This window comes from Lonchura striata, chromosome 2 (genome assembly GCF_046129695.1).
Source record: "Lonchura striata isolate bLonStr1 chromosome 2, bLonStr1.mat, whole genome shotgun sequence".
Taxonomy (NCBI): Eukaryota; Metazoa; Chordata; class Aves; order Passeriformes; family Estrildidae; genus Lonchura; species Lonchura striata.
Genome location: NC_134604.1, coordinates 93310141 through 93382229, shown reverse-complemented (window position 1 = coordinate 93382229; position 72089 = coordinate 93310141). Strand labels below are relative to the sequence as shown.

Genomic DNA, 72089 nt, shown 5'->3' with positions numbered 1-72089 from the left:
CTAAAGAGAGGACATCAAGGCACAATTCCTTAAGAAATATTTCTGCAATAAATACTGACAATATTGTCAATCTTTTCTAAAATAGAAAAGTATAATATTATCGATTCTGATCTCTCCCTCAATTTAAATGAATACAAATTCCATGGCCTCAATAAAGTTTCTCCACATTTACACCAACACCAGTAAAATCAGGAGCAGACTATTTATTCATCATTCTGAAGAAAATATCTAGCTTTTCACAGGGGCAGAATTTTTATAACCAAGATTTTTTTATAAGACCAAACTTCTTTCACAAAATATTAAGGGTCATACTGGGAGGTATGTGAAACCCTAAGACCCACTAAGTGAGGACAACAGTCGTCCCTAAGATTTCAGACCTAGAATCATATATAAGGGTCATATATAAAAATCTCCCAATTTCCAGTTATGAATGTGAATAATTAATAGGACTTCTTTTCTCTTTAAAGTTTTGACTATTCAGACTCAAAACTGACTAAATGCATGAAGTGTGAAAAAATTACACACCAAATTTTGACACGTTTATCAAAAATTCTTGTCATGACATGTTTTAATACTCTTTAAGCTTTTCTTCACCTTGGCAATGGGTTCTCCCTTTATTCTTTTCAATAGCATAAAGACTTTCCAATGGGCATTCACTTGTGAGTCCTGCAACTTATCAAAGGGTGCCCACCACATAAAAAGAGAACAGACTTGCAAACAATGCTCTGGGAGTAGTAAAGAGGAGTGCATACATGGTAAAGGGAGGGTAAGGGATGAGGTAGAGCCATGGCAACAGAGCAGCTTGCTGTTACATTCCAAGGGAGAAGTGACTCTGGGAATCCTGGCTGTGGTCAGTAGCAGCACCATATTCAGCAGCAGTTGGTGGCATGGAGCTAACCTCCACATTGTTGCCACCAGATGTAGTAGGCACACCAGAAGCACCCCTTTATTTTCAGTTTCATAAAAGGCAGGTCACAAGATGACAAAACCAACAAGTTATACAAAAGAAGAAGAGTTGCCCCTTGCCAGTTCTATTGAAGGAAACGTGGAGCATAAAATTGCAGATTTAGCAAAAAAAAAAAAAGTAGGAACATTACATGTTGATGGTCAATCTAGTGACACATCATGCACTGAAGACAAGAGTTAGAACATCCATATTTGCTGGTAACGGCTTATTCAGACGCTTGAAATGTTGTTGTTCCATACATCTAGAGGGGCCACCAATGTGGTGATGATTGACACCTTCTCAAAGACTGGAGATCATTTGACTAAGCACCAAAGTCTTCTGGGACACAATCTGACCCCTGTCCACATGTTTCTCTTTGAACCTTGAGAGGAAAAAAAATATTTTTGTGTTTCTTTTTATTAGTCAGGTATCGGTTTCTGGGCCTCACGCTGGGTCCCTCCCTGGGGGTTCCCCTATGAGGGGGGAAACCCTCCTGGAGTGGTTCTGTGCCAGGAAAAGGAGATGCACAGGACTTTTTCAGTCTTCAGCTTCTTCTTTATTGTTATCTAAAATTTTGCATGCCGTCTCTATCAGACTCTGCATGCTGGAAAAGCACCGCAAAAATGGCTAACAATCTCTTGTTACAAGGTCTTTTAAGATTAAACGATCCAATTAAGAAATGACATCTAGATTATTTTCCCTTTTAGCACAATAACTGATCCCTCAGCCCGCAATGCTTTCCTGTCCAATTACAAAACATCACTCCATGAAGAAGAAGGAAGAAGAAGGAAGAAGAAGGAAGAAGAAGGAAGAAGAAGGAAGAAGAAGGAAGAAGGAAGAAGAAGGAAGAAGAAGGAAGAAGAAGAAGCTCAGGACAATGCCCTCTGCTCTCTATCTTGTTCCCATCTACAACATACTAAAAATCCCAAAACCTAAATTTCTCACCCAAGTGACATACTATAGTATAGTATGTCACTACTCTCTATAATCTATTTCATACTTTTGTGTACTCTAGTCTATCTTGAAGTCCTGGAAGTTTTCTCCATGAATGAGGGTCAAAGTCAGTGACTCTCTGGGGGTCAGGACCCCTCAGAGCAGACAGAGAAATAGTCCCTGTGCTCTGGGTTCTCACAGTCAGGGAGTTGGATAACTCAGCCTTGTGGCAGGAGATTTGTTCTTTTCAGATTCTACCTAATCAATACCTTTGTTCATACCTATTAAAAGAAGCTTGTGATGAAATGACAGAAAAACTTGTGATCAGCAAGAGTCTCCATCTCAAATTAAAAGTATCTCATTCTCTGTGTGTGCTGTAAAATCTGGTGTGTATTTTGGAAATACCTAGTATGTGTCACTTCTAGTTGAAGTTTAAAATGTAAATAGGCATAAGTACATTTGGCAGATAACCCAAATTACAGCCTCACCACTGCAATTTCATTATAAAGGAGATATATTAGAAAGCTAATCTACTAAGAGGTGTGGAACAAACTGACATCTGCGTTTAAGCTCTTACAATGCCTGAATTATAGAATTTATTATTATTATTATCTTAATGTACTTAAATTAAAGTCAATCAAGTATGTATCTGAACTATAGAATGAATTATTATCACTGTGTCACTGAATTGAAATCAATTAATTTTGTAGGAAAGATCCATTTGCAGAATTGCTGCATAGAGATGTACCATATGCCTGATCTGAAGGTGTTCACCTGTCATTTAAAATCAGATTCATCTCTTACATTTCAATACATGAGTGCAGAGTCATGAATCTGAATGAAAAGACTGCAAAGCAAACTTGTAACAATTTAAATTCCAGCTTATTTTTCTGAAGGGATCTACAAGTCCTTGGGACATTAGCCACCAGAGAAAGACAGGAAACCTTCTACTTGACACTGGAATGTAAGATATTCAACAAGCTAAACGTATTCAGGGTGAAATTTTGACTTCAGTCAAGTCAGCAGCAGAACTCCCTAAGACATTTAAAGGCCAAGATTTTCCCTTATGTCATTGTAATTGTCTTTGAGCCCATCTTTGTAAGATGATGAACACCTAGAAGTGATGACTATTCACAGTGACTGCTAGAATTATGGCTTAGTTTCAGGTCAGGCATATCTGAAATGTATCTTCTTACCCTATAAGAGGAAATGTTCTGGACATGTGGGAACAGGTCCCTCATAATGCAGCAGTAAAGCCTGTCTTCCATACCAGAGTATTGTTTAGGGATGCAGAGAGTGGAACAAAGCTTCAAAGGAAGAAAACCCCCTGCACTCATTTCTTCCAACCATCCTTCTCCTACCCAGGAGTAATGAAAGAAGTCCTTTTTGTTACCTCCACAAAGAAATTTCCTAAGAAGCTATATTTTGAATTTTCATTACAACCTATAGTTTGAATTTTCCTTTGACTAAGTAGACAAGGAACCAGCAAGACAATTTACAAGTTGGTTACTAGCCTCCCAATTAAAAACTAAGTAAGAATAAAAATCATAGGACAGCAGCTCAGTAAGGAACAAGGAAATAAAGCAGAAAGGAAAACAAGCAATAAAACTTTCCTATTGATTTCATCCAACAGTACGAATTGTTCTTGGAACCTGTTTCAGGGTCAATTGTGAGTTATGGGAAAAGGAAAAAGGACAAAGTGCTAGTAACAGATAGAAAACTGTTTCAAACATGCTCTTTAGACCTTGGGAGTGAAAAAACCTGATCGTATGCAAACTGAGAAATCATGCTTTTTGTTTAAAGAGGAAATATGATTGATCAATTTCATTCATTGTTTACATCCCTGCATTAAGACAGAAGGATTCTATAGATATTAGTTTAAAATCACATAGAGGCCAATTTCAATTTCCATCTTTTTTTTTTTTTTTTGACTAGTTAAAAATAAATTAGTAATATTATAATTTCCTGCTAACTCTCTCCTGAAAATTTTTTTCAAGAAGCTATCTAAATGGACTACAATTTGCTGCATTCCTACTCTCCAATCTATATCTGGTCTTATTTCCTGAAATGTTCAGTTTTGTCTCTATTTGCTAAATCTTCTTATCCCTATCTCATCTGGGGATTTATACTGACAAACTCAAAAGCTTTCACCTTAACAAGTTGTCCTTAACAAGGTGGAATATTTATAAAAACAGGAAGATGTCAGCTAGAACAAATCATAAAGCTGTAGTAGAACCTGTTTTGACCAGTCAACAACAAAACATATCTCCCAGTCACCAACAACATTCTAGCACTGCCTCTTCTGCAAAATTACCTCCAGTTACACACCTTGCTAAAATCCTGAAGTAAATTAGGTGTCACCCAGAGTAACTAGCAGTGTATCCACATGCTTAGTATTGCATTTGTCTTACAGAAAAATGTTAATTCTACTACATTTCTATTGCATTTCTGCACAGGGCTGGCTAATGTGACCTGGAAAATCTGTAGCAAAGACCTCTCTGTCAGTGGCTACAGCCTTAGTGTTTTATGCCTCTCCTTGTCAAAACAGAATCATTAGGAAAATGAGCCTCTTGTGAACACTGCAGTTGCACCTGCATTTTTTTTCCTCCGTACTTTGAAGTTTTGACAGCACATACTTTATACTTTTGTTAGATTTTGGTGATGACTTGCATGTTTTTTGAGGCTTGAAAAATAAGTCTTCAAGCCCCAGAATGACTACAACAGTTCAAAGTGGCAGGCCATACACATATTTGGAAACAAATAAATTCTTCCAAAAACATCAGAGACAGATGAAAGAGCCACACAGACATTGTTTTTGTCTGAATTCTACCTACATAACACTGACCCTAAGACATTAGAGTATGAATCTTTCATATATTTTAGTCTATATAATACCACTTCTGTGTTTCTATCATTCATAAAATATACAAACTTTTTAATTTTTTTTTATTATGACTCCTTGGAAGCTCTTGTTTGTACAAGAAAGAGCTAGACAGACTTGTTCAAAGAGAAAGAAACTGAATTCTAAATTCCACAGAAGCTTTCCAAAAGGATTTTTCTGAGGTTCAGGTAAAAAATTTAATCTTGATGCTTGTAATAGATCTTAGTATATTGAAGACTGTAAGATAAAATCACAGAATCAGAGCCTTATAAAGAGTCTGAGATAACAACATTGGTAGCAGCTTAGCAAAACATCAGCAATTGTAAACAGCATGTGCCTGGCTTAGCTTGAGTCATGGTAACAAGAAATAAGAAGCCTGGAAAGCATCAGTAGTGAGAACATTGATATTTTTAAAGCTGAATGAGAGGAGAGCTTTCAATGGCTGAAGGTCAGAAAGCAGCTCTGATTGTAAACAAAGGAAACTTCTATCCCCTCTGGCACTGAACCTGCATTCCTGATTAGAATCCCATCTGCACAAGCCCTAAAACCTTGAAACTCTGAGGCTGAATTGAGGTTAAGTTAGGTAGAATGCATCCTAAATATCTTACACCTGCAGCAATTTCTACAACGACTATCCTTTTTTGCTTCTTATTCACACAATTACAGATCTGCTATGTTCCATATCATTTAATGTATGCTAAAACCAGTTGGCCTGTGTTGCATTGCTCTTTATTTGCTTGTTTAATGTATCTGAGATGTTTCTTTAAAAAAATATTTATTCTCCTACTATGAGAATGTGCTTCATCTATGATTTTGTTCTTTGAGATATCTTTTGTTCCAGTTACATCTAAAGTTCAGCATGAACACTCTCTTTTATCAGTGAAAGACTTTGAAATGCTGGTTAACCCTACTTATTGAAAGAGATTTTATTTATGGTGGTGTTCTAGATTTCAAATATTTTATAATTGGGAAAGAACACTAACTTTTCAGTTTTTCAAAATATGTTCACAGAAAAGAAACAAATAATCTAGGATTTAAGGATCATCACATCCATAAGAAAAAATTCTTTGGTGTTTTAGTTACCCTCAAATCAACTTCAACCCAGGACAGATTTAAAAAAATAGGCACAGAAGTAGATGGAGAAAGGTATGGATTGAGGCACACTTATTACTTGGCTTAAATTCAAATTTCAAGAAATAAAATAGGTAATAATGATGTGTGTGTAGTTTAGATCCACTCAAAGACATTTTACTTCTTTGTTTCAAATACTGCTAAAAAATCTCCTATGCACACTCTTCTTAGGATGAAATTATTGTCTTTTGCTCTCAGAAGAAAATATTGTTGAAAGTTGGCTACTATTTAAGCTCTCATTCAAGATCAAACCTTTACCCTACCACAGACACCTGTAATCTATAATTTAATCAGACTGATAATTATGACACTGAGGAATTATTTGCTCTTCCCATTTAACTTGGGAGTTAATAAGGTCCCTTTCAGGTGAAGTTCTCTTCCCATAAACAGAAACTTGCTAGGGACTATGTACTTAATAGAAACAAGTCACTGACACCCTGGGGAGACAATGTTTCCTCATAACTGGCATTCAGAGAACTCAGCTCTCAGCCTATATATACTTTAAAACCAAAAATCTGTATCCCATGTAAACACATAAGATGACAATGGTGTTTTATACAATCCTATAAATTACAGCATGAGGTGCTCATTACGTATTGTTAATTGAGGTTTGTCTAACACTAGACAAAGATCTATTAGGAAATAGTAGGTTTCCTTAACCTGAACTTTGCAGAATATTATACTGTTCTCCTGTTCCAAGCAACTACAGCCATGATGATGATGATGAGCATTTCTTTCATTTCAAACCTAGAAAATGTTCTTTATTATACATATTTTAAGTATGGGTCAGTCAGGTGTAACAAATAATACCTACAAGCTCCCACAGCAAAATTGCTTATTTGTTAAAGCTGGATCCCAGGAAAGGCAGAACTATTCCCACCTGGCACCAGTTCTCAATTTGTATGATCAAAGCTGAAAACACAGCTGTCACCTTGATGTCCTTAGCCTTTTGTTTTTACTGTAAAAATTTATACTTGCCATCAGTGCTTAGAAATTCTGCTTTATCTGCTGCTGAACATTACCTGGTCATTTTCCCTGCAGCCTTTACTAGCAACAAAACCTAAAGCCACATAACTTACATATTTGTTTTCTCTATTGGCAAAGTACTGTAAAATAGTTTCTTGCTTCCCTGTTCCTGGACATTTCGTTCCCTTCTTTGCAAATCCACCTGGTTCACAGCTGCAGCTCAGCGCCCTCCCAGCTCTGCTACTGACAGGGCTGCAGGGCTGCCTTGGGCTCTTTGGGCTGTACTCTGATCACAATCACCAGAAGGATCAGAGATGAAGTTGCTTTTTTTAAAAAAAAAACTAATTCTGAAAAGGATTTTGATAATTCCAGTGATCCAGCTTGCAACACATCTCTACAAATAGTTATTTCAGCACAGCTAAGAAATGAGCAGGAGAAACTGTGGAGAGTGGGAACAGACAGATGAACTGGAAAATCAGAACCTCTTAAACTGGTTTTAATAATAGGAAAAATATTACTGGGGCGTGTCACTGGAATGAAGTTTTTGGAGTATGACTTTGTTCTGCAGGATGAGCCAAATATCTGTTATACTACAGGAAAAGAGAAAGCCTACACACCTTTGTCATGGTGCACTGGACACGTATGTCTGTCACTTACCTTGTGCCAGCTATGCTGGTTGTCTGGCAGTGCAGAGGGACAACCAATAAGTTTAGTGAATTCCATTCATCAAAATGATATGAATATTCAGTGGAAACAGAAATGTGGTGTTTGGGGTTCTCTTCCCCAAATGACAGAGCTAACTTAAAGAGGAAGGGAATTATGCTTGTGAGTGGGAAAAAAAATGAGATGTGTTAAAGAATCAGGGTGTGAAAAGGGGAGAAGGACAAGGATGGAATTTGTTCCTTCAAGGGTAGCAGTTATCTATTTGGCTCAGCTATGTCAGGAAAATTTGCTATTATTCTTTAAAAAAAAAATCTAAAAAAAAAAAAAACAGCACTAATAAGATAACCATTACAACCAGTAATAGCTATTCTCTTGCAGGTTTCTTGTATATACAGCAGAAGTGGATCATCATTAATAATCAAAACTCCTCTGTGTGATGATATTGTCACAGATGTGTGTCTGTTTTACTGGCACTTCAACAGGTGGGTTAAGGGGCTGCACCCCAAGCTTGCCAAGCTGTACTTCGGAGCAGGAAGTGCAATGAAGCTGTAAACATGTCCATTGTCTGATATAATTTTTAAAACCATCTGAGAGAGACTTTCAGGGACTCCTCTTCTTCCAGAACCTCCAGCACACAATGTGCGCTTCCTTCAACTCCTCCTAAGAGTATTTAACCCAGCAGTACTTGTTGAAATAGCTCCAAAGCAAGAAAAAATAGCATGATATCATTGCCAAAAGTCACTGCAGTGTTGCTATTGAAGCAGGTTTTGTCTTCTTTGCAATACCTACATGAGTCAAAATAAGGATAGACCAGTTTCTTTTCAAGAATCACACATAAAGGAACAAGTACTGAGAAGCCTGAAATCAGCAACTCCAGTGACAAAATGTTATCATTGACTAGTAACTAAAATCTCTGTCTGCTCCATACTTGAAAATAGTTCTTTCTGATTTTTTGATTTTCTGAGACTTTGGTTTTCAATGGTATGCTCAATTTTTGTACTCCATTTCATTGGAGTTAATGCTTCATAGAGCAAAGAGTAATCAAGTACACAGTAATTTAGCCTGGCATTAGGAAATCCAAAATACATGACAGAATCCAGGCAGCCTAAGAAAAAAATCTGAGTTCTATTTTCATGAAGAAGCAAGGTAAACAGCAGCAGTGCCAGGAAATTGCTTTAACATGACTATGCAAAAAATATTTACCTATTGGCAAAATTGTGCATGAGTCCAGAGTTCCTCACCTACAGCTTATTAATGATAAATCAGGGAGTCATTCCCCAAAGCACTGTCTCATCCTGCCACTGGGCTGGATTCTGAGAGCATTACCTGATTTTCTACTGACCTCTTTGAACTTAGAGTGATCAGTAGTTTTCCAAAAAGGGCCAAAAGCTCGAGGGCTTCAAGGGTTTTGCTGCAAACAAGTTTCCCTTCTGATTTATTATTATTAGGACTAGTATCCTGTATACTTTAAAAATTATCTTTTTCTCCCTGGAAAAAGTAAACAAACCCCAATAATTTCTTCTGTTAGGAAAAATTTCTTCTGTCTCTGTTGTCAGCACACAACTGATTGCTGCTGTGTCTGACACTGATAGCCTCTGCTCTGCTTACTTTAAATAAAATACTGCTGTTTGATTTAGTTTTTTATTTTTAATGTGAAAGCCCTCTCCTGATCCTGCATTCCAGAGAAAAGGAACTAAAGTTCTTTAAATATCTACTCTGAAGCCAGAGTAGTAGACGTAAACCTCCCTAGCAAATTTATGTAACTGAGATTTATAGGGGATAAAGAAAAATAACAACAAAACATCATGTGAGCACCAAGTTGTCCTGGCAGAATTAACATGACCAGTGGACCTCAGCCCAGCCAGTCAATTTTTATTTAACTGTCAGGACACTTGTTTTAGTGCTTCTAGCTGCATTGCACCAGTATAGCTTTTGATTCTAAAGGTCAGCCACCCACACCAAAGTTCAAATAGGCATTTAATGCAAACAAAAAAATCAACTCAAAGGTGGCTTTCATCAGACCTGGCTTGAACCAGCTAAGCATGATAAAGTGCATTAACATGCAGGTTCCAAATTTTAAAGCAAAAAAATTCTTGTGAGGGCCATATGAATTGCAAAATGAGTAAACTATAAAAAGCTGTGTTCTTCCTCATGTTTGTATTTGCTTAAAGTACTAAAGCTTTCAGAGTTACCCAAGGAGGGATTTGTATAAGGAAGATAAAAAAACACTGAAGAATAAAATTTAGCATTTCATTCCTCAGGGGGAAATAAGGACCCTGATGTACTCTCAGGAAACTTGGTATAGTTGATTAGGGTCATCAGAAACTGGTTTGAAGTTACTGATTATGAGTCCCTAATCCCAGGCCCCTGATCTCAATGGCACTCTCCAAATCATTCCATTGGAGGTGACAAATGAAGCTGTGACAACCACTCAGCATTTAATATCAAAAGAGTGATTGTCAATCCAGAGCTCTGCTATTGAGGCACCCCTTCCCTTGTGTCATCAAAAGAGGCAGAAAATGAGCAGCAGTGGCTAAGCTGGATGGCAGTAGAGGATGTCTCTACACAGCTCACACATACAAAGACAGAAGGAAAACAAATCACTTCCCCTTATCTGTCCCTTCTTTTTCTCAACCCTGGAAGGTGGCAGAAAAAGCACAACAGCACTTCCCAAAACCTGGGGTCCCACTAGGCAGTATTCCTTCCCTGGCCAAATTGCCTGGGCCTTATGCTGACAGATGAACAAAACCACCAATAATGTCCAAGCCTGGAAACACAGTAACAAATGTGAAATTAAATTTGGTTTGGGCTTGTACAGGACCAAACCACAGCAACAGCTGCTCAAGATGTAAACATAGTCCTCTTTAATGTGGAAATCACTTACACAGGTTGTTTGAATTTGCTAGTCCTCAGCAAGGGGAAGATGATATTTATATAAATTCTACACTTCATCCCAGATAACAATATAGCGACATCTTAATCCAAATGACATGGGGCCTGATCTTTCAGACTCTTTGTGTGTAGACTTCCTGAGACATTCTCTGTATCAGAAACAGGTTATTAATCTATTTTCAAGTGCATTTGTCTGATGCAAGTAATTACACTTCTTTATTAGGCAGGTCCATTCCTTGGACATTTTATTGGATTTCAAGATACCCTAATTCACATGGTGATGTTGGAAGCATCTCTAAGGATGTACAGCAATCCCTGACATGTATCTGACTGTGCCAAGTAAAAAGGAATAGATATTTCAGGTGAACATTCCAGTACTTTACAACTTACACAGTCATTTACAGCACCAGAGAGCAGAGATTGCAAACTCCCCTTCCAAAGAAGAGAACAGTCTGAACAAACCTGAATGTCAAATTCAATCATGCTGAACATGGGGAAGTGGACTCTGACTCAGGACCATATCTGACCCTCACAACTTTTACATTGGTTTATATACCACATTGCAGGAGAAACAAACATAAAAAATGACACTTTTTTTTCTCTTCATTTTCATGTAATCTTTTAAATTCAGACCTAGGGTCAATGGTCTTAGCTTTTTACCTTCCTGAGTAAAAAAAAAGAAGAGACCAGCTAAAATTAAATGTAATTTTTCATGTTTTGTGAGAATTTTAAAAAACAATTATTCCCCTTAGAGGCTTGGCTTTGAGGAGTTTGTTGTTTTTCTTCTTGTGAAAAATCAAATTATTTTGCTATCAGTGGAAATGACATTTCAAGTGAAAAGCGACTTCTGGCGTAAAAATATAATGAGTTCACTTTTGAATGCAAATCATCCAAATGTTTATACAAGAATTCAGTGCATTTCAAGGTACATTCATACTTCTTCACCTCCTTCAATGAGGCTAGGCAGAGACTTAACTTTAAGGGTTTGTTCAAGTGTTTTGCTGCAGAGGAGCCCCTGAGCCCTAGATGCAGAAGGCATTATTGTGGTGATTTCAGACCTCCAGGCAGGAAGGAAATTTCACATGTGGCATCTTGCAAAGAATAGAAAACAACACTGCCTTTTTTTGGAAAATGTAGAAGTGTCTTTTTTCTTGGATTCTAAGTGGACAAATTAGTGGTCATTAGCAAAGGCAAGGAGAGAAGAAAAATTATAGAGAAAATGAACAGTGGAAGAATAGATGACTTTCTCCTTACAGACTTTACTGAAATGCTTTCAAACAAATGCCTTTGGATCAAGACTTCCTGAATTATTTTGCAAAACAAGGTAGAACTACAATGAAAGTGATACTGACAATAAAGGAGATGTTTCCCAACACAAATACAGTAAAACAAAAGGTTGGGGGAGCAGAGGTGAAGCCGGAAGGAAGAAATGCATTACCCTATAAAAGAAAACAAATAGAAAAAGGTTTATAAAGGGGTGGGAAAGGCTGTAAAGATGGGAAAGCACTTTTATTTCCTGATGTTTCACTGGTACTTATATATTCTCAGCATTTCACAACCACAATATTGACCAGTGTGTTTGATGGCCTGCATTTTTATCCTACTATGCCACTATTTTTGCATATCTATAGAATTGCTTGCCTCCAACATCCAATATCCAATGTTGGTCTTATTTAACAATGATAGAGGACAAAAACAGTCTCCCATTGCTATACAGTCTACCTAGCGTTGTCTACAGAATTCCAAGACCATTAGCCTTCTAACACATCTCCTCCAAACACCTGAGATTCCCGTGCTTCAGCTGAGCTGCACCTCTCACCCATCACTCAGCCTGTTTTTCTTGGGGGCTGTCTGGCATCTACACTTGGCCCTCTTGTGAATGCAGATCCCCTTTGCTACTTTCTGAAGCCCTTACACAGCCCATAAAATGCATACTCCCTCCCTAAATCAAGGGTATATGGATTGATTTTCTTAAAATTGGGATTTCTGAGTGAGAGATTGTGCAATGTTTGGAAGACTTCAATTTTTGTGCTGAACTGCTCATATTTTCACTGAGGACTGCTGGTCATGCTGGACCTTGCTTCATACATGGTTACATCAGTCAGACTCATTGTGCAAACAGCTGTAGTCTAAGTGTGGGGCAAAAGCTGTGCTTGCACACATAAATGCCACTGATAAAGGCAGCTGCCTCAGACACCTCCCCAACAAGTACCTGAAAAAGTGTCTTTTATTGCAGACTTACATTAACCTCATTGCCTCTTGGATTGGAGGACTGCGGGAGGAAGCAGCAACCGGATCACCTTTCCCAAGGGCAGCTGTCATTCCTACTGCTCTCTGGTTGTCTGCTGCTAACCACACACATGCAAGAACACCTCAGTGTAGGCTTCATACCTGGAAGTACTCAAGACCCCAGCAGTGACTGCTGAAGGGCACTGTTGTCACAGAGACAATGAAGGTCCCCCCCGAACTGCAAAAGTGTGTCCGTCCCTAATATCTCAGTTTGGAGTGCAAGCAAAGGGAGAACAACCTAACTCAGACTGGAAAAGGCTTGCTGCAGTCAAGCATTAATATACAAAAATTTACACAAAAAACACAGTAAAAAAATTAATAGATTTATTGCCTGCATTCCAGGAGCCTGATAGAATGGATGCTATTTACCATTGATCAGAGAAAATTCTCAGCAAGAATAAAATTTGATTAATGGTTTATCCACTCAGAGACTTTAATTTCACAAACACTGAAACATTGAGACCAAACTAAGTAATCCCTTTTTTTTTTTTTTTTCCTGACACAGCTTTCTCCTGGGTGGGTTTCCCTGCCTGGCATGCTGTGCAGCTGCATGAAACCTCAGGTGACACCAGGCATTGCATAACTTCAAGGGGGAAACCCATAGCAGGGTGTTGGAACAAAACAATCTTTAATGTTCTTTCCAATCCAGACCACTTAGTGATTCTAAATATGCACAGGGACAAAGAGAATGCAGGCCTGCCTATTCCAGTGGCACTGCTCTCTGCTAGTTTAACTTGGCTGGGCATGACTGCAGCACCAGAGCCATTCCTTCTTGCTGTAGCCTCCAAATTCACTGACCTGTTTTGGAAGTACATCCTCCACAGCACCGTGCTGTAAAAGTGTTAAGAGGCTGTTACTTACACAGGATATTTATAAAAGTGACGGCATAAAGCTTACACAAAAAAAATATACAGAACATGCAGCATACATATATTACTCTGGTATATAAATGGTTTTAACTATGTGAATGCTGAATATCCATTAGATATCCATTAGAACTTGAAAGGATGCATTTTACAAACACTGGATAACAGCACATGATCCAAAAGAGGAAAGGGACCTAGGTTAGGACATTCACAATCTCTGGCTGAAAAAGACCTAGGTAAAAATAAATGCCAAAATAATTAATCTGATTTTAACAAACAGTGTAAATAAATAATATGTGTTTTTCTCAGCTCAGTTCTGGAAAATATTGGGAAAAAACCCCAGTATTTTTCTGGGACCAAAAAGCAGCAGTCTGCTGGCAATACTGCCTGTAGTGTACACAGAAGAAGAGTGAGGAATTAGGCTGTGCTATTTTAAAAGGCTGCTTTCATTGACTGAAACTATTATTGGGCTGCAGCACTTTAACACCGGGAGGATATTTTACTTTTTCTCAAATTTTACAGCTTTCATATTTCCTAGTACCAGTCAGACTGAATATTAAGTATTTCCTATGTGATGCTGATCATTCTTCTGTGCTTCTTTCTTTCCCCAGAATGGATTGATCTATTTGACAAGCAACAACCTGGATTTGACTGCTTGGATTTACACATTGCCATTTGAATCATCTTCTCAACCCACTGGCCATGCTGCTTTGGGTGCATCCCAGGATGCAATTGACTTTCTGTGCTCTGAGAGCACATTTTGGGTTCGTTTCCAGCTTTTCATCTATGTGAATCTCCAAGTTCTTCTTGCACAAGGCTGTTTTCAATGACTTCTCTCAGTCTGTGTTCATGTCTGTGATTGCCCAAACCCAGTTGCAGCACCTTGCAGTAAATATTTAACACCTCTGTTTTCCAGATAATGGGACTTTCCCAGCAGATCACTCTGGAGTAGACACAAGGAAAGCAGCACCATGAGACCTGAACCTCCAGTGCCTTCTCTTCTTCCTGTTTCCTCCTCTTTTATCCCCAGAATTCTCTTTTTTCCTCTCAGCCCATGGCTTACTGAACTCCTCCCTTCCAACCTGGCGAAAGCAGAAATGCTTTTCTCCTTTTTCTGGAAGCAGGGCTTACCTTATCCCCACCAGTCCCTGTATCCCTAAAGTCTTGGTCTTTTTCCAGACTCATTGCTTCACAACAGCCTCCTGGAATATGGCTCAGTGACAAGGCTGGGGACAAGCAAGGGCACTCACTTCCCCATCATGTATCTACACCCTGCAAGCAGAGGACTGTGCAGGCTACATCTTACAGATCAAGAGTGCAAGACCAGAGGGGATAAGGGTGGGGAAAGAGGCATGGAAGGTGGGTCACATGGCTACCACACCACAGAACAGCAGACTGGTGTTGCAAAAGCTACACATGCATCAGTACCTAATAATTTTGGTACTATTTGATACCATGTGTGTTTAGAATTGCAGCAAGCTGCCTGACAGTGATGGAAACTGGGCATGGAGGGAGAATTGTTACTCTTGGAATTTTTCCTGTATTCTAACTGGTTGTTATCTTCCCTTGTAGTGAGCAAGTGGAGTCGTTACTGTACAACATAAGGCTATTAACTGGCAAGTAGGCACACTAAATCTGCTTCTTGTCCCCTCAGGCAGTGGTCCCTAATTCTTGGCTCAGAGACTACATGCTGAACACCAGATTCTTCAGTGTTACTTGCTGACATCAGGGAAAGTGGAGCACAGCATCAGACATCACTTTTGGTGTGTTACTTCTTCAGCAAATTAGCCCAGGCTTGCAGGAATTGGGATTCTCTGCTTGGGATTAGACATTGGCAAAAGACATCAGGAAGAGAAAATAACAAAAGATGGCAAAGGAGTTGGATGATCACAAAAACAACCTCATGTGGTGCCTGAAAGCTCCCTCAAATGAAAAAGCAGGCCCTCAAATAAAAAAACTGGGCAATTCTTTGGTTTCAGTACCTTCTACAAACTTCTTCCTCACATTCATGAGAAGACAAACACTATCTCTGCACTAATTATGGGCTCCTTGTACCATACTGTATTCCATGAAGGTAACACATCTTTGTCTGACACAAAAAGAAGCAAAAAACTCAAACAACAAACTGAAAGAAGTCTGGAAACATAATAAAGTAATTCAAATCAAACAGAGCTGTTCACCTGGCTTGGGATGATTCTTTTCATCAATATAAAGAATTATCTAAAATAATCTGAAGGTCAGACTGGCCTCACACATCTATTTAGGTTTCAAGTTCGATCAGAAAATAAAATTATTCATTAAATACTAGTTAGGGTGGAATGCACTGTTGAACCACAGCCACTGACAGACTGGAGATATTTCTCTGCTATATTCAAGTATAATAATGATGATGGAAAGAGGCTATCTGTGCTTCTGGTATAAAGGGCAGCAGCATTTACAGCTATTCAGCAGAAATGAAGAGCTGTCCAGGCAAAGAAGACAGATACACAAGTTAGTCTCAGAAATGAAGTAATTCCAGTGAGCCAATCTTGAAGTGAAACATGCATTTATGGACATTATTGCAAACATGCATGTGCCTGCCACTCCAGATCTGGATTATAAATTTTAGACACAGATGAGTTAATTCACTACACAACCCAATTGTGGTTAAGAGAGAGATGACCTTAAAGCATGGTTGGATCTACTCCACATTCAGAAACACTCCCCAGGCAGGGCTAACACTCTCCTATAGGTCTCCTACACAGAAGAGGAGGAGAAATATCTTTACTGGTCTCCTGCAGCTACCTCTGCTGGGTCATTGGCTCTCCCCTTAAGTGTAATGGGCAACCTCAGATTCACCTTAGCACACTAATAATGTGCTCTCCTTCCTACTGAGTAACTTTTTAATACCCTGCAATCTCCATGCGTCTCTTACTTGTGCTGTGAACCGAGTACCTGCAAGAGCACAGCTTGCCTTGCAAGTTGCCAAGGCTAACCTGGAAACTCTTCCCTCCTTCTCTCTGCTTCGTGTATCCTTTTCTTGGTACGCAAATGTCAGCAGTTGTAACCCACTGCAGGGAGGCATCTGGCAGTGATGGCTGCCACAAAGGAGGAGGCTCTTACTGAAGATGCTCTGCCAGCAGCATTATGCAGACTCCTCTTCTCAATTCACATTTCTTGGCACCTACACCCCTGTCTGACTGACTTTTAAATGGGCAAAGAGTCAATCCAACAGATGGGCTAAATGGCTGGCAACCAAAGATGCTATGAATGTACATTGTCTGGGTGTGGGGAGTCAAATTGCCAGTCAGGGATATCCAAGTTAATGCCCATCACACAGCTATGTGACGACAGCACAGAGATATGCCCCAAATAGCCAAGTTTAAAATGTTTTCTGTATTCATAGCAGCATTCATAGACAGAAAAAAAATACAAAAAATGGGTGTCACAGCTGACCATGCTTGGGAGAAACGCAGGAAGGAATTGTGATGGAGAGGTGAGTCCAGAGAAGAAGGACTTTCACAAAGTCACTGTTGCCATCCTCTGTCATGATACCTTCTGGCACCATAGGAGAAGATTTTATACAGCACAAGGCAAGCAGCAAAGTTTTTCTTTTATCTCTCAGGAATTCTTTAATATTAGTACAAAATTCTAGTGCATTACATGTTTTTTGCTAAATGGCTCAATAAGCTTTGTATGGTATGTGGTGGCCTCTGCATGCATGGTATGAGTAGACCAGCCTAACAAGTCTAGTTACCAAGGAAACAGGTTTTTAAACTTGAAACATAGGTATTCATGATGACAGAGATCTTACCGTTTTTTGGAACATGTCTCTCTTTTGAGGAGTGAATGTAGAAGCTGGCTTTCAAAATCCTCCTCACTGTGGTCATGAGGCCAGTGGAAAATGTTGCATTGCTGACCCTGACTCACTAGTCTAACAGAATTGGAAACAGAATATGGAACAAAAGATCATTACACATCATCGCCTAATGCTTTACCTTAAAAGAAAGCAAATGGGGGTATTAATTAGACAAGGACTTCCTTTCTTTGAGGGAGCCAATCAATCACATTTTTTCCATCTTGAAAGGAGAATTTTTTTTTTAACATAAATCTTTTAAGCGTCAGTGCTATGGCTTTATAGGAAGAGGAAATTGATCTCAGCTATTCCCTGACAGAGTGGCACTGAACAGAAAGTGTCTTTCTTTCAGAATGTATTCATTAGTTCCTTCTCTCAATCTGACCTTGAATTCATTTGATTAAATGATTAAAATTATTTCATCCCAAAATGACAGTTTGTAGGACAAACTTAATTAAGCTCCAGGACTGAGGAATGGAAAACCTTGTGCTATGATTCTTGCTTTGTATTAACTCCTATGCTTAAATAATCACATGAGCACCATTGTAAACCCCTGCAATATGTTGGACACCTGGCCTCCCTGATTCCCCTCTACCTGGGGGGCTTTCAGAGCCCCAGCAGCCACAGGTTACTGCTCCCTACCTGTCCCTCTGCTCCAGGCACTGTTCCCTTCCCTAAAAGAAGAGTGAAGGGACCAGAGCGCACTGTGAGCAGTCACTCTTTGGCATCTTCTTTTCACAGCCCCAAGAATACACAAAGTGACCACAGAAACCTTGAAAAATCATTTGACGCATATAACAAGAAGGGAAGGGACTCTGGGACTCTACTAACTTCCATTGCTGTCTCATAGTTTTAAAATAATAATAAAAACAAAAAAGCTGTGAAATTTGTGAAATTACTACTTTCACAGCACTTTTTTTGATGCACATGTCTACACCATCAAAAAACCTGAATCTGATTTTCCTGCTAAAATAGCACCACCACTTTTGGCAGTAGTGTAATATTAATGCAGATCAATATCTTGAACATTGCTTCTTTAAATTTGTCAGGTTATCTTATTCTGGCAGTTTAGAACCATGGGGCTTCATTTGCTACCATTCAAATTGCATCTAGTTCTTTTGCAGGGCCACTGGTAATCTTGGATATGTCACATAAATACATCCTTTATACAAGGCACGAGAGAAAACTACAGCAGGCTAAGTATGATATTCAGTTATAACTAAGGAATTGTATTGACTTCAGTGGGGACGCATAAAAATAACTGCTAGCCAAACTTGGTTCAGAAACTTAAAAAATTAAAAAACAAAACCCAACCAAAATTTAAAAACTCCTTTAACCACAAATGGTATGTGTTTCATTTTGCAAACAATTACTTAACTCACCAATATATTAATGATAAAAACAAACCTCCCATATTCCCCAGCCAACAGAAGAAAATAAACAGTACTAGAAAAACAAAATTGCCTATGCGGGCTAAACGACACACAAATAAATTTGAACGGGAAAAACACATTAATGAATCTTCTTTTAAGAGGTAAACAAAATGCTGGCTTCTTGCCAAGGAGGCAGGCATGGAAATCAGGCGGGGATCCCTGAGAGCACAGCAAAGCAGCTGCCAAAGGCTCTGCAGCGCTGTGGATGAGAGGCGGCCGTGCCACGGCGCACAGCGCAGGGGCTGCGAGTGCAGCCAGCCACAGAGCCTGCCAGGGCCACCTCCCTTTGAGGAAGGAGCTAAAACACCTGGAGGTATTTTATATTTCTATACCTGCTCTCTCCTTGGGGACAGCACGACGGTGGAATCGGCCAGGCTGAGTTTGATGTTTGGTGCCATTCCCAAGTGCGCGGCTGGAGAGGGAGCAGCCGGAGCGCAGCGGGCAGACGATGCATCCATCCCATTAGTTCACCACTTCCATACCCACCACCATAAAAGGCTTCCTGTTTAATGATGCACACAGCTCTGTACTTAGCTGGAGGGGTTATTTCTTCCCTTGTACGGTTCCTGAAAAACCTGAAATGCTAAAGGAGATACAAAAAGTCCCACTTTTCTTTGGCTCAAGTCAGACACATTCCAAAGCCTCCTTGCAGATTAATGTAGTGAGTTCAAAAAGAGCTTTCCAGAGCTCTTGCCTTCACTACATCTCGGTCCTACAGACCAATGTGATATTTACAGACACACAACAAACAGCACAGCCCATGTTTCAGGCTCTGAGGCAGGAAGATGAAGTCTGGTGGCTGACAAAAGTTGCAGGGTCCTTTGAATTATCATTCAGGGAACATTCAGAAATATCACCTTGTAGATCTTCTGTGCTTGAGGATAAGTAAAATAGTCACCCACTCATTAGCAAAACAGGACAACCAACCAACCAACATCCTCCAAATACACTGGCATCTGACAAGCTATATTTGAACACACACAAAGCATGAGATTTCCTGAGTAGTAACAAGTATAATTAGGCCTTTGTCAAGAGTATCCCTTGATATCTTTTTGCTGCTGCTGCATAAGAGGAGAACCAGAGCATTTTTCTGGACAGTGTGGGAGAAATGCACACACAGAGTGATGATGCACCTCAAACTGAGATAGTATATCACTGCTTTATGTATCAAATCAATGACAATAATGTGTAGAACAACAGAATTTCTGGAACGTATAATTTGTTCAATGGGAGTTCAATGGCTGCCAAGCATAAACGAGGTTCTTCCGTCCACAGCCCCTGGATGTTTCCCCTAATCTGCATGCCTGTAAATGAAGAGCAAAGTTCATGGAAATAACCTGGCAATAGTGTACTCCAAGGTACATCACGTAAGTATGATTGTCCAAAAACAAAAGAGCAAGTTTTCAAAATGAAAATTATGCTTTCTTGATTTTTTTTTGTAGTGCCTCTTCTCTGGTTTTGAAAGCAATAGACTACAGCTGCCAAATTAGAAACTTCCTTTGGTTTTTATTCCCTTAGAACAGAAAAATCCTGGGGTCTGTTACCATCTGAGAAATACAAGCATAGCCAGTAAAAAAATTAAATGCTTATACAGTGAAAGTCTTTCCTGTGAAATAGCAAAACCATTATTCGATTAAAATAATATAGAATCCAGCACTAGGATATTAAACATGATACATAACAGGCAAAGAAAGAAAACATTATTCCTCTTCTGTCAAGTCTGTTACTAAGAAAAGACTCTACTCAAAGTAGAAACACTTTAATATTTGTTCTTAGATAAATAAGATTAAAATTTAACCTTTACTCTTATGAAACCTTTAGAGAAATACTCATTTATCTACAGCTGAAATAAATACTGGATTGTTTTATTGATTCACTGGCTAAAGACTAGTTGTGAAAATTCAACTCTGCTTCCATTGACACATTGAACCAGAATTAAAAAAAAAAAAAAAAAAAGTCACTTAAAAGCAGTTTAGCCTTGAGAAAATGGGCAGTCATTGTGAGATTTGGCCTTCTAGGAAAGAAAATATCTTTCATGTACCCCACTTAAGAACCAAGATGTTTATATGGAATAGCTTGATAGACATGATAAATAACTGACTATAATTACATTTCCTGAAGTACTGCTCAAAGGCAATCTTATACCACAATGCAGAACAGCCTATAAAGGACATAAGGTTAAAAAAAAATGTATCAGAAATACATAAACAATCTCCCAAATGACTCTGAATCAGAGCTGCAGCTGCAGTAAATCACCATGAATGCAATGGTGGCATATTCCTATTCTGTGGCCACTGGGAACAGGGCTCCAGAGTTTATCTCTGTGCAACAGCTTGTGATATTTAAACTACAAATTGGCAGCAGCAAAAGGGCAACTGCTGGTCATGTTGTAGCTGACCAGTGTGAACTTACTCCCCAGTGTCTGTGTCATCACATTACAAAGCGTGAGATAATTTAAGGCAATCACTGCTCCATAGGGAAGGGGTAAATACCTCATAGTTACCTCTGCAGTGGATTAAGTAAAATAATAGATATGGCAACATTGCTGCCTTGTATTCTTTTTTCTCCTTTATCTAGGTAGCTTGTTTAAGTGTATACTCATGTACGGGAACCATGACACCTTCACCTATGTTTACCACACAGCTCAAGTAAAGGTATAATACCTGTCCCTGCACTTTCTTGTCCTTTTGCAAGATATGCCTCTCTTCAACATTTGAATCTAAATCAGCTAAATTGCTAGTAAAGGGCCAATGATACAGAAATCATTTTTTCCCCCAGGAGTAACTGCTCTGTCAAATACAGTTGTAATATATTGTAGCATCAGATAATTAGACTGTGCCTTGGAGACCTTATGGGGTGTACCAGAACACTTTTTCACAGTCATTTAGTGTACTTGTTCAAAAAGCCATTATGCCTTGGTGAAAGGAATCTTTTTTAAAGTAATTAGGAGCATAATAGCATATATTAACTCTACACTTTTAAGGTCAGATTTTACACAATAATATTCTAGTGGAGACGTAGTTAATTAATCCCTTATAAGTTTCATCAATCGATCTTATATTTTGCATTACACATACACCTCAGTTCACTTTTTGTGGAGAGAAATCTAAGTCATATTGCTAGGCTTGGACCCTTTTGCTTGAGCAACATTTCCATGTTTAAGTTTGTCTGAGGTAGAGTAATAGGCCTGGATGTACAGCTCTGCAACATACCATTCTTATTCACACCCATGAATGAATTGTTCAGTACACCCACGTTTTCAGACAGGTTCATTATTTAATGAGAAGGAAAACTACTTTAATGAGCAGGAGCAGAAGTTTTAAAGGTTGAGGCAGAATAATATACTAATGCTTAACTGCTGTCAAATGTGGGAGTTAAATTGAACTGGTCCATCTGCAGAAAGCATGTTTCCAACTAAGGGAATCCTGTTGCTTTATCTAGTCCCTCCTCATATTCATATTAATGGATGCTTCAAGGTGTGTCTAATTCCACCTGCTGCCTCCTCCATTTGAGACAGGTAAACACAGCCTGATGTTTACATCCTCTTCTTACATAAGAGCTCGTATTTCAGCAGTACTACTCCTCACCTTCTAGATGCACCTTCTACTTTCAGTTTAGCACTTACTGATGCATTTGTATTTATTACTCACTTTTAGCAAAGGGGAAAAGAGAACATGAAAAGAGAAAAAACACAAGGAGGCCCTGTAAAGAAATACTGAAGATCAAGTGGACTTTTCAAAAACCTTTGACAGCTGTGCATTCAACACATGACACTATGTTGCCTAATAAAATTTAAAAAAAGAGGCCATAGCTCATGTGAAGCAATGTTATGTGCCATAACCATCCCACAGGCCATGGTTTCCCCATGCCTACACTGAACATTATAAAGCATATGTTTAGTCTGATATATAGGTAGGACACAATCATAAAGATAAACTAAAAAAAAAAAAGCTGAATAAAAAAAGCCCAAGAGGGATCTATCTTTTCAAAAATGAATGATAACATTTTCTATCCCTATTATTTTTTTGATCTCTGCAAGAGCTGGCTGAAGCTGAAGTTTCTCAAGGTGAAAAAGTCATCTGGAAAAGACAGAAGCTGTAGTAATATGCTAAAAGATTTGGTCGGTGATTTGCCTCCCACAGACCATTAAGGCTTGCACCGCCAAATTTGTTCCATTTATGCTATTCAGCAATGGCTCCCCCAAAAACAAACCCCAGAACAGCCACAGATTACTTTAGAATGAGCACAGCAAGGACCTATATCCTTTTGTATTGCCATGGAGTTTGAGAATGGAAAGCAAGCTGGAATGAAACCTGGGCATATATCAACCTTTCTCTGAACCATGTACCTCAAAGAGTAAATGCAGGTTCTCAAGGAGGGTGAAGCCATGGACCCCTTATCCTTGAGAAGTACAGTCACTAGAGAATGACTGAAGAGCACCACTTCCAAGTCCATGCAAATGTTGCTCTGCTTCAAAGCATCCTACATCACACTAAACAGCTGAGATAAGCAAATAGCCAAAGGCTTCTTTTATATTCTGTTTATCAGAAATTGTACCTCCCAGAGAATCTGATAGTGGATTTCCAGATGTCTTATCAAAGACATTGTTCTTCTATAGTATTGTAAGGTATCACTCTCATACCCTATTGAAAGCAGAAAAATGAGGAAGTTCTTTTGGATAGCTGTATTTCTCCAGAACAATTTCTAAGACTGAAACAATTGCTACGAAACTCAGTGTCCCATTTTCTCTCCCCTAGAAAAGCCTACAGACAAGAAGGTCAGGACAGATGAGAGGAGGAAGTGAACGTTCTCTCTTGGGGAACATTTACATTTATTTCTGCACTTTTTGGCTTATATGGACAGTCTAGCAGCCACAGGATGATCCTACTGCTGCAAGAAAGAGAACTGCTCTTTTCCATTCAAGCCACTTTCAGAGGAAGGAACAGTGAGCCAGGTTTTGCCCTTTAAAGGCCAAAGTGTACAAATATGGTCCTTGAAACATCAGGCAACCATGAAAGTACCAGCCACTTAGTGGAAGATGTGGCCAGAAGAATATAACATACATAATACATAACATAATTTAGCATATATATATGTATATATACATATATATGTATACATATGTATATAATGTATACATAACATAATATAGCATACATATCCCAAGGCAGGACTTTGCCTCAAATGAGTTTAAACATGAAAGACAGTGAGATCATATCTCCTTACACCAGCAGGCCTTGCATCTGATCAAAGATATGTCACTCAGACACTCTTGAGCTTAAGCAACGGAGTTCTCACCAAGACTGCTGCAAAACAGACACCAAGCTTTTTATGAAGTTACTATTGTTATCCCCTGCCCTTCATTGCCACATTCCCTGTCAGGAGCCTGATCCACACCCATCACTTTCCTGGGTGCAAGGAATACTGAAAAAAGGGTCCACTATTAGGTGTGAGACACATTCCTACTGACCAAATGAGGCTACAGTGACCCTGTGGTGTCTCAGACTGCAGCCCAGATTCCCTGCACACAAGCCAGCAGCAGGAGATAACTACAAACAGAATTAGGTTCCCACTCTCCTTGAACCAGCTTAACACAGCTTCTACAGGGCAAGCCTGTTCTCACTAAATAGGCTGCCAGAAGGACTCCCACAACCTTCCACTCACTTTTAAAACTGGAATTAAGATTATTTCTGCTCCTAGTTATTTCCTCAAATACACAAACTTCACTTTTAGAAAACCAATTGTTTTATCCTTAAACAAGATTTAAAATTATTTCATGATGTTTAAGGAATTAAAAGTAAAGCAAGTATGTGCAGTGCCATAAGATTTATTCACAGAAAGCATGTTTCCATTCAAAAGAGGGAAAAAATTGATTTTATGTAAACAACCAGAAAAATCCACTTCACCCCTAGAGAAAATAGGCACACAAATACTTTACTCATTTCATAAATAATGTATTTTATTGCATATGGCTATTAAGGAGAGCATCCATGAACAATACAGACTAAATACAATACACTACTCTAGTTCCATTTATTCTGGTCTCCAGCAGCATCACATTTATCCCTATATACAGCGTGTACATTGGAAGACACAGCAAGATAAGTTAAGTCTCTTGTCATATCACAATAGCAAGAAATATATTTAACATCTTGATATCCAGAAACAATACGTACCCAAAAAGAAAACACTGCTTAATAACTGTTAAGGTTATATAGCAAAAAATATTTTAAATTTAAGGTAAGTCAGGCAAAATGTACAAAGACCCAATATACATTGTGAAGTTTTAGCAAACATAACATTTATACATTTTGGTTCCATTCTGTAAACTAAATTAAGAATGTAAGTATTGCATATGCCTTTGTGAAATATACAGGATAGAGAATATTTTATTATTTTGTCAAGTTGTTTTATTTTTTTTTTAAGTTTCTGTATGCAGTTGAGCCATTTGCTTTAGTGGCATGACTTTGTAATTGATACAGAGGGATACTTGAAAATAGAGGCGTTCAAAACACTGAATTAAGCAGGTACCACACTCAGTGCTGGTGGGGAGTGGAGAGGGGTCAAACAAAAAATGTCAAAGGTATGCAGGGTCTTTTAGTTTCAGACTTGAACAAGCAGCATTTTAGGATGTCTTAGAACCATTTATAGCATTAGTATTAGAGAAAAACTCAATCAGATCAGATATTTAAATTGATTTTAGATCTAATATTGTATTAACCTATGCATTGCTGTGATTTAAGACCCCAAAAATTACACCGAAAAATAAAGTGTGCCATGGAGTAGGGAAGGAATTAGTTTACATTCATCTTTGTCTCGTAATACAATCCTCAGTTCTAAAAATTCAGCATGTAAGCAGGAAGACTGCATTGCCGTTCATTGTATTTGTAAGACATTGACTCGTCTTCCTCAGAAAAAAAAAAAAAATCCCTAAAAAAGATAATGCATTGTCAATAGTGAAGTACAGATTCCACCAAGCACAATGATTAAATGAAAAAAAAATGAAAGAGCCTCACATAACTCATAACTTAGTAATACTTACACGTCTATCAGAGCAGGCACTGGTGGGGTACCCTTAAAATGTACACAAACACCTGAAGCAAAGGAGAAACAAGGTGGCATGACATTCTGCTAGTCTGGTGCAACAGTTGTATGCGACTTTTGCGACAGTTGCTGCCACACCACTCAGATTTTCAGGCCACTGGAAATGTGATGCACAGTTAGCCTTGAAAAGAACTCAGGATGAGTGACTGCAATGGTTCTTCTTCCCTGTAGTAAGTGCCTGCAGCTACAATGGTGCTTTCTTGGTAAAAGGCAAATATCAGGACTCTATAGATGGCAAGATAATACTGTGTTAACATTAGCTCTTGTATCTGCCTGATACCCATTATCATCCCTGCATTCCTAGCATGCTTATGTGGATTTTTGGTTACAAGAAATGCAGCTAAGAACAGTTAGCTGAGCTTGTAGATAGAAGAAAAGGCTTTTGCAATCTGAAGTATCTACATAAACACCTATGTAGAGAGGATTAAACAAGTGTGCCAAAGGTACAGAGATACCCCTAATACAGGTTGATGTTTTTAACTTATGTTGCTTCAGTTACACATTTTACGCTTTTTAACTACTCTGAATCCTCTGTCCAAGCCTGATTCACAGAGTTTCATCCCATTTTAGACTTTTCAGTGCCCTGTTTAGGCTTTGTCTAAGAAGTAAACCCTGCGGCTAGTGATTCAAAACCCAGCAGCAGCAGCAGCAGCAGCTGTACAAGTTGCAAGTTCAGTAAGGCTGGCGACAGTTCTTGAGAAACTCAGCACAGAGATAAAGGAGTTCTGTCGTACACCAACACCGCAAATCCGGCTTTACTTTGAACTGAGGTAGTACTGTCGTAGGCTTGAAATTATGCCAGTAAATACCAGATCTTGCTGCTTCAGCAGGTGTTACAGAATCCCCTAATATGCCAGAGAATAAATACAGTTTGTCTTTGAAGAAAAAGAAAATGAAGGCATTGGCCATTAGTTAAAGAGGCCGGCAGAAAAGTTCCTATGATTTAAAGAGCATCTTCAACTTCTGTCGAAACAGCAGCAAAATGATAATATAGATGCCATGGACAGGTAATGAGTTAGGCAGGTTGCCTTCCCTTCCTCCCAGATTTGTTGTACAGCTTAGCCCACAGCAGTTTTGCAACTGTTAGGACCAACACTAACAACAATAAAAAGTAAACGTTAAGCAGCTTCAGTTCCCAAAAACAAAAACCAAAAAACCAAATAAACAAAAAGGTGTATGCCGAGCAGCTTCTTTGAATGTTGTACTCTGTTGTCTGAGGTCATGATGAGAAAACTAATTCCTTCACTCTGAAAAGAAAAATGAAAGAAGGTCAATCAAAGCTGCAAAATTCTTTTCATATATATGATACACACAACACAAAAAATACCACAGAGAGATGATTCAGAATGGGTTTTCATGTTGAAAAAAAAAAAAAAGCAGCTGTTCAATAATTGCTTTCATATTTGTACACCATAAGGTATTGCAAAGGCAATAATAAAGGGAGTATTCTCCAATCCAACACCACTCCCTTTTTTTCAGAACCTCTCAGCTAAGGCTCTTCAGATCAGCAAACTGCAGGACATAGAATGGGCTGGAAAACCTTACACAGAATCCCCCCCACTCAAGTTGTTTTTTGCATCAGTGGAAAGGAAAAGGGGTTGGAGAAAATAGATACAAGTTTAACTCTTTTTTTGTTAGCTGGATATTACAAAATGCTTTCCATTTCTAGACATTAAAAACAGGTTTGAGAAAAATTACCTTGTCTTTAGAGAAGAAGTCTACTAAAAACATAAGCAAAGTATAGAAAGAACCTTCTTTAAATTTAGTTATTTGATTTACTAAACAACTATTACTCCAGAAGTAAAAAAAATGAATAGGTATGCAAAAGGAAAGAGGCTTGTCCCAGTTACTGACTACAAAGCTGGTTTATATAGTCAAGGTGAATTATGCAGTAAAACAGAAACTGATTACAATGAAACCCATTCTATTTTAAAGAATGCAGTTAACTCTTGTAGTGTTTCTTTACTGCAAAGAAATAATGGTAGCATGTGCCTACCTCACAATGAAACATTATTATTTATTAACTCACAGTATTAAAATTATTGTCTATTAAACATGGCTATTAAAAATAAAAATTTTATAGTTATAGCAATTTTATTTGTTGTACGTTGTCCCCACCTTTACAAGTTAAATGAAAATTTTAGTTAGATGATGTATTATATGAGTTTTTCTAAAAACAAGTTATTTGGAACATTTTGGGAACAAACACTTACTTAGAAAAGCCTATAGTTTTGACTGTATTGATACAGGAAGTCAGTATTCCTATATATTTTAATTCCTTTGGGACCACAAAGCCAAAATAAATGAGATACAAAACATGGATCTTAAAGTAAGCCCAACACTTATCAGTGCAAGTTTCAATCCATATAAGCAGCTGATAAACCAATACAAAGCCTTTTCCATCAAGTTTACAAAAAAACAAAGGCTCATGTATCTTGGCATACATGTAAGACTTGATAAATTGCTTTGAATCTATGACAGTTAAGGTTTACTCAAGGCATTAGTAGTGCTGGAGTCAACTGGAGCCACTATATAATCAAATACGTAGGATATTGCTTGGGATTTTATTTCCTGCCATATCTTGAGATTAATTAATAACTTGCCAAAACCAAAAGGAAAGTGCCTCATAACTCTCACCCACTGCCATCTACTTGCTGCCACTTTTCTGATCAGAGACTAAAGCAAATCTATTCATTTGATCTTCAGTAAATGAGTTTTCATTGTTTGTTCTTGACAGGTGTTTTAAGAACTGGCTTATGAAACATCTCAGAGGGAGCTCCAAATCTGCCAACACCATCCCAAAGGGCTGTGTGGGTGAACATGGGGCAAGGATGGACAGCTCTCAGATGGGAGCAGCAATTCCTCATTTGAGGAAGAAACACTTAACAAACCACTTTGTCTCCATTTTTGTTCAGGAAAGTACCATAGATGCATCATGTAAACAACTAAGTGAGTATCCAAAGACACCTGCTAACTCTGTGCTCTTGCTTCCCTCCTTCAAATGAAAGCCAACATGGCAACTAAATTTACATTCCCCAAAGTGAGCATGAGAGTGAAAGCCAAATAAAGTATTTAAAAAAAAAAAAAAAATCCTCATCTTCAGATAGAGAAATTTCTGGGAAATGCAAAGGATACAAACAAGTATGATTCCAGAAGTATGCCAGTCTAGAGCAGACATGAGGGAAGAGTATTAGTATATCTGATGTTGTTCTTACAGTACAGCAGGTACTGTTCAGTCAGAATTAAACTGGAGGAGGTGAAGGGGCTGATGCTTCAAAGCATTTCCATACTTAGTTGGCATGGTTTTGTAGATGGATGATAGGACTGTGGGCACAAGTGTAAGACCTTATGATGCAATAAGCAAATCATCCAATGAGTCTATAATGATGAGCTAGAACTCAAAAAAACACCCCAAACATAGTCTGCAATAATAAAACTATTTTCTCTGACTTCAATAAGCTTTGAATCATGTTTTGAGTAAGCTCTGAATCAATAAAGGAAAAATAACTACTGTTACCACTTGACCAATGTAATAACAATGTCAACTTCAAAGGAAGCCTACTTGGAAAAAAAATTGCAAGTTCCATGCCAAAGTAAAAAAAAAAATAACCAAACAACAAAAAAATCAATATAATGTTTATTTTTACCCCAGAGATTAGTATCTTTTATTTATTTCAAGCCTCAGGTCAACCTTCCACTTGCACAGCAAGTCACAGCAGTACACACTGTCTTTATACAGGAACTCAAAATTCCTACAGCACACGAACATATTCTTTGGTAGCTTCATTCCCCATGGGCATGCACTAATCAAAATACGAAGTCCAGCACTGTGTCAATACTGAGGTTTCATCTTGGTTTTGAGCTTTATTAAGAAAAGCATCCATGATCACTGCCAAGTTTCCAAAACTACTTAAGTCATTTGATTCTACCAGTGCTTCTCGGAGAATAAATCAGAGAATAAACACACACACAAACTGCTATGAAACTACCAAATACTCGTAGACTTGCTAAATACACTGTGAAGAGAATACAATGGTTAGTCAATTAAAGATCTACTCTGCTTATTAATTTTCAAAGTCAGTAAGCAGCAAATGCAATTTTTTTTTTATTTCTAAAAATAATTCTCATCTGCTAACAAGCACGCAGGCAGAAACAGTTAATCATGTGGCTCGTGGCAAAACACGTTGCTGGTTATTCATAATCAGTAAATTTATTCCACTGGCAGCGTGACTGCCAGAACACATCAGGCATTGGACACAGAACCCCCAGCTCTGCTGCAGGCTTCTGCCCTGACTCCAGGAAAATCACTCAGCGGCTTTATCCCTTTGTTTCTCCTCCCCATGTCGTCTGCCAGATCGATTAAGGCTGTGATTCTGCTAACTAACTTTTCCTGGAAGTGCAATCCTGTTGATACAGCCAGACTGGAGGTTAACAACAACACGTGCATCTGCAGGCATCAGGCCAGGCCATTAGACAGCGCAACCCAAGGAGCTGAATCCCACGCACAGAGGTCTCTTTGATACACCAGAGAGGAGATGTATGGCCCTGGGCAAAGCTGCTGGCCACCCACAAAGGGGCAGCGGAGCCTCCATCGGCAGGTCACAGTGCCCTCGCAGCGCTGGAGCTTTCTTTAGCCCCAGGCACGGTGCGGCCGGGTGCCCGGAGATGGTCGCAGACGCGGCTGCGGGCTCGCAGCGCCGTCCCCCGCGCACACAGCCCTGTGTGGGCAGCGCAGCGGAGAGCGGCGCCCGGCACAGCCCTGCTGCCCGGCCGGGCTCAGCCCAGCCCCCGAGGCCGTCCTCACTGCGGCACACACTTCCTAAGGTCACAAACTTGGCCAAGCACCCAAAGCCAGATGCAGCCTGACTGCTACCCAGGCTATTACAGGGAAGCGCAGAGTGGGAACAAAATCCTGACCAGGCTCCAGCTCTCATTAAGCAATGCAATGAATACTGTACTTAACGTCATAGGTAACCCTGCTAAAGATAACAGCTCAACTCATGCGCTGAGCTATGGCTCTCCAGAATTCCAGAGAATCTGTGCTCCACTCAGCAGGACTACTCTTACCAAATAAAGCTGAGCACCGACACTTTCAGAGGAACAGGTTTCAATCAGACCTTAAACATTCACTTTACCAACACTTCACAGGAAAACATGAAGTAGTATGCTCTAAAAGTTTACAAAGTTCACGAATAATATCCATCCAAAGTAAAATGTTTCCACATTTGATGAGAAAAAACAATTTAAACCATGAAATGAAAAAGCCATGTTATTTTTATTTTTTAAACAAATCATGGTTGATCATAATTGGAAACATGCTGCACCAAGTAACCAGGCTCTTTTGATATGTTATTCCACTAAGAAATGGTACATGATGTTGTTCAGATATGTCTCTTGTTTTATGAATTTAAAAAAGTAAGCACCTGGTCAACATAGATTCTTCATGACAAAAAAAAAAAAAAATCACTAAGTTTCTTTAGAGTAGTAGAGATTCTGCATCTACAGTAACCTATATTAAAATAAGCTTGACAGTACTTTTAACTATTGTGTCAAATTGCTAGAATAGTATCACTTTGAACTGCATTAATATAACCAAGAGGAAAGATTAACTTTTAAAGTGGGAAACAAACTGCTAGATTATCTGGAAAAAGATGTTGCATGTCAGTACCTGCAAATACCTTTTGGGTTTGTATGCCTCAAAAGCATATGTCTTGAACATACTGCCAAGAGGTTAAAATGTTCATCTGCTGTCATGGACAAATGCCCCAGAATTTCTAGTAAGCATCAACTTTTAACCAAAGGTACTAAAACCAGAATTATTTGTATTTGATGCCATATATTTACATGATAAATACTTATTTTACCTATTGAAGTTTAAGCAGTTGAGTCTATAGTAGAAGTACAGATGGGCTATGCTTAGTTGACTTCAGAATTTGATATAATTTGTGTTTCATATAATTTTGTCAAGTTTCTTATAGATTTTGTAGTACTAATAACTAAACATTAAAATCTAATAATGTGGAAAATAAAATTATTAAACTTACAAATGTAATTATAACAAATTTCTAGTGCTGGTCCAGAAATACACTTTCCATATAAATTATAATAAATATAGACACTTCTAATTTAAAATTAAACTAAACATGCTCATTTTCCCCAGGACTAACTTAATACAGCTGCAATTATATCTCTTAATTTCAGAGCCACGGTCAATGTCTACTTTTAAACAAGTTTGTATACATGGGATTTAATCCCATGTTTAGGGATAAAATAAATTAGCTAGAAACCCCTCCACATAGTACTATCTGAAATATGTTCAATTATCCTATCCGTTGCAAGTTGCTTGGACAACCATTCAAAAGCATTACATGAAATGAAAAAAATCAAGCAGCTTTCTCTGAGTAAACAAAATGCTAGAAAATAAAAATGTTTAGTCCTTCTGCCCTTCCACTGGGAGCTTGTAAATAGGACAGAAACACAAATGCAGAAGCAGCAGATGTGAAGATAACATAGAAAATTTGCCACTGGAGAGATCTGTCTGTGGCAGGCAGTCAAAGAGCCACTCCACAGTACACACACAGCATTTAACCATCATGGAAGAAGTCATGCTCTTGGTTGACGACCATTATCACACATGTGAAATTGCCTCCCACCTTACATATCAGTGCAGATTTAACACCCAACACCACAAACATGGGCTCAGTGGGGCTGTTGGCTTGAAGTTACAGCTCTATTCACCACACCAAGCAGAAAGCACAGCTTTTCCCAGGTGCAGCCTGCCAGCAATGTGGGAACTCCAGCAATGCCACTTTGCACACAAAGTGAGGCTGGAAGTTTCTTGAGACAGAATTTTTGCAAAACAACATACATACTCACCTTCCAAGTGATGAGGAGAAAGGCTGGAAGGGATCAGTGACTAACACACTGAGCTACCTACCAACCCCATCACTGGAGACACAACAGCAACTGAATCAGCATGCCTGCCCCAAAAGGATATACTAGGCAATACTCTGCTAAATTCTACCAAACTCTCTGTGTACCTCTGCATTTCTGACCTACTCACCCTATGAGAAGCCAGCCATTCCAACTCCTTAGAGTCAAGGGAAGAAACAGAGACTTTTAAGGAACAATTTTTCTGCCCTATTTTATACTGAGCTCTGATGAATAAGAGTTCTGAAAGGTCTCAAACTCTTTGAGGCATACAACTTGGTATACCTTTTAGCAACAGAGATTATACCCTTTTACACACCTTTACAATTGCTGGGATGTCAAAGGCATATTCACGCCTCTTCTAATTTATATCAGTAGTCATTAACAAGGTCAACAAGTTTTGACAAGGAAGAAGAGCTCTTGTGAAGCAGAGCTTGATATTCTTACACAACTGCCAACTGAAATGCCATCAGACTTCATTGTCCTATTTCCAACAGGTGGAAAAAAAACCAAGACAGTACAATCAGACTTCTGGTTCAGATCCACAAGTGAGAGTTTGACTGCCATTCTACATAACACTAGACAAATACCAAAGTTCAAGAACTGCTCCTGAGCCACTAGGCTGAAAACACATGCCTGAAAACACAACATTAGAGCATTCTCAAAGAGCTTAAAAGTATGCTTTTTCCCTTTCCCACTTGAGATAAAAAGTAATCTTTTCCACTAGTTAAATTGAAGGAATATTTACATTAAAAATTTAAATAGTCATAGGAACCGTGATAAGGGCCCATGTAAGTTGTGGGAAGTCATGTTCAATCTCCCTTTCTATTATAGTGGATATCTAATTATTCCATGAAAACAGATGCAGTAAGAAAGAACAAGAGCACTCTACCAAACAATATATGGTTAAAACATGTCATAAAATGGTGAGGGGGGAAAGATAACTTGAGATCTTTTTTCAGCCAGAAAGATACTGGACATGGGTCAGTCCCAGGTAAGTGCTCCTGCCTCATAAATATTGTGGCGAGGGGAACAGAAACACTACACCCAGGCACTCTTTCAAAGACTAATCCCTGCCTCTATCACTGCCAAATGGGCTTAGGCACCTAGTATCAAAAGAGGTTTCAAATTTACAAGAGAATCCTAGAGGAAGACATTTATCTTCCAGAGAGCAGCAAGTTTTAAAACACAGGGCTCTCCAACTTTCACGGTCAACCACCCTCCTGTTCTGTAAACTGACCTTCAGGCAGCTTACCAAGGAGACAAACACCCCTGACAAGGACATACAGTCAGGCATCTCACCTGCCACCTAAACACACTGGATGGTCACACACTAAATGTTAGCTGGCTACTGCAGCTTTTGGACTTTCAGATTAGGAGATATGTCCAGAGAAATGCATCTTCTTGCAGAAGAGAGACACAGGGAGAGAAGTGAGAAAAAAAGAAGGCAGGGAAAGCATAAGAGGAACAACCTGGCATACACAGGAAGGAAACCATTTCCCTGCAGCTTTCTCTTCTTGCTACATCCCCACTTAAAACTCTTGAGCAACCTGAAGTGAGATAAACATTTTAAAGGCTTGTTTTCCAATTTAATCAATACTTTTCTTGAGATCTTTTATGGTCTCACCCTTGTCAACGTAAGTCTGTCAGTAACAGAGAAGTCAGGAAAAGATGAAGCTAGGCAATAAGTTTCATCATGTTCCATCACTCCCTGAAATCACCACTCCCTGAAACCATTTAGTGAAATGAGCACTATAACACAAAAGTGCTGCATTGAAGCAGGTTATACTCTCCCCTAATCCAGTTTTCCTCTCTCTGGCAGTGGGTCAAAAGCAGCTGCATACAAAATCCAAGATACGGATTTTGAAAATGGAGGTACTACCCAAAGTTCTCTTTACTTTCTAATGATTTACCTATAAGGACAAGCCAGCATGTTAGAGACCATGAGCCAAGCTCTTAACTTCCTTGGTGCTGTAGACTAGCAGCCCTTGGCACAGGCCATACTTTCTGAAAGCCAGAATGACAAATTTAGCAGGGTGCCGTAACCCTGTTGATTTCAACACCTTCACATTATTCAGGCTTAATACTTATCACTCTACAGAAGCCCACTAAGTCTTAAAAACAGCCACTCTAACACAACCCCCCAGCAGACATTTCCTACTATTCCTTCAGCAAACAGTCCCAGTAATCAAAATGACGTCTCAAATAATGATACTTGGATTTGTTACTTACAAAGTTTCTTCTATTCTTCTTTGCATGAAATACTTTGCTAAGAAATGCTAGAAAAAAAATTAAAATATTCTTATGTTGCATTTTTAAAACACACATGGACATCTGTAACTTCTTACTCTGACTTTAATCTAGAGCTGAATTAGTGTTTCTTTCTGTAGTTGATATGGATTTTATTGCATAAAGAAATCGGTATATTAAGACATGAAAGGAAAAATATGTATTTTTGTCACACTGACATGATAAATATCATCTATGTATCACTCCCAGAGGCTAATACTCTGTAGGAAAACAGGCAAAAAGCTTAGTGAGCTGTTTAGAAAAGTAATTTAGGTGGTTAAATCTTCTGAGAACACCAGTTTCGAAACTGGACGTTGGTCAGAAAATAATTTGTGAAAGCAGAAAGCATATAATTACATCCTCTTTCTTGCCCATATTTTACTTTCTTTCTCAAGCAAGAAAGATTGTTGTCAGCTCCACTAGATGCACCTTGAATCCTTCCCATCAAATAGTTTACTGCAAAGAAAGTGAAGCAAGCGCAGAATGATTTTCTCTGCAAGACCAAACAGATAATAAAGTTCTGCATTTTTAAGAAAGGTAATGTTAATGCAAAGCACCAAGTTTACCCACCCTCAGGAACAAGAATATGTGAGGCATGCAATCAATCTCAGTTTAGGAAATAGCACTTATTTAATTGGGTTTTTTTAGCCATAAGACTGCATTAGAAAATATTACCTCCCTCAAGAAAAAACAAGCAAAAGAACCCCAAAAAACCCCCAACTGGTTAAAGTAGGAAAAATACTATGCTCTCAGAGCACAGAGTGCTTTCACAGCATTTTTCTCAATGCTTCAAAGGGATTTCTTTAAAAAGATCAAAAAAATTAGTGTAAATTACTTGCAACATTACTAGCTCTGGTGCAAGATACACCTTCTTCTGTAATTATAAGAGCTCTCAGTAAGTATTTACAGAAACAGAGGTGTACTCTACTGTTTCACCAGTTCCTTCCTCCTCTCCCAAGTGCTCTTACACAGGTGTCTTTGTTTTGTTTTATGGCTCCTCCCCATACTTGCTGCCAGCAAATATATTTATACACAACCAATTACATTCAATTTTCTAAGAAAGGCTCACCAGTACCAATACAATATTTTTTAAAAATACATTTTACTTACAGCAATATGTCTGACCACACAACTATACAACTGACAGTCGCATTTTTCTGAAATTGTATTATGCTGCCAGGACTGTTTCTATAAAACAGATTAAAACCCAGCTTTATCACTTAGGATGGAATACTTTAGAGATTGGCTCTAGTCCCACAATGCTTAGCAGAGAATTCCCCTAAATTTCAGGGAGGCTTTCCAGCACATCAAGGCCTGCATGCATTTTCTCCTACTGCCAACATCCCAGCTCTTTAAAGCCGCTTAGGACATCTCTAATAGGTGTGATGACCACCCCAGGATATCATATTAAGAAACTATGATTTCCTGTAGGATACAATGGAGTAGCTGAGACTTTATAAAGCTGTGATGCTGTTCTAGAAGAACAGAAAGATCACAGGCACTGCCATGAAGAAATGCTTTGCAGAACACCAGTGTTTCCCCCAGGGCATCTGCACCTCTAAAGCCCAAGTTTGCTGGCAAGTGCCAAGGCCCTGATACTGTTGCCTCAGTCACATATTGTGATTGACCAGGAAATATATTGAAAAGTGTTCAGTCAACAGTGCAGAAGCTGCACAGCTAGAGAGAACACAAATCCCTTTTAATTTCACATTTACTGAACAAGTACAATATATCATCAACTAACTAAAGTACAGTCCAGGTCAAGCAAGAACACAACTATGCCACCTGATCCACATACAAATACCAGTCTTATTTCAAGTCCTTCTGCTTAAAATAAGACACTGCACAGCAGGCTTGATCTCACAAGCTGCAGATCTCTGGGAAGTTAGATGTTCCATTTCTGCCAAGCATATAGGCTCACTCTATGGTCAAGGAGGGTGGTTTTGTGCCCATCTCCAATCTCAAGAGGCTTTGACCAGCCTCTTCAATACTGAAAAAGCACCTGTATCCTTTTAATGACTACTTACAGAAGACAGACCCTTCTCTGAAGAGCAGTCATTTGGTAGGCTCCTAAGGTGCCCTGTAGGCATTACACAGTTATTACTACAGTTCTGCATAAAGTGCAACAGATTAGGCTGGATGAAAAAGAACCACCACATAGTTGGAAATCTAAACCAGGAACACGGGCCCTTAAGACATACTGGAGACATCCGAGTTGCAATCTGCAACGCAGAAGACATTAAGCAGCTTCACTCATGACACATACATGGAGGTCCCTTAAGATTCTCATGCCCTGTGGTTAACCTATAGCCTCTTCCTTTTAATTAGAGTCATGTCCATCAGACCAAAACAGGATCCCAGCACAGCTGAATTTCACAAAACCTATTAAGAAAAACACAGATAAATTGCCTCCTCTGGAATATCCTCCCTCAGCTTGCAAATAATCCCATGCTGTCTGGACTAAACAATCCTACAAAAACATTTCTACAACACAAGCTGCTTGTTTACAAGGAAAAAAATCAAGCAACCAAGCAACCTGAGGCACTAACAAAAGATACAGCGATTTTGAGTGATTTTCACTTTGATGCCTCAGCCTCTCCAACAATCATCATCCAAAAAAAAAAAAAAAAAAAAAAAAAAATCAGATTCAATCTACATTTGAGACAAGAGACCACAGATACACTTTTCTATAGAGCAGGAGTAAGTCTTGAACAAAATCATATAACCATGTTGTCCACAAAAGATATATGAAATAAACCCAGCATGAACAGCCTGTAAATGACTGGTTTCTCTGTATGAAAGCTTTTCAAATTACAGTACAAAATACTCTGTCGACTGTGTTAGAGGTCTTTATTTCCAGTAGCTATTTTTAGCTAAAATATCTTGAAAAATTAATTGAAGCAATTAATTATTACTATTCCAGAAAGATATTATGTGGTTACAAATGGCCAAAAAATTACCTAAGACAAAGAGGAGAAATGGTTCTGAGCTTCCCTATTAATATCTCATCACTGCTACAGAAAATCTTGGAAATCTCTTGTCAAATTAAAATTTACCACATTCCAGAAAGAGGAAAATTAAAGAATACTGTCACCATATGCACCAATAAAAACACACCTACTAGGAAAAAACCACCAGTAGCACATGTTTCAATGAAGAAACAGAATTTCAAACTTAAAAGACAGATGGTAAGGCTATTCATTCCAACTATTACAGTCATAGCCACTGTATACTATATCCTGTAACACTTATTTTCACCATTTTTCTTAAACTAAATCACAGAATTTACACAAGTTCCACTTGCTCCTGAATTAATTTGTAATTACAAAAATGAGACAACAGGTTTTTATGTATCAAGCACAAACAAGGCTAATACCGGGAGTAAGAAAATGATGTATATTTAATGCAAATAATGAGTTAATGTATATTGAGACATACTAAAATGTTTGGCTATAGAATCAAAACTAAAGTCTTACTCAGGTACACACACACACAACCCAGCTATACTAATGAATGAGATAAAGCCACTTCACAGCCCAATACAACAATGGGTTTATATGGTAAAAAAAATAAATTAGGATTGCAAAAAGATTTAACATACAGATTCAATAAAAGACTTTTTTGCCCACTGTTTTGACACCTTCAGCAGAGCTTAATAAAACTTTGTCTTCGAAGTAGAATGAAGTGTCAGCTACTCAGGTAACCCATAGAAAACAAACTAGAAAATCCCTCAAGAAGACAGGCAAAAAATGAATGCCTGATAGAGGATTTAAGACACCCAACAAAAGACAGGATGCACAAATGTCATCCCAGTAGGGGTAGAGAGTTTAAAGTTGTCTCCTATGCATCACTTCTCAATATAATTCACTATTTCCTATAAACATGTTCTAAAGTCCCAGCACCTTTTCTTTTTTTGTTATAAATCCTTCATTCTGTTTCTCCTATGCCTTATAAAGGATCCAGCATAAGCTGCACTAAATCAGTACAATTTTTCAGCAGAGTAGAATACTTTAGCAAAGTAAGTGGAATACCAGCCCAAATCTACTTGACACAAAATATAATGGAAATATCTCCCAGTATGTTTTTAAAACAGTAAGGCTAAAATGTTGTCACCCTGTAAAAGTGACAACAGCCAATCTATGAGAACACAGAAAATTGAAAACTTCTACTGAGGAGTGAGAGGAATAGAAAATATTGCAGCATTTTCTCTTACTATGAGAACATAGCATCCACATGGCCAGTATGGCAAGTTAAAGCTTGCCACGTTCATGACTGATGAAGCAGACTCGAGACTTAAGGAGTAATCTCAGACTCAGAAGACTCTCTAAATGACCCCTCACAATGACACCATCAAACAGCAGCCTGGCATCCAAACATCCTACACAGCTCATTGACAGCACAGTCCTGCTCTCTCTGCGTTAAGGCACACCAGCTCCACTGCGCTCACTCAAGCTGCAAGGTCTAAGCTGTTGTTTCTGCACAGTCAAGTGTGTATGCAATAAAATGAATGTCCATCAATTTGCTTCCTGAGGGCTGAATCTGACTTCCACTAAAAATCAATAATATTTCACTACTATCAAGTTCTACTTTTTTTTTTTAATAACAGATACACTATCTCATGTTACCCCATCTTACAAGCCTTTCCATTTACTGTCCTTTGAATATTCACAATAAGGGTGGCGAAGGAGTAGTATGAGGGAAGAGAGGACCTAAACTAGAAATCACTTACAGTGCTGAAATACACCAGTGCATTTGAGCTGGAAATCATCCTACTGGCTAACATTCAACATCCAATTATCATCAAGTTATTTATTTATTTACAGGCCACACAATCTACCATTCATATGAAAAGACATCATTCAAGGTTAAATTTAAAAGCTCATTTTTACTGAATTATCATTTGACATTTGAAGATTAAAACTGAACTGTATAGTAAGTCACCTTTCTGTAGATATCCATAGGAAAGCAATATTATCCTAGCACTCATTAGAGCACGTTAAGTCTCTCTCTGGTATTTGTGAAACAAACTGCTAGACTATTGGGATTGCAAAACAATAAGTACTAACAGTTTTAAGTTTATGGCCAATTATTTGAAGTATTCTGTGCATCAGGGTCATATATATACATATATATATATATATATATATATATATATATATATTCCTAAAGCTTGTCCACATAGCTAATTTTTTCTTGTTAATGAGCACTAATTCTGTATCTTCAACATTCAGAAAATTACTTAATTTTGTATTGTTATACAAGACAGACTTCAAATGCAAACATAAATGTTTGAAGGTTTATGCTAGATTAAAACTAATTAGTTGGAAATAATTTAATACTGACTTTCCATAGTTCACAAACAACTTTCACTGCAATCACCAAGACAAATATTTATCATTTATGTACAGGATTGTTACAATTAAAGTGTATTTTTTCTTTTTGTTATGCTAAAAAGACACATAGGAGATTATTATAGTTCTATTTCATTAATTTTGGCTGAACTAATTGCTCAGGAATGAAAGCTGTTGTAGAAGATGCAAGTCCAGCCTCCTACAAACTTTACCAAATGTTTATAAAACATTTGGTGTAAAAATGAATGATGTTACAACACAACCGAGTGCAACTGACTTTCAGGAGAACTCTACCTCCACCTTCCAGTTCCAAATCTCATTATTCCATCACAAGAAGTCTTTTTTATGTATAAGTAAAAATTTTGGTTAGACACATCCCCTGACTGATTTGTCTTTTCAAGTAAACTAAAAACAACTCACTGGAGTTTTTGAAAAAAACACTACCAGGGGAACTAGCAAAAGGACTACTTAAGAAATTCACTCCCTGACTTCTCAGTAATTCAAGCTTGGGAGAGACCACAGTATTTGAAGCCGTCAATTTGGTGATGTAAAAGTTTTGCCTCAACTAGAAAACTGGTGAGGTTTGCATCCATTTGTCAATTCTACTCTTATTCTTTTAAATAATGCTAAAATGTAAGATTACTAGTTATTGCCAATAAGTTTCTATAGCCTAAACGATCTCCGTCTGAAGGCAGACTACACAGAAAACATTATTGTTTTCTTGTTCTTGAGCAACTATTCAACATCACTGACTTCTACATAAGAGTTAAGCCTAGCCTGGCCCTAAAAGACTATGTCTTGTTCAATCGTATCTTGACTTCTGGTGAGATAAAGTCTAGATTCAAAGCAAAAACCAAACAAAGAAAAAACATCACAAACAAGCAAACAAACAAAAAAAAGCAAACACCAACAAACCCAAAATAGAAAAGTCTTCATAATTCCAATTCCCCACCTGAACTGACAATGGCACCTAATTAAATGAGGTAGACATGACTGTCATAAACACTTTCTAAAATAATATACTGCCTCAGTCGACACTATGTAAGAGACTAATCAAAGCCAGCTTAGATCTTATTTCATTGACATGATTTTCCCACTGTTACTGGAATGATTTATTGATTTGTTTGTGACTGAAGAGAATCAAAGTCCTCTGCCTCGAGTTGCACTTCCAACAGTGTTCTTAGTCTACTTTAAAGTATCTGTGAAACAGATTTGGAAACTGAAACTCAACAAAACAGTGAGTTTTGTATCACAGCACGTATCAAACAAATTTTACTAAAGCATCACTTGGAGAAAGCTTGGAAAATTCTGCAAAGTGCTCTACTATTTCTAAGAAACTTCTGCTGTTCATGATTATCAGCAAATTTGCTATTTTGGCATCAGACTAGAGCCCCAGTGCCTCCATTTCTGACCCCTTCAAACAAAAACAAGCTGCTCAACAATGTCTAATCCGTGCGTCATGTAATCCTGCTTAATACCCTACAAACTCTGGGTAATATTTGGGTAGTTTTTAAATTTAGCAAAGAACATCCTGGCCTAGTTCAAAGATACCCTTGCCTTGGGTAGTGTCCCCTAAAAACATCGCCCACACTAGTTCCAAAGGAGAAAAGCGAACACACACATAGGCGTAAGAGAAATGAACAAAAAATAAAAGAGACTGTCTAATGTCATCATGAAAACACAAAAAATTACAAATCAAATGACTGAAATAGGAATGCATTAGGCAAACACCAAACACACCACTCAAAGAGACATGCTGACTTTCCAAGAGCGCTCAGGGCCCCATGTACCAGGAGGCGCACGCAGCTCCCTGTTCGCGGCGGGGGCAGAGAGCGCCGCGGAGCCAGCGCACAGCCCGCACAACCACGCCAGCCTTCCTCCCATCAACACAGCCATCAACAACATCACGCCGCTCTGCCAGAGAAACAGAAAATCCCTGCCCTGAGACACCGTTTGCTTTCTGAAGCGTTATTATCTTACAAGTGGCTCATGCTACAAACTCTACCAAAGAGATCAAAACTAAGTCCCATTGTAGTTCTTCATCATACTGTCCTGACTGTCCTACCTATGATCTCTCAGACCCTCACTGAAGGACAAATATGTTCCCATTTTGTTTATGCTGTCAGGCAGACGGTCTCCAATCATTAGCCTCTTGTCAACAGCGATGCTGGGGTAGATTACTACTGTGTAGTGCTTGTAATGGCAGGTGCATGGCCCTGGGGCTGCCATCTGCCAGGAAGGAAGTGTTCTCCTCCAGGATGCTGAAGAGATTGACAAATAATGTAAACAAAACACCGAATCATTCCTAATCTACGCAATAAAGCTATTGCATTACACTTCTGCAGTGTAGATGTCACCATTCAGAAGTGGGGGCTTCGGTTTGTGGCTTGCATGGTTTTTTCCTAATTATTTTTGTGATTGATTTACTGAGATAAAAACACACTCTGAAATAACTTTTCTTTTAACTGAGGTGGGCAATTCTGCATTTGAAAATAAACAAAAAAAAAACCACCCTAGCATCAAATATGTTTATTTTAGAAATTGTCTCCCCACTGTTCACTTTTAACAAGCCTCTTTCCAGAGAGTATTTGCCTGCAGTGCGAGGAAGAACTTGATTTTTTTTAAATTACTGCTTTTGATACATCTGTACACAATTTGGGGTCATCATCACTGATAAAAATAAATTGAGAAAATTTTGAAGTAGTTTTTAAAAGTAAAAATAGTAACGGAACTCCAAGTGTTGTCCTTGGTCTTCTAAATTAATTTCTAAAGGGATTTCTCTTCATCTGAATGAAAATCTTTCCTTAACAGTCCCAGTTTAGTATCCAATTTGTCACCTGAGCTACCAAGCAATAGCATAACTCCATGGAATTATGCAGGCACTCACCTATTCTTCAGAAAACTTACTCAATACTGCTTAATTGGCTACACAGAGATTACAGCCTACTGCTGTCTTTGAGCCAGCCTCAAATTAACTAGATGTGTTAGCAATTTAACACACCAAGGAATACTTTCAAGTGACCTTCTGTAAAGATGTAAGCAATCATTGCATTGACTTTTCTGTGGTTTGCATCAGGCTTGTAATACCCAAGTTTTAAAAGCTTGTGTTAACTACAAACCCTACAACTAAGGAATTCATTCTACATGTATTAGTGTGGAAACTACAAATGTAATCTAAACCAGGAATCCTGGCTTCCTCCAAAACTGACAAAGGGGGAAAATGCATGCTACTTTTTAACTTGCATTTAAAAGACAATGGGAATCACCTTTGCTGGTTCCAGAGCCCGGGCACACTGACTAATCCGAGAAGCCCACTTGTTAGATAGCTAAAGGCAGCTGACACAAACACAAGTGTAAAAAAAAAAACAAAACAAAACAACAACAAAACAAAGAAACACATTTTCCTTTGAAAACTCTGCTGCAGGAGAGACAGTGTTTTCAACCCCAGCAACAACGGGACTATTGAGCTGAACTTGGCTTTTCAAAGCTGCCACTCCTGACCCCCTACATACATACACACAAAACTTTAAAAATAACTACATGCCAGACAACAGACACAAAGAAAATATATCTGAACTTTAGAGGTCACTACACCATCTTCTGAAAACTCCAGGGATAATACTGATTTCCATGAATAGATCACTTCTAAGCAAACATTGCAAGAAACTACAAAAAAAAAAACCCAGAGAGTTGTGGAACTTTCATAATTACAGATCCAAATTTACCAAATCAGTCAACATACACACTTTAAATTGCTATTACACATTGTGTATCAACTTAATGTTAAAGCTTCCACAAAATTTGCTGTATCATGACTAACACATGAACACAGACACACAAAAACATATGGACAACCAGTATAAGAAGTAGAAAAAAAACACAGATATAACCTTTGTTAGATGTTTATTACTCCAAAAAGAAATATATTAATGGTGCTTTTAGAGAAAAACTTATAGATAGAAATACCTAGATGAAATTATGCTGCCATTTTTCAGTGGATGCTTGCTATGTTTCAGCTTTATAAACCACTTCAGCATTCCAGTGTAATGAACACTATACAAAGCAAGAATAAATCTAGTGTAAAGAAACCCATGTTAATCTCTCTTTAAAAAAACAAAAAAAAACCAACAAAAACAAACCAACCCCACCATATAAAACATGCCCTAATACTCTTTCTACTCAAATACTCCTTTATTCTTACTTACAAACGAATGTTAGTTTCTGTAGCTATCTTGAAAGAAATCAAGTAATCAGAAGCAATCATCAACCTAAGCATTTCCTCTGCCTTGAGCAATGACTGTACTGGTTCACTTTAGAACAAACCCACCATTCAATTTGGTCTATAACAATTTATCTTAAATGACTGAAAGTAACCATGACATTCTTCCTAGGAGCAGTATAGCTAAACAAATTAAAGTATAAAGCAAAAAAGAAGTCTAATAGATTTTGTGATATTCTATCTGTGTGTAACAAGCTGACACCCATATAACAAACATAATTTACAATATTAAAAGCTTCATTTAATACTAGGTAATTCCAGTTTACATTTTTTCTTTATGAGTGGCACTGCTAGGTTCAGATCTAACCATTTTGGTTTGGTCACCTGCAAAGTGTCATCTGAAAGACAGTAAATTAATTTCAAGATGTTTAAAAGAAAACCTCAACTTTTTAATTCTAAGTGTGAGTTAAAAACTCAAGCTATGTAAGTTATTAAAATTTGCTCAGTTCTTTAGTTAGTTAGATGTTCTTACAGAACTTAGCAGTAAGAGAAACTACTACAATGGATTTATTCAAGAAAGACTTTAAAATATTTATAGATTTCTAACACAGCATATAGTTCTTTTAATACTTTTAAGAAGTCATTTTAAAATGAGCATTAATTTTGTTAAAGAGACAAACATTCTCACATTGCTCTGAGAGCCAAAACATTTTGGCAGTTGGCATGAAGAGGTCACAAAAACAACATAATAATACAAGTCATTGTGTAAAGGAATCCCAAAGAAAAAGGAAACAAAGTTTATGTTTTTCCACAATCTAAAATGCCATTAGAAAGAAAGAGAAAGAGATTGCTTAAGATAGGCTTTTTTATTGTTTAGATGCAACCATAAAACCCTCACAAAACTAAAAGCTATGCAAGAGGAGGATCATTATTATCAAAAATCACCTTATGAACAATTTTAAGCAGATGCATTACAGATGAGGACTTCTTCAAACAAATCAAGGCAAAAGAAACTGACAGAAAGAACCCTCAAGGTTTTTTGTATTACTACATATAGTATCTGCTCTATTTTAGAAAACTAGTCCAACTACTAGAAACATCTACAAGTTGAAACTACAGAGCGCTCTGTGAATGGAAAAGAAAACAAAATTAAAGATAACCCACTCTGGTGACTTAGATTAAGGAAAAATTCTCTATTATACACCAACTAAATGTAATGGTCATCTTAATTAAGAATTCCAGGATTAATACAAAGGATAAAATCTTAACCCCACTGAGACAGAAACAAAACTCCTATCTGACTTCAACTTTGACTTCAGAACTAAAACCCACCATAAAAAGTCACATAATTATTGATTGTAATCTGTCATAAATATAGTGGAATAAGTAATTCACACTTCATAAGAAAAATGGGTGTAAACATCTCCATAAATAATTAAATCATACACAGTCCATGTTTCTAAGCAAAAAAGCAGTCATAGTTTAAGAACAAAGGCTAGTTATTAGCAAGTAACAAGTTTTAACCCACCAATAACAGTATTATTTTATTTACATTTCAGATGAAGGCAATTGTTTCTCCAACTCCTAAATATTTGCACATTTTTAGAACACAGTAGAACTAAATGAAGTGATAATTTCAAGCAACATTTCAACTGCTCTGTTTTGACAGTAGCTGCGGATGCACTTCTTGCTCTTGCCATGACAGGATAATATGGACAGAGATTTCCAAAAGCAAAGCACTCTCTACAGCAGAGGTATAGCAGAGATATACACTACACATGGAAGCTAGCCACCTTTAAATTATACAAATAATTTTCCTTAAAGCATTTATCCACATATAAATATAACTACTGCAACAGACCTTAAGGAAAAAGTCAAACTGATTTTTAACATGTATTTTGCACAAATCAAAATATTCTTTTTCTGAGAAGGTAATTGCAAGGAGCTTATTTGTATACTCTATCTCAGTCTCCTGTTGTAAATATTAAACAGAAGTAGATTCTCCATCATTTCAAAATTATTGCAAAAAACACTTGAAGCAAAACTTCTCATTTTTTTAATGTAGTTAAAAACAAAGTTTGAAAAAAGTGCAAATTAAACAAACAATGCTGATTATATAAGCTCTCTCCTCTGCAAATCAGTAATGTTTACAAATTTATATTTTCTCAAATCTACTGTTACTACTGATGAAACAATCTTTTCTATGTGCAAAATACAGTTTTCTTTAAATAGAGTATGTTTCTCAGTAAAACAAAATTCTTAGCAGTCTCCCAAATCACAATGTTTGAAACTCAAATACATTACCAAAATTCTGGGCGACCTTTTTAAGCACTGGCAGAAGACCTTCCACAAACAAACTTTAGTATGAAATCCCAATGAAAACCAAAAGGGAAACTAGGAAGTCCGCAGAAGTTTATTATTTGATTAAACTTACACCAATGAAGTCCTTTATGATGTATTTCTCCTTCCCCATGCTGTGACTTTCCCAGGTTGGCTGCCACAAGTGCAATTAACCTGATGCTCCGTTTTTTGGTACCCGACCCACTGCTGGCTGAGGATGCTGGTGGTATGAGGTTCTTCCTTTCTACCTTGACCTGACTCTGGTTCCATCCATCCCTGCATCCCGTACCTCTGAGTGCACCCTACAGGCTGGCACCCTTCTCAGGGAAGCAAGGTGCTGGAGAAGACAGCCCACGTCCTACAGATAGAGTCAATCCCAAGGAGCCTCCCCACACCACTCCTCCATGCGGTCTGCGTTTAGAAGTTTACGGGAAAGAGGAAAAACAAACACACGTGCAGATTAAATATTAAAATAAAGACAAGCCCACAACCGTCCTTGGACAAACACACGCAGCAGCAGCACCGAGCCCTCTCCGCGGCAAGCCGTGTACCACATTACACGGCTGCGTTCCCTGCGTTATCCTTTTGTTTACAGGACGGAAGGCCGGCGGTCGCTTCCCTCTCCTTACCGGGCCGCCCGCCGCTCCCATTCCCGCGCGCCGCTGCCGCGCCGGGTTTTCGCGGTAACCGGTGCCGCCCCCCGCCCCCCTCAGGGTCAGCGGCTCGGGAATGCTGTGGAAATAGCTCTTTCCCAACACCAGGCTTCATCTGCAATCGGTGCTGTAGGTGGCTCGAGACAAGCTCCTCGTTTCCGAATAAATCCGTTTGCAAAGCAAAGGGGCGTGATCGTCTGCTGGCGCCCGGGACCGCCATCCCAAGGCCGGGCAAGGAGAGCGGGGCTGCAGCATCCGCACCGGGCTCGGGCAAGCCGCAAGGATCCTGAAAGCGACTGAGCAAAACTAAACAAGAGACATATAAGGCTTGGCCCTCAACCCTTCCAGTCATTCAGAATAAGCCTTCATCTTTTCAAACTCTGACATTGCATTCAACAATCCTCTCGTCTTAATTAGGTTCAAAGCTTGCTCTGCAAACGGTGGCATCTCTCATCTTTTCCATCTTCCTGTACTTCCTATCAAAAGAGAAAATATTTTCTTCTTCAAAATCACCTAGCTACTAAGGAAACAGAAAGAAAAAGACCCTGCAAGTGGCTCTTACAAGCTTTTGCTGTTCACTTGTTATCGATGCCTCTACCAGCACTGTGAATAAAGAAGCAATACCTACTCTCCTCCAAGCAACTACTACGTGGTTTGTCATTTCACCCAGCTGTACCCATAAACACACATTACAGCTACCTATATATAAGCTACTATGTCTTCCATAAATCCAAGAGACAAGAGAATCCTTACAAGTGTCTCATTATTAACTTTTCCTCCTCGACAGACTGGCTGTTCTGCACCCTCCTCAACCAGCACCCAGTTCTGTATAAACCCTCACTGACTGAGATAAAGTGGAGTACTATTTTGGTGAAGAAGGAAGGGTATTTGTTTCTTTCCTTTTTTTCTCAGCACCTAATTAAAGGAATAGCTACATACTGAAAACAGAAAGTCTCTCTCACCCTAAATTTCAGATTTCTTCAGTTTAACACCCAACATTTGCAATCCATGAGCCATCAACTGGGACATTGTGACACACCAACACAGGCCCTGAAGTGAAATATGCGATACAGCATACAACAGCTCAAGTACATAGTGACTTCTGGAAAGAATTACCATTTTTAAAATTCACATTCCATGCTCACATGATTTACTGTTAAACTTTTGCAAGAGATAAGGTATTTCAAAACCATATTAAATTTATCCTCCTGAATTTGATATTCCAGACCTTCTCGGCCAGAGAGCCAAGGATTGTTTCTGTAATCTGATGTCCTCAGTCAAACAATGCTGTTTTTAACTCAATCATTTTACGTTTTTAAACAGTATTTAGAAGCTGCATCAACATAAACTATTTAGGTCACATTTTCCAAACACTTTCCAAAATCTTACTCAAGAAAATTCTGAATGCAATCCAACCACAGAAACTGCGCAAACAGCAGCTTCTCATGGGCTACCCAGAAGTATAAACACATAATAACAGCACAGTAGTATTGAAACATGAATAAATATTCCAAAATTAAACCCCTTTCCTCATACAAAGAGCCACCAAGCTCCTCCAAGATTGCTTATTGCAGGACATGTACAAAGGGATAAAAGTGATTTCTAAGGAAGCGAAGAGGGATAGTGCTCTACACAACACCACACAACCTTGTGATGGTAAACATAAAGCACAAACACGCACAGCAAGCACTGTGAAAGCTACTCACCTTTCACAGCACTGGCTTCTTTCAGGTTGTGAGACAGAAAGTCTATGCTGGCATAGGTGCTCATCTCTACTCCATTGATGCCCCCATTCAGGAGGTGCCTAGCTTTCAACCGGGATTTGTCACAGTTTGCCAAGGACCCATCCACAACATCAATGGCAATGTAGTTGAGGCCATTCTGGAAGCCAGCCGAGGTCTCCCGGCACATGGGACTGCTACCCTGCTCTTCCTCCAGGCCTTCGCTTTTCCTGAGGGACACGTTCTCCACCGAGGCCGAGTTGTGTCGTTTGGGGTTGTGTGCGAAGGAGGGGGACACTGGGGTCACAGTGGTGGTGGAGGAGAAAGTTTCTGAACTGTGCCTCCTCCGCCCCTGGGGATCTGCCCGGATTACCTTTGCCCCCCGATTCGGGTCTGGGGGAGGGCTGGAGAGAATGAAAGCCTCCACCCCAGAGAGGGTGAGCCTCTTCACACCAGATGTGGGGCTGGTGACCCGGGCACTTTCTGGTTTCTGAACAATGGGTTGAGGTGGGGTAGTGGCCATTCCAAAGGTCATCTCAGTGTAATCACCACCATCCGATGGGCTGGACGAACAAGCCATCCCCACAGCCGCTTTCAGGTAGTGCCCATTGGGCTGGCTGGTGCTGGAGGAAGAACCTGGAGAGAGAGCTTCCAAGGAGCCCACCGAGACCGTGCCTGACTGGGAGGGTGACTGTGACCCGAAGTCAATGTTCATGTAGTCAGAGAGAGGGGAGCGCCTCTGCCCCGTGCCCGAGCCCAGGGAGGAGGCTGGGCTGTCAGCAGGCAGTGAGGGGGGAGAATAGACGGCAGCATCCCCAAAGTCAATGTTGATGTATTCACCGGGGCTCTTGGGCTCAGGCGGCAGAGGGTGCTCATTCATGCTGGGCAGCATCGTCCGCAAGGTCTCCAAAGAGAGGCGGCTGGGCCGGGCCACCCGCTGGCAGCGCTGGCTAAGGAAGCTCTCGGTCCGGCTGTGCCGCAGGGGCGAAGGCACCGTGTGGCTGGAGGGGGCGAGGGTGCCTGCAGGCAACTGGCTCGCTCCACACACCGCCTCCTCCGGGATCATCCTCCCCGGGGAGTTCATGAAGACATACTGGTCGCTGTCCTTTGCCATGCCCTGACTCTTGTAGGAGCGGGGTAAGGAGCTGTATGAATAGCAGCTGGGCTTCGGGGGCTCACTGGACCCATGCCCTGAAGGGGCAAAAAAGAAGTCTGGGGGGGTTAGGGAGGGAGCTTGGGGCCCATTCTGGGGGTCCCGAGGGGACATATTGATATAGTCACCGTTACTCAGCCTTCCATCTGAGCTCTCCATGGACAACTTGGAGCCGCACCACATCCGCATGTACCCACTATCGTCAGGGGAGCTCTCCCCAGGCGAGCTGGTCTTGTAGCTGCTCCCGTTCCCCGGGGACCCGCTACCCACCCCTGCCCGGGGCTGCAGGATCTGCTTGGGCGCAGACACGCTGGTGGGGCTCATGGGCATGTAATCATCGCTGCCCCGGCTTCCCTGCCCTAAGGCTGCGGCCACACCGGGGGTCATGGGCATGTAGCCGTCATCATCTTCCCCTCCTCCCCCCACTGCTGGCGGGCCCAGATTGGTGCTGCTGCTGCCGGAGCTGCAGTGAGAACCGATCTCGATGTCCCCGTAGTCCTCCGGGTAGGGGGTGTAGGTCACTTTGGGGGAAGCCCCGGCTTGGCAGGAGGAGAAGAGGCGGCCGGCACTGCCGGCGAAGGTGGCGCGCATCAGCGTGTACTCGTCGAGGGAGGCGGAGGAAACCTGCGGCGCGGCGGGTCGCTGCCGGCACGGCGTGGTCAGGGAGTAGGTCCGCTTCCGATGGCACCTGTCGCTGGCAGCGTCGGGGCAGGGCCGGTAGCAGAAGCGGCCACTCGGGGGCCGCTCCATGGCCATGTAGCCGTAGAGGTCAGTGCCGCCCCCCGGGTCCCGCACTGGGGGGGTTTCGGCCACCGACTCGGGGGTGTTGCTGCGGTTGCTGGCAGTGGAAGAGGAGGAGAAGGGCCGGAGGTCGCCGCCTGGGCTGGAGCCGTACTCGTCGAAGGACATAAAGCCGGCATCGCTGGGGGAGCCGGACACGGAGGCGCTGCCGCTGGACGGGCGCTGCGGGTGATGCGGGTGGGCAGGTTCGGAGCCGAGGCCGCTACTGGAGGAGAGGCTGATGGGGCTGGTGGCGGAGGGGGGAGAGTGGGAGGCGGGCATGGACATGGAACGGCTGCTCTGCAGCCCGCCGCCGCCACCGCCGGCCAGCACCGGGAGCAGCTTCCCTGCCTGCCGCCCTCCGCCGCCGCTGAGCGTGTGCGAGCGGCTCAGGGGGGTCCGCACAGGGCCCGGGCTCATAGGGCTGCCGGCCGCAGAGCCCACCCGGCAGCCGTCGCCCTCGCTGGCCGTTCTCACCCGGCACGGCGTGCACTTGGTGCTGGCGCCGGCGGCGAGGCTGTCGGTGCGGGAACGGCGGAGGAGGCCGGTCTGGCTGGGAGGCAGGTTGACCAGGTGGTGGTGCCGGCGACCGGGCACGGTGATGGGATGGGTGGCGGAGGCGCCGCTGCCGCCGGGTCCGCCGGCCCCCCCGGAGGAAGAGGAGGAGGAGGACTGGCTCTTGCTGCGGGGACGGAACTCGGACAGCTCCTTCAGCGCCTTCATGGCTTCCAGGATGGTCTCGTGGATGTTCTGGGCCACCACCGAGTCGTCCGCTTGCATCCAGAGCTCGCCGGGGCCGGTGGCGGCCGAGCGCCCCACCTCGATGAAGAAGAAGCTGTCAGAGTGGCCGCAGCGGCGGATGTTCATCAGCTGCAGCGTGACCGAGGGCAGCTCGCAATTGAGGCGCACGAACCCAATGGTGCGGGCTGAGAGGCAGAGCCGGTGGACGCCGGTGAGGTTTTTACTCTGACCCAAGCCCTTGGGCTTCAGCGTCACCTGCCAGACCTCTCGGTAGGCAGCGGTGGCCGGCGCGATCAGCCCGTAGTTAAGGTCTTCGCCGGCCGCGGCCAGGGAGGCGGCGGCCGCGCCGCAGGAGGCAGAGAAGGGGGAGGCGAGGTGGCGGTAGGGGGACCCCTGGCAGGCCGCCTTGCCCTCGTTGAGCAGGTCGGTGAGAGCCCTGTACCAGCCCTCCTGCTCCTGCTCGTTCTCGGCCGCGACAGCGAAGTACTCGTCCTTGGTGTAGAGGGCGATGAGGTACTTGTGCTTGGCGTCCGCCCGCTTGTTGATGTTGAGGCAGGAGTCCAGGGCGATCACCCGCTTGGGCGCCCCAGACTTGTTCCTCCATTTCTTTTCGCTTTCGTAGTACTCCAGCCGGGCGCCCCCCGCCTCCTCCCCGCCGCCGCCCGGGCCGCGCAGCACGAAGAAGCGCTTGTGGCCGTGCTTCTGCTTGCGCAGGTACCCGCACTTCCTGACGCCCTGGTTGTTGTTGTTGTTGTTGTTCAGGTTGGGGCCGGGCGGGGAGCTCAGGGGGGGCAGCAGCCCCAGCACAGCAGGGCTCGCCATCCCCAGCCCCGCGGCGGGAGCGCCGCCCGGCTCCTCTCGCTGCTGTCGCCGACGCTGAGCGGATCCGGAGCCCGAGCGCCGCGGCGGAGAAAATAAAATAAAAAAAACAGAAAGACGGAGGGAAGCAGGTAAAATAAAGTTATTCCTTCGTAGAAGAGCGCAGTGCTCGGAGCCGCAGCGGGATCCTCCGCTGTCACTCTAGGCAGCGGGTGCTGCTGGCGGCCGCCCGGCGTCCTCCCCGGCTCGACTACCGGCGACGCCGCTAAGGCTCCCCGACCGCTGCTGCTGCTGGTGCTGCCGGCGGGAGTTTCGCCGTAAGTAACACATCGCGCACCGAGTGCCCCAACTAAAGAGCAAAACAACACGTGACCGCCGCCTCACCGAGGGCTCACACACCGAGACGGGGCGGAGCGCCGCCGCCGCCGGCACCGCCCCGCATTGGCCGCCGGGCAGCGCGAAGGACGGCTGCGGCCCGCAATGGGGCGGCGGGGCGGGCTCTCGGCGCCGAGGCGGCGCGCCGCCGTTGGACGGCGGGAGCCTCGCCCCCCTCCTTCCCGCCCCTCCGCGTTCCCGCCCACCGCCTCCGGCCCCCCTCGGGCGCAGCGCAACCCGTCGCTGTGGCCGCTGCTCTCCCCGCGCACAGCGCGGAACGTGCCGGGGGCGCGGGCACGGCGGGGAGATCCGGCACATCCGGCGAGCCCCGGTGCCGGCCCTCGCCATCCCTCGGGACAGGGCGGGGGGCTGGCGGAGCTCGCCGAGGCCATATCAGGTGCTGCGGACCCGCCGGGTGGAGCTTCCGGCCGTGCGTGAGCGCCGGGCGCCCCCCGCACGCCCCCGCACACACGCGCGTCTGCGTCAGCCCTGCCCGCACACGCGCGGCGGCTCCGCGCGCTCCTCCGCCCGGTGTGTCACAGCGCCCACGCCGCGCGCGGCCGCCCCCGCGCCCTCCTCCCGCGGGGCCGCGCGGCGGGGAAATGCCACCCAGGGAGGGCCGGGGGGCAGCGGCTGCCGCCGTTAGCCCGTGTCCATTGAACAGCACCAATTCATCCGGGCGCTTCGCTTTAGTGGAGAACAAGGGCAGCGTCCGCTTTTCGTCTGGAAACGATCCCGGCTCCGCCGGGGGATCGCGGCGCGGTGATTAGGGAACAAGCGGCGGCGGGGGCAAAGCGGCCCCCGGGCCCCCCGGCGCTCCCGCTCCCTCACCGGCGCTCCGCGGGGCGGGACACGGCGGGGGCGGGGGCCGTGGGAGGTGTCGCGCTTGTTTACCGGGGACCCGCGCTCGTCAGCAGGCGGGCCGCGCCCGCGATCAATGAGCGCCTTTCTCTCCCTCCGGCGGAGGGAGGTGAACGGCGAGGGGGGGCGGAGGGGCCCCGGCCGGGGTGGGCGGCAGGAGGGGCGGGGGTCGGTCCAGCCCGCATTTTCCTGTGTGAGGCGGGAGCGGGGGAAGGAAGGGGGAGCGCAGGGGCCCCGGCGGGGGCTGCGGGCGGGGATGCCGGGCGCTCGCCCCCGATGAGGGCGGTCGCGGCGCGTCACCCAGCGCGCTGAGCGGTGCGGGAGGACAGCGATAGTAAGAGTCAAAGGATGAAGGGAAGAGGCTGTACTGACACCGGCCAGCCTGTGCCTAACCGCAGCCGCATCTCCGCCCGCCTCGGCAGCGGCTGGGGAAGCCTCCCTTTGCACATGCCCGGGAAGAAAAGTGAGGCTGGGGTCACGCAAACATCCATCTGTGTTTTCCCGTCTCTCCCTGGAGTGCCGTCGGATACGCTTTCATTTGTCGGCCTGCGCCGGAGCTGAAACAGTAAAGACGAGGGGGGAGAAACCGCAAAACTCCACAAACAAACGAGCAGGGGGGGGGACAAAAAAATCACGAAAGTGATGCGGCGCTTCCAGCTGCCGCCGTGCGGGGCCGTGGCCGAGCTCTCCCCGTGTTCCCGACGGGGAAGGCGGCGGGGCCGCCCGCAGCCCGCATATACTGCTGTGGCAGCTCAGCTCCCTCCTGCACGAAATTCTCCGCGGCTTGGGTCATAATAACTCATCTAGGAATTAACAGCTGTAACAGGGGGTGATTGGAAAAGACGTCAATTCACTGTAAATACCGGTATGCTGCAGTAAAGCATCTTATGAAAGAAGACCTTTCCCATCGTATTATGGGCAATTAATAGCATTTACATTAGGTAGTACTTACGGGGGTTTATTAAATTTAAGGGGGGGGGGTCAACCGAGTTAGAGAAGTAATTTGAGATCAGAGGCACCAACCTATCTGCAGAAGCAAGAAAAGAGTGTAACCTTAGGCAAGGTACCTGTGACCTCTCTGTACCTGTGTGATTCTTCACAGAAAATGATGTTGACAATCTCTACTGTCCTGGCAATGTGCTTTGATTTCTGTATCTGGAAAAATGCCTATAATTGATAATTGTATAGATTATATTTAATGATTGCATAAGAAATCTCAGTGAGGACAGCTTCATATGAAAACTCAGGAATAGTTGATTTTCTATCTATGACTGTAGTGGGCCAAACTATCTCCTAAATCCACACTACCAAACACATAAGGGAGTTAGTTATCTAACTAAAAGTTTTTTGCCACTGGGTGATCTGGGCCTATAAACACAAACTTTTTTCTGCAAACCCCTTTGGAATCTGAAAATATTTTCCCTAGACATTTATGAAATATATTGGTGACCTTGAGCAAGCATTCTTAGGTCTGAAGTCAAAAAGATAAATATTATTCCATCTACTCAACATTGTCATATATGTTATTCTTGACCATGTGGGTAATACAGATTCAATATACTGACTATAGCAGCACAGCTTTGTTTGCAAACAATTTCTGTGGCAAAGATATTAAGATAGACTAAAATCCAAGTTTGCCGTTTATAGTTTTTATTTCTATATTGGCATTGATTGAGCAGCTCATTTTTAGCAATGGTTGATTCATAACAAGCATTATTTTTCATAGTTATTTGGTGCTTTCTTTTTAATGCATAACTGGGGTACCGAACACAAGAAGTGGGACTCAGGCATGTGTAAAATTCAGGTTAAAAAGTAAATTATTTCATGACCGATACTCTGGAATGAATGATCCTAGTTTACATAGATGATCTGTCTTATTCAAAGTTTTCTCTGAACTCCTTTGAATTGTTTTTCAACACTGTATCCCTTCTGAAAATTTTTCACAGCCATTTCAATGTAATTACGGGACATTTAATTACAATAAATGCACTAATACCACTCGTCCACCCCACTTTTCAACTGAAATTCATTGGTCCCTACAGGCTGACATGTCTTATGATTTAGCTATTCCTGTGCATTGTGTAGCAGTGTTTGAGTTAATTTCTGAAATAAGTGGGGTTTCAGAGATACAGAGGGCTGTGAATTAGGATGGTTAAGCACAACACATGCGCCCTTTTTCCACCAAACAATTTGAGGCACAACATAGGGGTGACAGAATCTTTAGTAATGCAACAGATCTGTCAGAGGATGTTTGCTTAAATCATCTATATACAACAATTTCATCATACTGAAAGAAAAAAAATTATCCTGTTTTACTCCGATTCCTTTTCTTCTGTCATATTACCCTACCCCAACTCTATTTCACTGCATCACCTTCCAGTTTGAGATCTTAACTGGGAATGCTTTGCTAATATTTAAGTACACCAACCAAATAGTTCTAATATTAGCATCTTTCCTGCCTGCTCAACTATGCTTTTGCCAGCATACCAGGCTTCAGCCATCTCCTTTTTCCTCCAAGAAAAATAAACTCTGTTGGGTAATGGTCAGATTTATCAAAATATACTATCTATGTGAGGGGCATTTGCCATCAGTTATGTCAGTCATAAAATGTTACCTCTGTCCACTCTAAAATGACAGAGGCATGCCTAGAAAATTATAGATCTTGCTTTTGGCAATGAAGTTTAGATATAGCAAATACAGTTTTGTCGGCACAGAGCCCTACTGATTGCACATTTCCATGCTTCAAGTACTAGGGGTTCCTTAGCTGTATTAAAAAAAAAAAAAAAAAAAAAAGTAGTGATAATTTCATTTATTGTGTATTTAAGTGTATTTAAACTTCATATTTTTATTACTGAGCTATATGGATGGATGCTAAACACTGGCCAGCAGCACTGTTTTGCAAGCAATTAATTTCTCAAGCCGTCGATGAATTTTGCTTGGGAAGGCTGTTTGTCTGAATAATAGTTAAATGATTGGATTTATTACTTCTAGGGGCATGCAACTGGTTTTAGTTACATCTGGAAGCTTGATTCTACAAGCCCAGTTCACACAGGGTCCAGTTGGGGTTTTTTGTTTGCTCCCTGTCCCTCTGCCCTCCACCTCTGTTAGGGGGATTGAAGCATGAGGCCCTATGATTATGTAGCTATATTTAAATACTGCCCAAAGTCACTCAAAAGACACTTTCTGAAAGACTGGATGCATGAGTAGGTTGAATTTGTGACAGCCTTTAAAAATAAGTTTTTCCTTTGTTCTTATTCTAAATATAATTTTGAAATATCTTTCAATATCAGGATAAGGAGTAACAGTTGAAAGGGATGTGTTTGATGTTTGGTTTGGCTGTTGCCTTCTACCTGTTGCCAGGTTCACAGAGCTGATGGTAGTGAAGCCATGGGAAAAAGGTGCAGAGAAAGATTATGTGCGTCAGCAACATTTTCTTATACTATCAAGAGTACAGTTATCTGTTCCAACAAAACAGAGTGATTTATGTTTTGATGTCCTTGAACTTCTCCATAAACAGATGAAGTCAGTTTATTCCCTGGTACATTTATTTGCATATTTCTCATACAGTGTCATTCTGGTTATACATTTCATAACCTGAGTGTAAGAGGACATGAACTCCGATGAACTTGTTTCTCGCTAACCTTTCTCAGCTCCTTTGAGTGCTAATGTACCATGACTGTGCTACTATCCAGTTGAGAAGTCTGTGTTATTTGGGAGGAAGGATAGGTCATCTTTCCAGATAGGTTTACAAAAGACTTTGTTGATACTACTCATTTAGCAACTCCTAACAGCAGCTTTTATTCCTTTATAGCAAGACTAATGCTAAATGATACAGTTGCCCTCACCCTTAAATAGGGGCTGTCAATTTTTTTCCTGTCCCCGGTCCTGTGTAAATAGCTATGGGTGGCTTTGTAGAAGAGGGAAAGATACTCAGAAATCACAGACTCTAAAAATACTTCTTTCTTAAGTAAATGTTACTTGCTTCAGTGAATATTGCACCCACAGTTTTCCAGAGAGTTCCAGGCTAAATAAATAGGGGTTACAGTTATGCAACTTCGTGCATATTCAGTAATTCTTGAAGCAAATAATACTTTAATTAATTATTTGAAATATATACAGAAATAATGTTGATGTCACTACTTTGTACGTTCTTACATGGAGGGGGGATTAAGCTGAGGAAAATCTGGAGCATGCCTTATTTACAGATTATTATTTTTTAAACTAATATTTTTCTGCATTTGGATAATTCCTTCCTCAAAATTTATATCTCAAGCGGCAGACTCAGAACCCCGGAGTCCCCAGGCAGGCCGATACGCCGGTGATGTTTGGGGGAAGCCCTGCGCAAGGTCCTGGGGTCTGAACGGTTCATCTTCCTGTGACAGGTGAACCCGCAAAAGGCCGGCTCGGGGGCAGGTCTCGCTGCAGCAGCACGTCCCCCGCCGGCGGTGCTCGGGCAGCAGCCCCCGGCCGGTCCCGCCGCGGGGCTCCGCCGGTCCCGCCGGTCCCGCCGCGGGGCTCCGCCGGTCCCGGCGCGGGGCTCCGCCGGTCGCGCCGGTCCCGCCGCGGGGCTGCGCGCGTCCGGCGCCGCCCGCGGAAATCGCCGCTTTTGGTAAATCCCCGGGGGAGCCTGGGGAAGGGCTGGGGGCGTGCGGGGGGTGTGGATCAGCTCCTGCCGCGCTCCCGCCCCTCCGCTGCCGGTGCGAAAATTACGCACTGGGGGCTGATATGCGTCAGCGCTTCGCAAGCACCAGGATTTTCTTCCTGGAACATCTATTTTTGTTGGTTGCGGGTTTTAATTTGGTTGGGGTTTGGTTTGCGTTTTTTGTGGTGTTTTTTTTTTGTGGTGTTTTTTTTTATTTATTTATTTTATGTATGTGCGCGGTGGGCGGCGGTGGCGGGGCTGCCCCCCCTGGCGGCCCCGCGGGGGCACCGCGGGCGCGTTCCTGCAGCAGCAGCAGCGCGCGGGCTCCGAAACGCGTCTGTTCTTGTTGTTGTTTTGTTGGTTTCGCTTCGTTTGGATTTTTTTTTTCTTTTCTTTTTTTTTTTTTTTTTCCCCCGGGGGAAATGCTGTCTGTCATTCCTACGGGATTGATCACTGATTTAAAAAATACTGTTATTTAAAGGAAAAAGTCTGATAGACTATAAATATCCTGGGGCAAAAAATAGTGTTTGTGAAGTAACAAAGACAAATATTTTCAAGCAATAATTTAATACCTCTCTTGCCTTTGAGAACATTCAGCCCTTTTTTCTTTGTTTTAAAAGAGGTTTTGTAATGAACTTTTTTGACCTGTATGGATATCCAAGATCTACGATCCTTTAGGGTATTTTTCTCTCCAAGAAAGAGTGGATGTTAGAATTCAATATTTCTTTGATGCAATATTTACAGAAAATTTGCAAAGCCTCATTTGCCCAAACACCATAGTACTTGAACAGAAGAGGGCTTGTTTCTTTGTCTATTTTCTGCTTTTTAAATTCTGTTTCTTACTAGGTAGCATTATTTTTGAAAATTTGTTTACATTTTTCTTTCCCTAGGCAGGTTGCTCTAGCCACTTTTTTCTGAATGCTCTTGATGGCCGTTCCCCAGCAAAATCATTCCAGTCATTCTGCTTTCCTCTCTGCCTTACTATTCATTTAGCTATTTGCCTTTGTTTCGCATGGCCTTTGCATCTGCTTTAAGTAGTAGCTTTTTTCCCTCTAGCCTTAAAAAAAAACAAAAAAGACTTCAGAAGGTAGCCTAACTTCTTCCATCATTTATCTTGACATCAGGATAATTTTGCTAACAGCAGGGGTAATGCAAATCTGGAGTGGACTGTCAAGGGATTTTTATAGAGTCCCTATAACTAGAGCATTTTAAGCTGCGTAAATATTGCTCAGGAATGACACAAGCATAGTTGTCCTGACTCAGGGCAGTGTGATAGTCTAGATGATCTCATGTTTACTTCCAGTCCTATTTTGTTGGATTTCTGTGATTTATATATATTTATAAATAGCTTCAGAATTGTTACTGTTGAAAGAGAAAAGAAAAATCTTCACTTTTTCTCTCTCTATATTATTTTTTTCTTTTCTTTTTCTATCTGCTAATATAACTGCAAAATAAAGAGTGTAAAACTATGATTATGAATCATTGCTTACTCTTAGTGTTTGGGATACACTTTTGGTGTAATTCTTACTCATGCAGGACATGTGCTGATCTCATTTGTGCATGCACAAGAGCATTGGGAATATGGAGATACATTTGGGGAAATAGACACACTACAGAGGAAAATCTTGCCTGCTTTTCTCAGTGTACCCCTTCAGTACACTGAAGTGGAAGTTTTATGTGAATAAGGTGAGGAAGGCTTGCCCTCAAAGTTGGCTGACTGCTTTCAAGGAAAATTAGCATCTATCTGCATTATTTAGGCAGTGTCTGGGAAACTCACTGGAGCCTTAGGCTTCCATTGTGTTAGACACTGTGTAGATGGGTAATTAATGGTGGGCCTCCTTCTGTTTTGTTTAATGTATATATTGTACATATGCAATGACTTGAGGAATATTGCTAATGTGGGGAGGCAAATGCCATTCTGCAGTCCCATGAATGTTGTGGCTGACAAGCAGTAGCTTCAGCTCACCCATTTCCTCACTAATGGACACTGCAGACACGCTCAGCATGTAAGGAACTAAAAAGTGTCAGCCTTCCGTATTTTGATGGGCTTATATGCGTGGAGGAAGCCCAACGCATGTCCTGAGGAAAGAGGTGGAGGATCTTTTTAAAATATATTTTTGGAAACATGTTTTTTCAGGTATGCAGATTAAGTGCAACTGTTAATTTCAGGAAAGTTAAGCATCACAACAAGACGAGTACAAAACTCTTGGCACCAGAAATGCATGCACTTTCATGTGCCTGTGAGAGAGGTTGAATAAAACCTCGTCCCAGTTCTTGGGCATAAGGGCTCAAACACCCCATGCATGCTACAGACTCTCTCATGGATTGTGGGGCATAAGAAGGAGGAGGCACCATGTCCAAGATACTTGTTGTATCAAGCACTGTTGTACCATGGTTGGAGGCAATCTGCATGTCTTATAATAATAATTTGATTAAAAAGTTGCTGTCAAGTAAATTCCACAAAAAAGAAAAAGATTCTTGCCTGTTCTGCCAAGTGCTCATGGATGCAAAACGAAATAGTCACTTAATGTTTTTTAAATATTCATGTGAACGTGACATGTTAATTACTAAAGTGTGAGACCACAAAATGAAATACAAGTGAAAAGTGTGCTTTCAGTTAAACTGCTGATTAAGCAAAGGAACAGCATATGTAACAGAAGAGAATGAGGTAATCATGGCACATGAACATGTTTTTAATTTCATCTGTTGCATTTAATCATAAAATAAGGGAGTGCTTCTGGGTGCTTCGCTTCATTCCTACACACTTCTTTTTTGAGACTCTTTACTGACTTGTAAAGAGTCTCAAGGTTACAGAAGTAGATTTTTTAAAAGATTAATAACTCCAAATGCAGACATTGCAAGAGCTGCTGTCGCCTCTTGGATGCAGCTGGTAAGGAAGTGGATCAGTGAGCTGAGATTCAATTCACTACCTTGCAATGACCAAACCAAAGTAAACCCTTTTTTCAGCTTGTAGTTAGGTGTTGTGTAAGGACCTGAAAGATGTCTTAGAAATGAAGCCTCCTAGGGGTCTCTTTTTCTTATATCCTCCAGTGAAGTGAGAGGACTTTGCATTTCTGGTACAAGGTATTCTGAGTTCGTTTGCTAACAAAAACCTCTATCACAGCTAAACTGAATCTAGTGAGAGATCCCTGGGCTGCACTGCACTTTGGTCTTTGGCTGAGCCTTGCCAGCATTTATTTACAGAAGTCTCCTCTGCAACTATTTCCTGAGAAAGTGTCCTTCTTTGTAATAAAATGACATTTTTGCTTTATTTAGTAATGGATAAACACAACCAGTATTCTAAAAATGTAATTATCACACTGTTATAAGTTAAACAGATACAGTTTATAGATTGTGGAATAACCAGATAGTTTTAAAGTCAGTAGTTGGCTGTAATTGAGCATTTGCTGAAAAATACCTATGGGGAAGTGATCTTGTTATTGTTGCAGGATAATCAAGTTTAAAAACAGCATTTGTTGTCTATATTTAAAGAAATACTTACAAGATAAAAATCACAGTCCCCAAAACATTCACAGTTGGAGACATCCTTACATTACCAATTCTTTAGGCAGGTAATACTGAAATAATTTTACTACACCATTTAATGACTTACTGATTTAGTGCTTTGTTGTTTTTGAGGGGTTTTTTTACTTTCAGATTGAAAAAAAAAATTAGTGGTTTTTCATATTTCTCACTTTTGAAGGCTCCCTGTAATTAATTCATTTTTATTTTCTTTTTCCAAACCACACTGCACACACAAATCAAATTGATACACTACTTTAAATGTTGCCTCCACTTGGATTTTAATATTCAGAAAAACCTGAAAATCTTACAAACCAGTCACTGACTCACAGAACCACAATATGAGTAAGGTTGGAAGGGATCACTTCAGGTTATCTAGACCAATCTCCCCATTCAAACAGGGTACCCTAGAGAATGCTGCACAAGATTGTGTCCAGATGTCTCATGAATATCTGCTGGAAAGGAGACTCCACAATCTCTCTGCGCAGCCTGTTCCAGTACTTTGTCACCTGCACAGTAAAGTTCTTGCCTATCTTCATGTGGAACTTCCTGTGCTTCAGGATTCCTGTGCTTCAGTTCCCTCTGAATTGTTTCAGCGAGACTGAGGAGCACACATCAGTTGACAAGGCTCCCTTCTATTTGAAAATGACCTCACAGAACTGACAATGTTTTGTCTCAAGTTCATTAGTTTCAGTAAATTAATTCCTGTCCCTCATTTTAAACTTCAAGTGCTGAATAGCTGTCCTAGTTTTCCTTGGAGGATAAAGGGGCGGAGCTAGGCTGCTATTCTATACCATGCGCATCCTCTGGGGAGAGTGGTTTGAGGGGGAAGAAAAGGGGAACACACCTTGGAAGTGGGGCCATTTTGTTTGGTTTCTTCCTGGGGAAGTTGCCAGGACCAGCCCTGCAGACTTTGTCCCTCTCTCGTTGCCGCCCATCCCTTCCCATCCCTCGGGAAGAATGCAGCTCCAGGTGGCAAGCGCAGCTGAGCCCAGCAGAGCGCACAGGCGGCGGGAATGAGCCACAGGAACGGAGCAGCAGAGCTGAGCCATGCCTGAGCTGAGCCTGAGCAATTCCTGAGCTGAGCCTGGCCCGGGCCTGAGCTGAGCCCAAGCCCAGCCGATCCCAAGCCGAGTGCAGAGCAGCTGAGCTGAAGACTGCCGACCGCAGCCGAGCCAGCAGCCCGGGAAGCGGGTGGCACAGTGCAGAGCATCCAGCTCTTTGGGTGTTTGTCCATCACTGCTTTTCATTGTCCCGGGCTCCGGGACAGGGAATGCCAGCTGTGCAGAGCGCTTGTCTTTGTCTTGTCAGCCATGCAGAGCTGAATCGAGGTGGTGAATGCCTCTGTGTGTAAAGCACCTTCTCCTTTGTACACTTTTGTTGGTAATGCCGTTGTTATTATTGTGCATTTCTTATTCCGTGGCTGTTTGGTTTTGATAAATTATTATCTCAACACATAGTCTCTTCCTTTGTTCCTCTCTCATTGGTGCAGAGACAGAGGGAAGGGGAGCAGATTATTTGGAGTTTAATTCCCACCTGGTTTTAAACCACCACAGTAGACCAGGGTATGTTACAGAAATGCAGCAGCTGTACTTTGCATTTCCAGAAGAGATGTTATATATGAACAAAACCCTTGCAATCCACAAGACGTGTTTTCTCTCAACAACTTTATTCTACTTTATTGTTTTTCTTGGATAGATTTTATACTTTTTTTGCAGGCTTAACAAGTCACTTAAGAATACGAATTCACAATTTACGTTGTATTTATTATAACAGCATGAACTTTAAAGCCAACTATGGAGGTTTCAGCTCTCATGTCCTCTGCAATGCAAACAACTTGTGATCACACTTGATTATGATATTTAAGTCTTCCTGTACTGGCCTTGAGGGACCATTAGGTTATATCCATAAGTGATGGGATAAGTGAAGACATGCTGTAAACTTGGCAGGATTGGCTATCCTGCATGTTTGGTGAGGTGGTTTCATCTCAGCTAACCACAGCTATCTAAAAGTTCAATGACTAATGCATTTTAACCTCTAGAGCTCTTTCATAGTAATAAAGGGAGGGTTATTAGTCCTTTCTTCTGAAAGGATTCTAGTTCTGAAGTTTAACATTAAGCATAGTCAATCTGGTTAATGTCCATTTTAATAATGGAGAAGATAATGTGTAGCCACATTATGTAGGTGTTGATTCCTACAATGTCAACTACTAATTCAATTTTTTTACAAAGTTAAGGCATTAACTTTGTACCAGGGAATTTGTCCAGACAGATATCATCTCCTCTCACCATGCCACATTCATCTTCTTGCCAGTTAGAGCATTTTAGAGCTTCTGTAGCATAAAACCCTGATGGACACAACATTGTGTGCTGTGCTTACTTAACAAAAGCATTCAGCTTAATTTGAAAGCCTCTTATATTTAGTTGTATACAGTTTTGGTTTCAAAAATCACAAAACAATGCATTAAAAAAGGTGTGACATTTCCATTAGAGAAGAATTTTCCTCCATTTGCTGTAAAGGGACTCTTGACAACTAACTAACACTTGCTCCCTCTCTTTTACAAGGCCACGATGAATATATTTGATTGCTTGCCTTTCTGGATGCAATATGACCACTTTGGAATTTATTGGAAATTTTCAGGAAACATTTTAGGCATTATGGAGCACAGCACAGATGCCTTTCCTGAAAACCAGGAAACGGGAAGACATTTGGACTTTAAGGTTACTCATTGCTCTCCAAGTGCTGTGTGACAGCTGTGGGACAGATGCTCAGCCAGCGAGGAAAGCCGGTGAGAGCAAAATACAGACATTTCATTTTTTCCCTCTCTCTTCTCACAGATGGCTTGTTGGTGATGGTAGAGAAAGAAGGAAGACACCAGCTGTTGGGTCATTGTTTTAGAAGGGTAGAATTACAGGCTATTTAGAAGAGAGATTAAAGACAGAAGCCCACAATGTCATTGATGGCGAAGATGCTGAGGGGCAGGGATGTTGTTCATCAGTGCTTTATTTATAACCTATTCATTTTATCCATTTTCATCATTATTGATCTTCACATTCCATATGAGTATCAGCAATTATTAGATTAGGTGATTTTTTTGACTCCTGTACTCTCCCAGCACCAATATCAGTCCTGCCCCCCATTTGCCTCTCGGTTCCCAATCTGTTGAATCTCATGCATTAACAATGACATTTGTACACTTGCTCCTGCCTGACTTCTCTCCATTTGGCCCACTTTCTACTTATTTTTGCTGCAGGCTCTTCTACTCCATGAACTGATGTTATGTGTCAGATCAGAGAGAAAAGGCTCAGGACTGTGAGGCAGTGAGTCACCAAAGGTACTTTGTCCCCTGAGGCATGTGGGGTATATGCCTGTGCTGCAGGGCAGCGTGAGGGCTGCTCCCTCACATGGCCTGATGCACCAGTCTGATTCCCCATCACATTATCAGCCATTATTTCTGTTTTATCCACAGACACTGACTAATACCAAGAGATATGCATCTCCCCATTTTTTTTTCTCTTCAGCTTCACCTCTCCCCACTTTTTTTCTCTGCAGCTTCACCTCTGCTTCCCTTCAGCAGCCCACTGAACTCTACCAGGTTACCGAATCCCAAGCAGTTTCTTCAAACTTCAGGTTTGACTCCATACAGAAGTGGAACTTAAATGTGCCCTTTTCCTGCTTCATGTTTTCCATCCAAAACCCTAGTCCTGAAGACTGGAGAGGACTAAGAGATCAGGGTCCCTTGGCTGGCTGCATGCAATCTCATATAGCTTCTCAAATCCCCATCAAACTTCTTTTATACATGCTCTCTCCTTTCCAAACTGCAAGAGTGAGGTGAGACCTGCAGAGAGTCTGCCTTTGTCATCTTTCCCTTTAAAAACATGCCAGGAAGGAAAACAAAGAGTGGAAAATTAGTGTCTTTCTCTGGTCCTGGAAGAGACTGGAGGAAGCAGGGTAGCTTGGATGGTGTGTGTGTGTGTATGTGTGTGCCACAGACAGCTCTGTCCTTCCATGCCAGTGATGACTGCCCAGGGAGGGGCCAGGAAAGAATTCCAACTCTTACACAGCAAATCTCTGGGGACCAGAATACAGGAAAATAAGCAGGACACAGTCAGGATAGGTTTCCCACTAAAAATCTTGAAAATTTCATCACAGCCTCAAGCTTCTTGATTCACTCTGAAACTTGTTTTGTACTCACTGAAATAAAAAAAAAAACCCAAACAAAAACACAAACACCACAAAGGCTAGCAAAATTGTGCAACTTTATTTACAAATAATGTAGCCAAGGTCTGGTTTCCCCAAACACAAAAAGGAAAAACTCCCTGCTGTTCTTCTTGTGCCTTATTTATGCAGATGTACATAACCCCTGCTAACTATTTCTTCATCTGCTGTGTTTGCAATATATCCCAGGGAAACTGATTAGTTTGTATAGTCCAAAACAGGGTGTCTGCAGGGTGCTAGCTTTCATTGCTTCTGTCTTTCTCTATGGTGAGCTTAATTTGGTCTGACTACAGCAGCCATAAGAAGACCATTTCTCACCCCTACCAGTGTAAAAACCAACATTAACCAACTTAGTGCTGTTTTGCATTAAAAAATTAACCATCAACATCAACTAATATTTTAGACCCACTATACTCTCAGTCCTGCAAGTGTAATCTCTGTTTTCCTCCCAAAATGGCTTTTAATTGGCAACATTTATACCCATGTAATTTCTACTTAGCTACAGTTGTCTAAATCATTTCCTGTTTGTAATCTATCCTCATAATTTCTCTCCTCTTGCCATTTGCAGAATTTGGAGGTATTATTACATTTTATGCCCTTCTTTGTCACCCTATAGGTAAATGGATTGAATAACTGTCTAAGGCATGGAAGAATCTTTGTAGCAGCACACTCGTGATACTTGGTAAATTTTAATTAACAATTCCACATTGAAATTCTGGGTTTTATGGTTTAATCTCATTTATTATATGTTGTCTTGGTTTTGTTCTAGTGTAACATTTAATCAGAGTGTCATGTGGTATCAATGCTTAACAGAAGTCTGAAAGGCATTGTTTTTGTCAACATAGTTACCTTACTTAAACAAATCAAATAATCAAAATTCTTATCTCATAAAAGTACTATGCAGTTTGTTTAACTTAACCTGTTTTGCATAAAGTCCTGTTGACTGGCAGTAATTATGTTACCATTTTCTATTTCCTTATGGACAGAGTCCCATATCAGCTGTTCCATTCTTTCACACGGAACCAAGGTCAAGTTAACTCATCTAGAGTTACTGTGGTCATCCTGTTTATGTTGCTGAAATATCCACACGGCATTAGGTTTTTCCAGGCCTCTTGGACTTCTCCAGTATGCCAAAGTTTTTTGCCAATGCAGAGCAGTACAAATTGTTTTTAAAACCTTTCAATCAAGTTATGTGGACCTGCCAATTTCAAAAAATTAATAGACGTTCTTTACCATCTGCTTTGGAAAATGTCAGAAGAGATGATAGTTTGGCAATGCAGAAACTGCTTTTCTTTCTAAATGCAAAACAGAAATATTCAATGAATGCTTTTCTTTTCCCCAATTAGTGATGGAACTATGTCAGCACTAAGATTTCTGTTGTGCTAAATAGTCTTTCAGAACTTCATAATAAAGTAAGGACATATTCTTGTTGTCTTTATCCCTACATTTTTTTAAATCTATTTAGTTTGCATACCAATGCAGTGCATTTATTAATGTATGAAATTACAACCATTATCTATAATTGTCTATTAGCATGTATATTCACACATATATGTTTATATAGCCTAATATATTGATGTACTGCTGTATGCAGTAATTGTAATACACATAATAATCAGCTCTGAATTCTGTGTGCACATCTTTAATTAGATAATTTCTGTGTATTTCTTGGTATGTGTTTTACGTTGAGTGAGAAATCATGTTCACAAGTCAGAATGAAGGATAGTGCAGTATTATAACATGCTTTTCTCTGGCATGAGATTTCAATCTTTAAGTTTTATAGGATCTGGGTCATTGTAGGGAATGTAGAACAAGAGCTTTAGCACATATCATTCCATTATAAGCCCTTTTTTATAGAGGCAATGTTTCTTTCTTTATAGATATTTATTCTTGGTCACAAAAGTTAACATAGAGTGGAAATCATCTCACCTTACTTGATAACATAGATATCCATATCTGAGCTAGTGATTCCCCAGGGTGACCATGCCACTGTCCACAGAGAAAAACAGACATTTTAGCTCAATGAACCTGACCTATTTCAGATGCCTACATTAGGATGGTATGAATCATGCCTTAAAGTGTTTTTTCTTTCTCCACTTTTCCCCCCACAGACAATAAAAGGAGACAGTGGTGATTAGTCCTGATTCAGTTCTTTTTACAGAGCAGACTTCTACATCTGGACATCTATGCAGAATTTCTCTTTTCTCACTGAGATTAAAAAAAAAAAAAAAAGTTTGTTATATAATCATGAGGAAAAGAAGCAACTGTACCTCAGAATCTTCAAGATACAAAAATTATTTTAAACCATTAATTTTCTATACCAGCTTGGAGTTGAACACTGTAGTGCCTCAAGGTACAAGACCTCAGTCCCACTTATGTAAAACAAATTTTAGATTAAGTCTGCTGAACAGCCTTTCATCATGGTTACTCTTCTCTCCCGTTCTACAATTTCCATCATATTTCCTCCATATGTAACAGGGCAACATTGTGTGGCCTAACAAGTAGAAGTTAATTGTAAGAGCAGAAATAAAAGGATAACAATGGAAAACCCCAAAGGGATAGAATACATATACTGACTTATTTTTATCATATCTTCATCTTCGGACTGAGTTGTTACAAATCACCCAACTCTGACTACACAAATATTTTAATAATTACAGAGATTCTCAGTATTGTATATCTTTAGTGACAGCAGAATAATAGTTATTTAACAGATTACTTTATACTGACCCACAGGTATTAAAAAAGAAATCTTTAGGCAAACACAGTTCCCTATTTTGGCAAGGATATTGTGCAATTAAGGAAAAAGCTATATTTTATTATTTTTGGCACAGAGGCCATTTCTTTGGTAATGACTACGTGTTCCTTTTTATCTTTCTCATCCATGCTACATTCAGCAACCATGGCCAGAGGTGTCTACACTGGACAAACACCTGTCTAATCTACACAAAAAGGAAAGGAAATCAAGGTGTAGCATATTTACTGATTCTCTGTACACAACAAAGTGATAAAATTAAGGAGAAATGGAAAAAAGTTAAATTTAACATGATTAAGAGGAAAGAGAATAGAGGAGAATGGTCATGATCCTTTAAAAACAGCTTTTGCAGGAGACAGACAGCAGATAAATCTAAATATGTTCTTTTTTCAAAGATAAAATTCATTCATTAATAGTGTGTCTACTGAGGTAGCAGTTTGCAGGTTCAGGTTTATTCTTCCACATTCCACATTGCAAAGTAGCACATAAAATGTGATTGTGTGGGACCCCATAACTTATTCATCTGCCCAAAGGGGTATTGTGTTTCTGAAGTTCCAAATAATATTTTCTGCTGCTCTCTTGCCCTAACTAACTTATACTTTCTGAAATTATTTTCCTAAGCTTGCTTGATTATATTAAAAGCTTTACAGAATTCAATAAAATCCCTGTTCTGTGATATATTAAAAAACTTCATATATAAAAATTTCCCTACTTCTGCCCCAAGAGGGCAGGCATTTTGTTCACAAATGTGCACTCATTTAACAACTTAATTGTGGGGCAGCACTGACTCTAGTCTTTCTGATCAGATGGAGGATCTTACCATCACTATTTTATTTACTTCTTGAATTTTCTTAGTGTTTCTGTTTATTTTGCTGTGAAATAATCTACAGTTTCTTTCTACAGATAAAGTAATTTTCATGAGGCAGATTTCTCCAATCAAGCATACAGCTTTTGAGTATTATTAATGTACAATTTTAAATCACCCCATTTGGTTGAGAATAAAGCATCCTTTGAAAGTCTCCAAAAACAGGGGAAGCATTGATATGTGGGTATGCTCAGTCTTTTGAACAGACAAAACAATCATAGCATTATTGATTTCTATATTTGCCCTTAATGAAAAAAATAGTATTAAATTGTCTAGTATTTCTAAAAATGTAACTTTCTTGGACTTACTGATCAGGTCATTCTAATATTAGTAAGTTTTCCATAGTGATAATCTGCTATATCATAGGAAAATGCCACCTTCTGTGAGGTACAACCTGAAGTGAGAATAATCTTATCTGTCACATTAATGGTAGAATTCTAGAAGTGCCTAATTACCTAACAAAATTAATTAATTTCAAATATTTAGTCTCATCAAGAAGTTCTTGTGTGTTGCCAACTCATATATGCCAACCAGGATTTTAGTTTTTGCATACAACCCATTCACAATAAACCTGACCATTTTTTCTGTGGATCTCTGTATGCAGAAATGATTACCAAATGAGAATGATGACTCTACAGATTAAAATGGATGATTATATTTCACCAAGCCAAGATAAACCCTTATGAAATGTTCCTTTCTTACAGCTGTGGGGCAATTTCTCCATTTAAGACTCTTGAAGGTTAATATTCCTAAACCTTTTGAAATGTCATCACTACTGAGCCTCACCACTTCATGAATTAGTTCTTAGTCAGTTCCATTCTCAGCTTCAGCTATGCACCTGTCCCTGAAGGTAAGCAAGTAGCCCTGGAACCTCTCGGTGGTCTTCAGTGCTTCTTGTCTGATGATCAATAGTCCTTTAAAAATAGGGCTCATTTCCAAAGTTGTGATGAAATAAGAGAAAATCATAGGAAATATTCCACTACTTTCTGTATTGAAGTATTCACAGTGAGCAAGCATGGGAAAAAACCAGAAGGGTAAGGCAATAAACCATGGAATCTCCCAAGAATGCAAAGCAGCAATGTTCTAACAGCTGTGTAGGCATAGCAATTCCATGTGTGTAGACATGATTATTCCAAAGGCAAATTGCGTCACCAAGGCTAATGAAACACCCTGGACATACTGCTCCCTTTTTCAGAGACTTGTCATAGATGCCCACAGCAAATTTCAGTTGCATGTAGAATTTAGGTCTCTTTTATAAGCTTTGTGCTATGTAGAGAGAACTGCTGAAATGCTTTTGAAGTAACATGTCAACAGATTACAAAGGCTAGTTATTTGCTGCTAAAAAAAGCCCCAATGCTTTTCCAATAAAATCATTTGGATATATATGATATGCGAAACTGGAAATACAGCCAAGTGCTGGATACTTTATCATAAGGTTACTTTAGCAAGATCTGCTCTGTCTTTTTAGACTGGGTCTGACCTTGGAAAATTGCCCTCACTCCAAAATTAAAGCACCTTATCTTGACTATGTTCTTATGACAGGAGAGCTGACACATGTTGGTTTCTCTAAGGTTAAAAAAAAATTAGTTAATCTTTTCAGCAGTAAAGTCTGAATCAATAGAGTCATCTTCAATGTGTGTCTCTGCAAAATCAGTGTGTTACCTGGGTGTTATATGTTACCAGGTGTTAAATGTGTTCTTCAATTTGCTCACTATTGCATTAGAACTTGATTAGCAGCCATGGTATGGATAGAACAATAGTCTGTCTGGTGATGTCTTTATGCATCACCAGACTAGTCTTAAGAATGACATAAAATGTGGTATAAAATAAGATAGATATGAGTTTAAACAGACAAAGGTTGATAAAACAAGTAACCTTGGCAGCCATACAAATGGCCAGTGAGGTGCTTTGTCTTG

At 40.7% G+C, this 72089-nt stretch overlaps 1 protein-coding gene across 2 annotated transcripts; it reads right to left on the bottom strand.

The window, feature by feature from the left end:
- Positions 1 to 24646: 24646 nt before the first annotated feature.
- Positions 24647 to 53376, bottom strand: IRS2 (insulin receptor substrate 2). Of its 2 annotated transcripts, none has more exons than XM_021545605.2 (2): positions 49428 to 53376; positions 24647 to 27186 (listed from the first exon to the last, which is right to left on the bottom strand). In XM_021545605.2, the coding sequence occupies exons 1-2, from the start codon at positions 52936 to 52938 to the stop codon at positions 27182 to 27184; spliced, it is 3516 nt and encodes a 1171-aa protein (XP_021401280.2). In that variant the 5' UTR covers positions 52939 to 53376; the 3' UTR covers positions 24647 to 27181. The 2 variants fall into 2 exon arrangements, with proteins under 2 accessions (XP_021401280.2, XP_021401279.2); XM_021545604.2 differs by lacking the exon at positions 24647 to 27186 and adding an exon at positions 45576 to 48197.
- Between the last annotated feature and the right edge of the window lie 18713 nt (positions 53377 to 72089).

Bases quoted from the DNA above. Each gene is read 5' to 3' on its own strand.
- IRS2 (XM_021545604.2), bottom strand. From the start codon at position 52,938: ATGGCGAGCCCTGCTGTGCTGGGGCTGCTGCCCCCCCTGAGCTCCCCG. The intron at 48,198-49,427 runs GTGAGTAGCTTT...CTCTTTTGATAG, and splicing joins AGAAGCCAGTGCTGTGAAAG to GAAGTACAGGAAGATGGAAA.